Genomic DNA, 72,089 nt, shown 5'->3' with positions numbered 1-72,089 from the left:
GAACTAGAACCTAAACGGTTGTTTACCACGAAGTTGTGTCCACATAGAAAGAGTTTATAAGGCAACTAGTAGAAATCGATAGCAGTTGGTTTGTTGCGCCACACTACTATAAAGCAAGTGAACTTCCACAAGCAAATAAAAAAATGCCAAAAGTTTTTGGTAAAAGTGCAAAAAAAATTAACTGAAAACTAAAATATTATGCCACTAAACTTGCGAAACTTCTGATTTTGTTACAAGTTTTAAATTTTTTTTTTCAACTAATTAACTTATATCTTAATTTATATTTAATAGAAGAAATATAATTTTTTGAATGCGTTTAATTATACTGAATAGTGATTAATATTACATATGCTCTTACTTATTATGTGACTTTTTTGAAACCTCTACTTAAAAAAGGGTAAACTATGTCGTGATGCTAACCTCTATATGGTGACATGGACTATTAACAATCTAATGTTAAGATTTCCGAATACATATAGCAATCATACCATAAAGTGGTGAAGCTAATAGCATCGATTAATATCAATTTGATAAGTGTTTTTTAGTTATTAATACTGTTATAATTTATTTTCTTTATATGATCAGTTTGGAACTGTAGCTTTTTAGGTTTTTTTTTCTATCATATTTGTACCATGTCAGATCTTTTTTTGTACATGTATATGAATATGTAAACAAATTTATATTAGTTTTGATAAATATTTATTAGAAAAAAACTTTTTATATCGTAAGGTAAGAACATTTTAAGTAGTAATGTTATTTAACGTAGTCCTTGAAATAAAATTAATTTATAATATATACTTGAAAACTAATTTTATTTTTAAATTTCAAGTTATTGATAGTATTGTGTACCCAATGCTTTTTTTTTATTGGAATTAACTCAGAAAAATGTTACTAATAGTTTTATTGAATGTGCAGCTCTTAAAAAGGTTTTTGAACCACTTTTGTCAACTAAGATTTAAACAAAGTTATTAAAAAACAACAACATTTTTATAATGTAACTTTTTGATACACCGAAAAATTACTGACTCTTAACTATACAATAAAATAAATAAGACTTATTACTTAATAAATTAAATATGTTTTAAGCAATTCTCATCAGTAGAATACAAAGCTAAGATAAGATGATACTTTTAAACTTACAAAGTATCAAAGTAATCAAAAGATTAATAAAGCACAAAAAACTATTTTACTGAACAGATAAAGTGACTCGAATTCTTTCTTTTCTAACATATTCATCAATTTTCTTCATGGAAAATACAATTGAAACAATAAACTAAGATAAAACACAAACTACATATATTACATAAATAAACAGATTAATCAATTAACAAAATTCAAGCGTAATCAACATAAGTAAAATTAAAAAAACAAAATTGTCTTTTTACTAAATACGGCTAAAGTGTTATCAAATTCTTTCTTTTTCCATAAATTAGGTTTAATTAAATGTATTAGAATGGCTGCTAGTCTTATTAATACCAAAGTATTTGTACACTTAGTATATCAAGATTTGTATTATGAGACAATGTTTACAAAATTGTTTCCACAACAAGTATTGTTTACTAAACGTTCAGCTATAGCTGATTTTTTCATCGCATTTTTGACTGCTAAGCTCTTTTAATCTTTTTTGTCACTGATGAGCGAGATAATATATTTTGGAACATGCTCTTTTATTCTTGTTTTTTGATGACGGGAAGTTTTTCCAATGTCACTACTCTTACTTGTAGACTACAGAACTTTTTTCTTCTGGTGACATTGGGTCTTTTCCTGATCGTTGGAGTATTGGTTTAGATGTAAAGAGAATTCTAGGATTTACTAAAAAAATAGATTCTGTTAGTCATTTCAACTATCTTTTTCTCAAATAGTTTTGACCCAGAACCGACATACGTCAAATTAAAAAAATAAGCTATAGCTGGACATTTAGTAAACAGTATATAAAAAATATACTTATAGTAAAACTATACTCTAATTCAATGACAATAAAACGACTAATAAAGTATAAGGTATTACGAAAATAAAGAAACAGTATAACAAAAGTCTTTTTGCTTACATAAAACAGGTTTATTAAAAAAAAAATACAAATAGCTTCCAGCTTAGTTAAATCAAAAATACCACTCAAAATTAGCATATCAGTTAATATTATAGCCATTTGCATCAATGGGTAAATACTAAATGTTTTGCAATTGACGAAAGTTTTCAAGCATTAAAAGCTTTAGCTGGTATATTATCTTTTTTTCCTGAGTAGCAAAAATTCTCTATACTCTTTTAAGAATGCTCTTTTATCGTTTTACTTAGTTGTATTCTTGTCAATCCGATATACCTTGCTTTATAAAAGCAACTGAGTAGGTAAGCTACCATACTTTTATATAATCTCGATACCAGATCTTTACCACCTGGTGTTATTGGTGATTTTGACGTCAAAATAGTTATTTGATTTACTGCTTAAAAAGTTGTTTTGATCAAATGTTTTACTTTTTTTATCAAATTTCAGTGTTTTTATTTATAAACGGGAATTTTAAAATCACTACACATTTCTCAGACTCTAATGCCTTTATTTTAATCAAATTTTTAAAATTTAAACTTACTATTTTGTTAACTTACGTTGGTGGACACTCATTTTTTACTAATAACAGCTTAATCTGATTTAGTTCACTCGAAAACAATCTCGGGGAAAAATTTTGTGTGCACGGTGACACAAAGTTCTGATCAAATTAACTTTCCTCTTGAAACTTCAGTTAGATCGAAAACTCAAATAACAACCTGTTAAGAATTTATTTTAATACACTGATTTTAAAAATCTATAGTTTTTACATTAAACCTGTACTTTTATAAATTAAGTTATTTAAAACTAAATAATGTTGTTATAAATAAAATTATTTAAATGTAAAATAGGAAAAATTTAATTATGCTGATAAGCTTACTTAACAAAATAATTTTTATTAAAAAAAAAAAAACAGTTGAAAAAAGTTTTTAAGAAACTATATATGAATATAAGATATATTAATCTATAAAAATATATATAAACATTGATAATCATACAAAATAATTTTTGTATGCACTTATTTACACTAAAATTTAGAATACTAGAACATAATAGTAATTATTTAATTAATTTACTTAAATGTTTTAACAAAATTTGCAACAGAAAGTACTCTACTATTGAATCAAAAAAGTGCTACTCTACTTAAAAATTCTATACACGTCCCTGAACTACATTAAAAACTTTTTGAGTATAGTTGTACAAATGAATGTTAACCTATAAAATGAAACTTTTACTAAAAGTCTAAATATAACAACTATATAATAGCAATTTCTACAACATATACTGAATTAATGCCATTAAAACTTAATCATCATACACGGTGAGGGTATATGTTATAAAGTAATAATCAGTCTTTGATACTAAGGAATTAAATTATATTACAATATTTGTTTCTCTTGCATGTTTTAAATTTAAGCTAAATTAATACAATAATAAATTCACTATTATGAGGTAATTTATAAATGGATGTAAACTAATTTTTAAGTTAGTTTTATTTATTCTTTACCACTATTTTTTTTTCAATAAATGTCACCATTTCTGACATATTCTTGAGAAAATTCGAAATATGATAAATAAACAGTTCAAATAAATAAGTTCAATATGTTTTTGTTCACGTAATTAACATATACTAAATACTTGTTAGCTTATTTTAATAGCTTTAGTTTTTACCGATCCGTTTAAATTTGTAACTAAATGTATAAATTAAGTAAAACAGTTTTTTTTAATGTTATTTAGAATAAGCTTTTATCTCAACAGTGTTTTCAAATTGTTTAGATTTTTATCGAAATGAATGTACATATATTTTCTTATGCGCACAGATAGGTTGGCTTAACTGAACAAAATTTGGTCATTAAATTTTTTTTGATCTATTAACTAATAGTTTAAAGATTAGAGCTTAAAAGTATAAACAGTGTTTTTTCATTTTCATCGTTAAAATGAATTGGATTTTTGCCATTTAAACTTTATGCCTAGTTTATTGTTATTCGACTTTGAAACTTACAACAAGACACAAATAGAGCTAGAATTTTAAAGTTATTTTTTTTAGAGCGGCTTTGTATAAAATTTTACGATTAGATGTTATTTAAAGCAGATAAAATAGTTAAACTAGGTTGTAAATCTAGCTAACTAATTGGTATTTTAAGTTTTATTGTGTTTTGTTTTAATATGTTTTTAGTTTTGTGAATAAAGAAAATATTTTTTTTAATCTGTATAAATTTTGTTATATTTTTACTTAAGGTATTGCTTCTTAAACATTTGTAATATTTATCTAAATTGAAAACATTTAGTGATCTACCGGATCCACTAATTAGGATCCGGCCGAATCTGGATCTATTTTAAGCTTAATGTAGTGTTTATAGAGAACAAACTTTGAAAAACTAATTATTATAAGATCACTAGTTTAGTAAAAAGGTATAATAATATATTTATTAAAATAGAAACACAATGTTACTGTTAAACTTTTTTATTTTGTACACAAAAAAATTAAACGTCGTATAAAAAAGACAAAAAATTTCTATGTATACAAAATCTTAATTTAAATGATAAAGTATGACTTCAAGCTACTTTTATAATCAAACTTGAATTTTGTACCTTGTATGATGTGAAGGAAAAATAAATTGAATGTGGAATTGCTTTAAAAATATCGACCTTTAATTAGATTTTTTTTTGTGATAAGCTTAAGTTAAACTTTTATATCAAAAAGTTTCTATTAATATACGAAGGTTAATTTTTTTAGCAACAGCTTAGATATATAATCTTAAGTAATTTAATAAATGTTATTTACTCATATCAAAGCTATTAAGCTACAAAGAAAATTATTGTAGTTTTTTAAATACAAATAATTTATAAAAATTATTACCTTAAATCACCCCTTTTGCACAAACTTTGTTTATTATTGGATTTCTTTTTCTTTTTGTCGGTAATTATTATTTCAGAAATTTTAACTTCAAAAGTTAATAAAGATTTCTGCAAGATAAAAAAAAAACTAGTTTTAAAGATATAATAAAGAATTAAATTTTTTTCTCTGGTTTTTGGAAGCAATCGATTTTGCTTTTGCTCGTACAAGTTACCAGCTTCAGAAAATAGGCTTTCAGAATAAACAGAAGATGGAGGTGCCGAAAAATACTTTCTTGCAAACCTGGCGAGGTATGAATATTTTTTCCTGTTTGACTTCTACTAAAATAAAACTTCAGCTTCTGTATATTGTTAAATTAAATTTTGTTCAGCAAAAAAAAACCTTAGTTTTGGTCTCAATCCCTTGATCAACTTAACCTTGTTGCTCGCTTTCATGAGTGGCTATACTTGTTTCTCTTACAAACGTGTAGTAAAACGATAAAAATCATTGGGAACATCATTTGTATATAGTCGAGTTTTAGGATTATTAGGCAGTACTAGAGGAAAGTGACTACTTAGACCAGTTTTAAAACAAATGTGCTTTTTTACTTCTAATTTCTAAAGTCTTTAAACCTTATGTTTAGGATTAGGAGGGAGAAAAAGTCGATGCCGTGGATCCACAGCTTATCTGAAAAACAACAAGCTGTTATCATGAAGGTTTAAGTCTGAGCCGTTATTTGTAATATACAACCTATTTTCAAAAGCTTTTTTTTATATATTTGCTGCCAAGGTTGCCAAGTTTTAAGAATCTTGAACGTTGTTTAACTAGAATAAAAACTCTAAAAAGGTAGTAATTTAAGTAATCAATAAAAATAAAACTATTTTTATTTTCCAAGTATAAAACTCTTTATTGCATATATTTGAAATTAATAATACTATACAATTTATACTTAATAATTGCTCAAAATTATGACAAAAAATATATTTCTTTGATTGTTTACTCCTTAATTTTTCAAGAATTTTATAACAAAAAGTTATTTAAAGTATGCTTTTTTATATGAAAAATTGTTTATTTGAAACTAAAAGTTCATTTTGTGTACAAAAAACTGTACTCATAGCTTTTAAGAAAAAATTATACTTAATGATTATAAAAATTCGTGATTTTTGCTCTTGCTTACACGTTACTTAAGTTTAATAAAAAAGTTTAATTATAAAAATTTCGTATATTTATGGTTGACGATGTACTAAAAGTTTTTGAGAGTTTTTTTTTTTAGTGCATACATAACTATTTAAAAGTTAACAAGTTTCATAAATGTTTTTTGACTAAAAATTCAGATTGAATATTTTATACTAGTTTTTTAACTACTTTTATGCAAATTTTGTTAAATAATTAAAAAGTTCATAAAATTTTAAAGAAAAATGTATTAAACTTATTCATATTACATCGTTCTGAGAAAGTACATGATTTTTTAAGTCTTTTTTAAGCTTTGCATTTTAAAAAGCCCGGAAATTAATATTTCACATCATAACACGGTGTGATTATATTTATCCAAAAAAATCATAAGAAGTATGTAATTTACAACAGTTTGATTTTATTTCCGCAAAAGTTTTCAGTTTAAGTTATAAAATTAAATTCTTGTCTTATTTTATATTTAAGTGAAATTTAAACTTATCTTTATAATAAGAGATACTTTTAATAAAAGTTTAAACACATAAATCTTGTTCATAACTTTTAATGTTTTTTTTTTTAAAACCATGTTTTCTACTAAAGTTAAAATAGATAAGCAGATTTTTTAAAGTTTCACTATTTCCGACAATTATTGACATTCAAAAAGGACTGTGTGCAAGCTTGCATGAACTCGGAAACACAGCGAGGCTGACGTGATATTAAATTGGATCATTGAAAAGATCAACATTCTGTACAACTGCTATTCACAACACGACTTTTTTCTTTCTTATACGAACGCAAGGCGGATGTTTTATGCGTGTTTTATTTTCGTTGTGCATAAAAATGCCATGAAGTTACCATTTGTCAAATGTACCAGCATGATTTAAACACATGCTGACATTATACAAGACTGGCTTGATGTAGTGTTAAATTTTTGTAGTTTGTTAAAAAAAAATTGCAGTTTTATTTTTCAATGCTAACAAAGCAACTATAATAACCACGTGTGTACTCAGTTATTATTAGAATATATAAAATGCATTTTTATGAACACTCTTGTAGAAGTATAAATATTTAATTTGTTCTAGAAATAATGTTTTCTACTGCTTGAGTACTAATTTACAATAAGTTGTAACATATAAGCTTTCATCATTTATTTAATCCAGAAAAATATTTTACTTGATAACAAAGAAAAGAACAGTTATAAAGTAAAAACGGTGTTTTAAACTCTTTATAGAGTAAACAGCATCATAACTTGTACTCTATACAGAGTTTAAATTAAATTTAAAACTTTAGTCGAAAAATTATTTTTTAACTTAAAAATAAATACTACCTTATTTTAGCTTAAATTAAAGCTTGTTAGACCACTTTTTTTTGTGTTTATATTTACAAATGATAACCATAATCTCTTTAGTTTTTAAATTTTAAATCTATGTTTAAATTAAAGTTTAGAAAATAACATAAATAATATACTTTATTAAATTCGATTAAAATAAATACTATACTTTACAAAAAAATATTAACATAATTCCTGACAAAAAAAAAATCATGAACTCTGATAAAAATAGAAATAAAATATTTAAAATACAATTGTTTCAATGTCTGCTAGTATTTTTGAATACTTTAGATAAGTATTATTTGCTTAGTTTTTTAATTTCTAATGGAATTAAATTCTATTTTAATTAATATTTAATTTAATAATTAATATTAATTTATAGTTTGATTTAATAATAATTAAAACTAGTTTCTAATGGAAGAAAAAAAGCCGTCCGAACTCGCCCGACGGTTTTTATAAAAATATAAAAAAATATTTTGTTTCGAGGTTTCAGTTCAAGTCAAGTTTTATTTTATAAATAATTAGTATGTGGGAAATTTAATACAAAAATTAAACAATAACACTTTTAGAAAGATTACATACATAATCAAATATTTTATTGAGAATTTTTAGAGTTTAAGATTTAAGTTTTATAGCTATTATCTGTGTCAGTGTAAATTTTTTAAATTGAAAGTATTCAGTTTAAGTTTACGTCTATGTGATTATAGTGTGCTTGACATTAAACATCAAAAGCTACAACAAAAGTGAAATACATTAAATAAGCTTTAATCATCAACTAAAATCAAAGTACCTACTCCTTTATAACGCATTTACCAAAAAGGAATGTTTCAACACTCCTTAAGGAAGTTGAAACAGCTGATTGTTAAGTCACAAACGTGGCGTAAATTTAAACGGAATTACCCTATACAAAAGTTTAAAAAAGCATAGTCAAAAAATAAATAGTTTTGTTTAACTTATTATTGCCTATTGAGAATTTTCTCAATTTAAAACAATGAGTTTTATTTTAAACAAGTGTTTAGTAATAATAATAAATTTTCTCTATCTCTCAAAATAAAAAATATATTGCGCTATAAAGTTTAATAAATGTTTACTAGTGATATTTTTTAATAAACACTACTTAAGAAATAAAACAAAAGTTTTAGAAAAGAGGAATATTATTTACTATTCTTATTTAAGGGAGAGACAAGTTTCACTCATCTGTATTACTTTAATATGACTTCTAACAACTTATGTCTAAATGTGAAAATAACCTTTGAAATAATAATTGAAAATTGTATTTAACAAAGTTTGTTGTTTGTAATTTAGTAATTTATTTATAAAAAGTTATTTAAAACGTAAAAAAATACTTGAGATTTTTCATTGAAAAATATCTAAGAGTGTTGATCTAATTAAAAAAAAAAAGTATATCTACCCGTTCTTTTAAGAAGAAAAAAATACTTTAAAAAATGTTTGTTCGTTGTTTTAGAGTTTTAGACATTATTTAAAACTCTCAGTCAAACATTTATGTAACAAAAACATCAGTTTCTTTATTTGAGTGACTGAATGAATATTAAAAACCTAATTTAAAAACCATAATTAAAATTTTTAATCTCAATGCTAAAACTTTACATGCTATTTAGTTTTAGTTTTCTTTGGTAAATCTTTCACTTAGTTTAAATTGATTAAAAACACTTTGAAGCCTAAAAGTAGATATAATTATATCCACTTTTAGGCTTCAAAGTAATTTCTTTTATAAAAGTTTAGAACAGACGGTTTTAAATTTTTTTGAAACGTGTTAGTTTAATTTCTTTTTACACCTTACTTAACTTTTTATTAATCAGATGCATGTCAATATTAATTCTTTAACTAGTTTAGTATTACTGTTGTATCTCATAAGACAACTTTGCTTAATCAATGGTTGTGCTTTTGATCAGTCGTAAAATTCACTTAAACCTTTTTGTGATGTCTTAAAATTATTTTAATTAGTTAAAATGTGATAGTATTTACTAATTTTATTTATAGAATTTAAACTAAATTAAAAAAATATATAGAAATAAAAAGACAAAGTTTTTGTTTTTCAAATGCAAGATGATGTGATACTACAAAGCTATATTCTTTTAATAAGTTAAAAAAAAAACCTTATTGTCGTTCTAGTTGTTATAGCTTCTATAAAATCTATTTTGTAAAAAACACTCTGACCCTTAAATACATTACTTACGAGTAAAATAATATATAAATATCAAGTAACATGTCACTGATTTACATTTAAAAAAGTATTTTCTTGTAAGTGTTCTTAAAGTAAGCTAGATAAATTAAAACAAGTTAATCTAAGAGTACTAAAGTACATTTTTTCTTATTTCAACTCAAATAAAAACATTTTTTTAACTATACTATTTAAATTGCTTGTATTATACTAAAGTTTGCAGTTAGAAAGATTGTAAACTTTAGACTTAAGTTATTTATTAAGAAACAGTCACCAATAAATATTCAATTTTTTTTTTGCATATAGGTGTTTACGTTTAGTATATTAAATTAAAATTAACTATTTACCTAGTATTAATTTATAAGATCTTAATATTCTCTTTTTCCTAAAATTTAATTTTACAAACTATTTTGAACGATTATCTTATTTATAAGTGCTTGTTTAAAAAAAACAATTAGAATTTTATAGTTATCAAAATAATAACTTTAGTTCTGTATACTTAGGCTTGAAAATATCTAAGAAAATATATGTTGATTAAAGACTAGAATAGCGTAAGTAAAGGTATTTAGTTTAAACTTATTTAAAGGATTGACAACTTTTCCATACCCTAGTGTTTTTTAATTCAGCTTTATGTAGTAAAAACAGAATCCGTCCAAAAATTGAAATTAAGCTAGGCTTACTTGCTGAGAACAAAATAGCATATTATCTTTTTCAGCAGATTTAATCAGTAGCCATGTATAAATGAAGTAAAACTGATAAAATAAAGCTTTTATCAGAAAAGCCCTCAAAAGAATGGCACACACAGCAGTTTGTATGGCAAGCGTTTAAAGTCCGTTTATTTCCAAACAATCATTATCAATTACAGCTATTGAGTGCGTCAGAGCATTTTCCGCTCAATGACTTACTCTATGTGTGTTAGTTTCGTTTTGAAAGGTCGTTCAACTAAATTGAGAGCTTCTCTTGTTGGCATTATACTGTAAACTCTATGGTTTATTATGAAAAGAGTTTCCGTTCAAACTTATTCAAATTTCAGCATGTTATTAAGTGAAATATGATTTTAGCGCGATAATATTGGCTTTAATGAGAGAATATACAACTACGTTTAAATAACAAAAAAAAAACATTACAACTAGGTTATCTTTTGAAATTAAAAAAAGATTTAAAAAAAACTCAAGGGTTTATAAATTAATACTCCCTATTGGCCTCATTACTGCTGCATATTATTTAAAATTGTACAATACTATTTAATACTTTCAAAATATCCTTGAACTTATTAAAGCCAAACAAAGTTGTTTAATGTATTTAGTTTAGTAAAAAAACAGTGTTTATTTGCTTTTAATTACAACTAATTTTCCGCGAATAGCAAAAATAATGGTATATACATACGAGTTTTTCTTGATATTTCTATTTCATCAAAACTAGTTACTATCACAAAAACGCATCTTAATTAAAAAATGTAGAAATAACGTATAACGACCAATATTTAATATGAATAAATTTTACTACAAAACCTTTGAAGTTTTTGAAAGAAGTTTTTCATTTTTTTTGGTATTGATAAACAGACATAATTAAAAAAAGATAAACATTGTTATAAAGTAAAATAAAAACATTATAAAATTAATGATAGTCCTAAAATAGAGTTTTATTTTTTTTTAAGTCGAAAGAAGTTTAAGAATTCATAAATAATTGCTTAATATTTTTCTTAATAAGTTTTTGTCTGAAATTGAATATTGAAGATTAAACAGTTTAGGATATAGAATAAAAACCCACTTGTTAAATTCTGCTTATTAGTAATAAAACTTTTTACTTAAAAAATCTTATAAAATTTGGCTATTTTTTAAATAAATCAGATAGTTTAGCCAATTAAAAAAATAATATCAATCAATTTTCATAAAAGATAAGTTTTTTTAATCAACTTTTTTTTTGTTTTTTAACAATAAAAATATACTAAGTTTAACTTTCAAAGTTAGAGAAATAAAAAAAAAGAAATTTTATTTACCCTTTTTCTTGAAGCTCTCTCGAGTAAAAAAATTAACCTTTTGCTTATTTCTATTCACTTCAGTCAGTGTTTATTTTTCTAAAATCACACTGAAAATTATATGTATTTTTAAAATTATCTAACGTATAAGTTGTTTTAAATCTATAAATCTTTTTTTTAGTTATACACAGAAGCAGTATTTTTTAAGTTATACTATTTAATGTGATTTATTTGTAGACTATTCATTTTATTTAAGTTTGTGAGCTTTTGAAAGAATAAATATTTTGTTGTTATTAGTAAAAAATGTTTGTTTATTCAGTTTGAATTTAAAAAACAAAAAAAAAAGCTATTTATAGCAACACAAAGTTTTTTGTGAGTTCTATTTTTAACTGCAAAATTAAGCTTCTTTGTACGAGTTTTTAGTTTCAAAAACATACAAGCATTTAAACTAAGTTATACTCACTTAAGCTTGCTTTTGAGTGATTTTTATTATTGAAAAATTTTATTTCATACCTCAAAGTAAAAAAAAAAATTATGAAGATGAATGTATATATACGTGAATTTCATCATATCATGGCTTTTTTAAAAGACTATGTTGAATTAACGTGACTTATAAAAACAAACATTACAAAACCATTAGACAGATAGCATGTAATTGTTATTCAGATAATAAAAGCATAACGTTAGTTTAAAACAACATAAGAATAAAAACATTTGTTGTATGATTTGTGTACAAGTAATTATGTTTTACAGTTTGAGAAGCCAACTGACTTATTAGTTTACATTTTTAATTAGAAAATCAGCACGCCTACTTCAGACGTAAAAGGTTGTTAATAGAAAAAAAACACTGTTTGTTTTGTGTAAAAACTCGTTGCGTAAATGTGTTTTGCCTAGATATCATCAGGTAATTTTTCTTCTTTTATGTCTCTTTGCGCAGCCGTTAGACCATAATACCGGATTTTCTTTTCAATCAAACTTAGCTCTAGGCAGAGTTTCACGACTCAGTTCATAGAAATTGCCCACTGCCGATCGAGTTATCATCAATCTTAGAGATATCTAGACGAAGCGAGACGCCATAAAATAAGCATAAAAAAGAAACAAATGTACCAAAGGTCGCTTTCATCAGTTGAAATTATTCTTTAGATAGTAAGAAACAAAAACTCATGTGTTTTTTTATAAAAAAACATAGCTTTACGCATGTACTAAAGTTTTTTACATAGTGTTTAACATAACGTGTGTGGCATTTGGATTTAACACTATGCAAATTTTCACTTCATGTTTGCCAGCATGAGTAGTAAATTTTACAGTTTTAATATAACTTTTACATTTAAAGTGTTAGTAAAAGTAACTTTGTGTAAAATTATTATTAATATTCAATTTTGATTGTAGTCTGAATTTCGTAGATATAAGAGGAACTTTAAAAGAAAATTTTAGTTTAGAAAAAACCAAAGCTACGTAACAAATTACATAAATAAAAAAGTCAAGCAAACTTTGTTAGTTGAAGTTTAAATTTGTTCACAGATACATTTAATAAAGTAATGACTGACAAATACAACAGCCTAAGTTTGGCGTTTGGAAATTCGGAAATGACGAATTTTCGTACCGAAGCTTTATCAGTAAAAGTACCTCAAAAGTCGTATGTAAAAGGTTATTATGTTTAATTTAATATTAATTAAAATTAACCAAGTGTATTTATAATATATTTAATAATGATTGTTTAACATTAGAAAATATTATTTTATATTACTTTTTAGTTCAAAAAAAACTTGGTTTTCGAATAGTGTTTTAATAAATTTTATTTTATAACAGTTCCAATGAAAAACAAAAAGGTGAGAAATTCAAGAAGATCATATACAACTAAACAGTCATTATTAAGAGTGAGAAAATTAGAAATTAATGAACATAAAAAGTATGTCAGTTACAAACAACCAATTGAAATTCACAAACATCTTTATAAACATCTAGAAAAAAATATCGTAAACAGCAATCCAGAATTAGAAAACTATGCATTTCAATTTCAAAGTTTTAACTTGAAAAAAAATGAAGCATATCAGATTAATAATAGCAATTTAGTCGCTAAAAATACTATTTCAAGCAATGCTTTCAATTTAAGCGACGCTTCTTCAAAAATACCTTTTTACAAACTTCAACAGCAAAGTATACTTCAGAAAAAAGAGTTCAATAAAAATAAGCAAATACAAAACGATAAATTTGATTACAGGAAGGATAACCAAATTATTTTAGCTCACCCTCAAGTACCTACCAACTATGCGCATGTCCAACAAAGTCAAAAGGCTACAGCAGAGCGATCTTTAAAAAACAACTTTCGAAATTTGAGTAACAAAACAAAAACAAGAAAACGGCAAGCCATAGAATCAGAGAGACGAGATTATGAGTCGACGAACCGTAACTCAATTATACCAGTTGTCGATAGAAACGGCGTATACTGCGGATGCACCGACTGCGCAAGTGCAGCTGCCTTGACCTATCATAATTGCTTTGTGAACAAGTTGAACTCAATGCAAAAATTCCAGCTTAATAATCAATATAACAAAAACCATCATCAGTTTGTGTTTCAACCGCAGCAGGCTTTACCTAAACAATCTTGGCTCGGTTCAAAAGTGCCAGTACCTTCAACCGCCCATAACTGTTATTCAAGTTTTTTAGCTGAAAATGCAAAAAGACTGTGCTTGAGTCATGTAAGTAAGTCTGGAGAATACAGTTTTTCTTCCAAACAAAACAGTACTTTTCTACAAGGTCATGAGACCAGTGCGAGTGTTGCTCAAAGGCAAAGCTACCATATGTTAAACAGCGGCTGCTACGATTCTTCTTTTTACAATAAAATTGACTACAAACAGCTAGTTCTTAACCAAGCTATGGCTGCTAAAAGTTCTCAGAGTAAATTACAGCAAAAAAACCCGATACTTTACCAATGGTCAACATCCTCGCTGGAGTCTCGCAATTCAGAATCGATGCAAGGATCAAGCGGACTCATCACTCAGCATTCTCCAGAATCAAAGTCGATACTATCAAACAATTTTGATTATTCAACAAACAACTTGTTTTTACAAAATCACCCAGTTGTAGTTTAACTTTATAGATTTATTTTATTTCAAATGTTTTGTTCAATTTAACTTAAATTTTACCGGTTGTTATTTCATACAACAAAGTTTGCTTTTAACTTTAAAAAAAAAATTCTCATCCTACTGTATAACCCACGCCACCCGTACTTGCGCTTTTTCCGTGGGAAACAAGTCTCATTGTGAAATATTGAATTACTTATCACGACCTTCGAGTGTCGTTTGTTTCAATTTTTGTCAGCTAGCTAGCTATAACTTGTGTTTTTTATTGCGCTTCACTCTGATAACTTGACAAGCAGGGTGCATAAGTGCCAAGCAGCAGTTTAATAGCTACGTACATCCTGATTATTTTCTATGGTTCACTCATGAATAGAACTTAAAGTTTAATCAGCTTCTTTGTTCTTACACAAACCGCGCAGCTGTATGCTCGCATTGTTAACTTTAAAGCTTATTCTACAAATAGAAATCGTTGAAACGCTTTGCTCAGTAATTATTTTACTTCTGTAAGTACGTGATGTAAGTAAATTACCAGTGCTTACTAAAGCTTTTAATCAAATTACTCGACAAGGCGTAAAAACTATCTAATTGCATTTCGTTACTTTTTAGCCTAAGTGCCTTGGTCGTAAACTGTGTGATTAAAATTTGTTTTCAAGTCGGATTATTTGACTAACTGTCAAAACATAAGAAAAGTCTGCTTTATTTCTTTTAATTGCTGCTCTATCGTTTTAATTTTTCTTTAATCGTGAATAAAACTCAAAATCTTTTACAAAACTTGTTTTTTTATTATTAATTACTCAAAAAATTATGTATTGATTAGTAGTATACACATTCTTTACCATTCTAACAAGTCTGTTAAATTATAATATATTTTATAATTGAGAATTATTTTTGTATAGTAATATAAATAAGTAGTATTAACAGTATTAAAAACTACTTCAATAAATTATGAAAAATTGCATCTAAACTATTATTAAAATATTTTTATTTTCGTTTTTAACACTGTAATTTTATATGCGGAAATTAGCTATGTCAGTTAAAAAGTACTTCTGCTTACTACTTAAACCGTTTATAACATACTTATGATATTGCAACGCAAAAGCGAAGTTGATGTCATAACGGAAGAAGTGCGTATTTCAACAACAACTAAAACCTATTTAAATTGATTAAGTTTCAAACGAGACAGGTGCATGACAAAAGAAGCAGTAGTACCATAAACTTTTTAGTTGCCAACTTAAATTAAAGCTTTTTGTTTTCTGATCATACTGAGAGCAAAAATATTATCGATAAGCTTAGAAAAAACTTTAAACGTAAGTAAAACGTTTGACAAATTTCAAACTTATATTTTTAGTTTAAGCTTTTTGAAATATTTGATTAGGCGATCATAACGAAAACAAAAAAATTGGCTTTTTCTAACTCTGCGCTATGGTAATAAAACAAAAATTTAACTTTATTGTTTAGTACAAACAAGATAAGTTTGAATATTCTAACTTTATGTTTTACATATTATTATAAGATAATGCAATGCCTTTTTAATTGTAAAATATTTTTTTATTCTGGTTTTAATTTTTTTGTGAAATGAATGTTCATTTTTAAGTATATAACTTATTTCAAGTATTTAACTACTTTAATCAAGTACTTTAAGACAGCTTTATATTTTCGTAAACTTTTAAAGTTTAATTTACAGTTTATTTTATAACTAATCAAAAAAAAACTATTCGTAAACAATATCAACAAAAAAAAGACGCAACTGTAAACAGTCGTAAAATAACAAATAAAAAACTTAAACTTTGAAAAAATAATCTAGCTTACTTTTTGTGTTTTAATAATTAATTTTGAAAAAATATATAATAATCTTATTATTATTTAAATAAAATTAATGTACTTAAAAAAGTTCAAAATTACAAACATAATTATTAGACTATAACATTTTATTAGAGTTTAACTTTGTATGAAAAGTAGTTAAGCTTGTTCTGAACAAGACAGAAAAAGCTATCGATTGTAAAAAAAACGTTGTTTACTATTTCTTATTTTAAACTCAATAAAAATGTTTAAGCCACATAAATGCTTAATTTATTTATAATACTGATACATTTTAGATTGTGATCAAAAATAAATACAAATTTATTAGTTATTTCATAATACTTAATTAACTAAAAATATTCATACTTTTAATTTATTAAATTTTTTTTAGAATTAACAAGCTCAAAACGGAAATTGCAGCTTATGAAGGCAGTTAAAAAACGCATTATAATATAGCTGATAATTCTTAATTTTGCAAAAATTGAGAATTCAAGAGCCTGGTTAGAAGAACAAAAATAACAAATTTTAAGCTAGCTTTTATTTCAGCATACTGTTTAAATGAAGCGTGTGATTTTAGAATTTTCACGGCTAAACTTTCAAATGGCAAGCTACTAGACAGCTGCTTACCGAGTTTTGCCCATAATGTAATAATGCTTTTTCTTGAGGTAAAAACTTACAGCTTTTACGCAATTATACTTATGTTGTACAATGAGGTATTTATACTTTAAATTGTTATCAAAAAAGTAAAAAGAGTAAATTTTACACATGTTGCCATAAATATTTGAAGCCTTTTTTTGATACACGACATTCACCAACTTTTTTTGATTTTTTTCTGAACTAAAAATTAAAACTCGCTGTAAAAAAATAATTATTATTTGAAACTTTATTATAGGAAACTAAACTAATTTTATAAAAAAATTGATTTAAACGTACTTTTTTAAGAGTCATAACTTAATTAACGTATTTCTCAATAATATTTTATATAAGTTTTAACTACAAACTTAGGTAATACCCGTATTAAAACAAAATATAACTTTAAACAATTACGCATTAATTCAACAATTTCAAAAAGTTTTATTAAAAAATTATAAAAGAAATTGTTTGTCCGATTTTTCGTTAATTCTAATTTTTTTTTGAAAAATTAAATTTGAAAGATGAGGTGGTGATGTTGAATTATCTAACTCACAATTTAAAAAAATGCATTTTTTGATTACTGTTAATTTGATATAAAACTATTATTGATTACGAGAATGAATATGACTTTACCTAAAAATATTTTTTTTTGTTAAAGTATAAAAAACTGAAACTTTTAAGTTACATAATTAATATTTTAACTTTTTATGAGTTAAAATTATAATTTTTACAAAAAAAAAACGTTTTAACAAATCATTAAGACAAAGACGTTATTTTTATCAAATATCAAAAACATTAGTCATTACTTAATGAAATAAAGCAGTAAATAACTAGTGATTTTTTTACAAATTCGTTTTAAAAGTTTAAATTTTTGTTAAAAATTATTTAAAACAGTATTTTTCAAACTTTTTTTCAACTCACAAAAATGTGTATCAGATTTAGTTATTTACATCTTAAGCAATCACGAAAATTTGTTTGCAGGATATTGTAAGAAATAAAGCTTTAGTCAAATTTAAAACATTTTTAATTTTGACTAAATTCAAAATCTTTTAAAAAATTAATAAGTAACTCTTAAAACTTACAATAAATTTTATGCATTAAATTAAAAGTATTGCTCACTAAATTTTTAAGTAGTGATCTTCACAAACATTTTTTTATATAATTTTTTTAATAGTTTAATCTAAAGTTCTTTAAAAAGAGTTTAAAAACAAAACTACAAAAACAAACTATCTATGTAATAGTAGTTTTTTTTATGTTAAAAATTGTAATAATTACAATGTGTTTTAATTAGTCTAACGATATACTTACACAACAATTTATGCAGTACTGAGTATCGTTTTAGTACATAGAGCTAATTTAAATAGTTTTATTAGTGGTACAACTATTTCAAGTTCATTTAATAAATAGTTGAAATTTACAACTATGAAGTAAGGTTTAAATTACATCATTATCATTTTATTTATATTAACTTGCACTAAATATAGTTAGTCATTATAGCTCTAAGTATATTTACAGTTAATTCAGACATAAAAAGTAAAGTTAATAAATGAAATTAACAAAAAAAAACCTGTTAGAACCAGAAACGTTGACTTTAAAAATTTTTTTTCTAAATATATACTATTGCTGTTACTAATCTATATTAAATACGTGAAACTAAAAACAAAGTTTATATTTTTCATCAAGTACTATTTAGAAAATTTTTATACATCATCACTTTTAAATAGTTTTTTAAATTTGTAAATACAAAACTAAAAACCCGAAAAACCACCTTTTAAAAATTACAAAAGCTAATAGATGATGCATTAACTTTTGCCCGTGGTCTATTAGTGTGTTAAAACAAATTAAAGCAATTAGAAACGTTTAAGGCTTGATGGAAGCCAAGTAATAACAATGAACGAGCCTGTAATGTATACTTTAGTTACTAAACTATCTAAAGTAATCTAAAATAAACAAACGTGAATAATGTTTAAGTTGGGTGGTATACTCAAAAAACAGTAAGGAACAATTTGAAACATTTAATCTTTAATTTTTTTGGATTTATTTTTTATTTTAAATCAAAATTTGTTTGGTTTACTATTTTTTTCTTTAAAAAATAGGTTTATGATAAATATAAAATGTTTAAAAAATTGTGTAATAATTAAAGTTTAAAAATTTGTTTCAAAACGGATATACAACTTAATTATAGATTGACAAATAAATAACTCATAAAACATTATATGAAAAAAAAACAGTACTTTTAAAAATGATTGATTTAGGCTGAATATTTTTCTAAATTATATTTAACAATACAAGTAGTAATAAGTATCTAAATAAGTATCTGCTATCTAGTTAAATGTAAAATATACACAAAATAACGAGACTTGAATGTTTGAATGTTTGTTCTAAAATATGCTATATAAAAAGTATGATTGAAAATTAATAAGCTAGTTTACTACATATACAACAGTTAAGTTCTCTTAAAACACAAAAAAAAACTTTAAGCTACTACTGTCTTTTCTAATGTACAGCATGTTTAAAATTAATTAACTCCAAGCTAAAAAGTTTGGTGCAAATTTTCTTTTAACTTGTACACTTTTAATAATTGTGTAGAAATAATTCAATATAAGTAGATTTAGCACGATTTTGTATTTTGTTAGTTATTAAAAGCACTATGTTAAACACAGTTCTAACCACATCAATTGATTATCATAACAACTAATTGCACTTATCGATACACTTATAATTATTTGAGAGCTGCTAAATAGTACTACAATAAAAAATTAGATATCTAATTTTAGTACAGATAAAATAAAAAATAGCATACTTTATGAAGATGAAGTTTTAATTAAAAAATAAAAAATTAAATATAACAATTTCAAATCAATTATACATTTTAAATTTGTTTTTCACTAATTGGTGTTAATGAGGTCTATGTATAAAATCTAACTTAAATCATACTTATTTGTTCACCTATAGAATTTATGTTTTAAGATTTTGACTAATTTGGCGGTTTTAAAACTAAAAGTAAAAAACAGTGGTTATATGGTAGTTTTGATATATTTAATACAATATTATTTTTTAATTACTTAAAATAATTTCAAAACTTGAAAATCATATCGTTTTAATAATTTAATTTTTCTAATAAAATTTACTCTAGTTAAAATAAAAAGAATTATAAACTGTTTTTAAATATGCTAGAATATGTTCTTAGTATACATGTTTTTAAATGCAAAAATTTAAGAAGCAACAATTCGTTAACAGATCTACTAATTACTTCTGTATAAAAATCTTTTCTTAAATTTGTTTTTTAATAGTCTTAATTTTAGCTTAATTCAATATTTTTTAAGCGATGTTTTACGATAAGATATTTTTAGTTTTATATGGTATGATTATTTTTTAAAGTGGTGTACTACTCGATAACCGAAAAGTTCTTCCGTACATAAGGTTCATAAATCAACCTTTTTAAGTTATTTTTTTTATTGTTCAATAAACAACAATAATTAAAAAATCTTAGAATTTCAAACTAATAAAGGAGGCTATAAATATTTCGAAATATTGTATATATTTTTGTTTAATTTAACCCTTTCAAATAACTAAAACATTTAAATAAATAAAAAAGAGTTTAAAATGATAAATTTTATGTTGGTAGCCATAAAAAACAGCATGTTAAGAAAAACTGTTTTATTAATTTATCTATTAACATTTTTAATTAATTTATTTGCTTATTGAAAATGTTGTATAATTTCAAAATTTTTATTGAACATCATTTGTAAGTAGTGTTTAATTTAAATTTAGAATGTTAAATTTATTATTAGACTTACAAATTATCTACAAAAACACGGCTAGTTTTATCTCTGACTTAAGCCAAAAACATAATTAGTTAACATCAAAGAACATAACATTAAATAAAACATGTATTGTAGTAAAACAACGTCTAACGTAAATGAGTGTTATAAAAGTGCTTATAAGTTATTTTGAATCAAACAGGACTTTTTTATTTTATATTTATTATCTATAAGATTACTTTTATACACGATAAATTTTATTAATAAAACTATTTCAAAGAGATACACATAACAACATAACCATCGATTCTTTAACTAGTTGCATGTTTTTATATAAGAAATGTGCAGAACAATATAACTTTGCTGTAAAAAAAAATCCTTTAACGTTGTGAAAAACAAACTAACTAAAAAAGTTTGTTCTCAATACTTATGAGGTTTTTTTTATAAAGAAAGTTAAAAAAAAAAGAATTGAGTTTCATGTGAACTTATACAGCTGACCTTAATTTATTATGTTAAAGCTTGTTCATTACAAGTCTGCTCAAAGTTACATAAAGTATAGTATTTATAACAGAGAACAATAAAAATGCTTATTACTAGTAAATTATTAAGAAAGGTTAGCTATATTTGTGCATACACAATGAACTTTAATCCTTAACTTCTATACTAAATAAACTTACTCTGATGTGTAATCTTGATCTTTATGTTAAACAATTATCGATTGTTTTTACTTTAAATATATGCTATGTCGTTAAAAACAAGTCTACATTAAGCTTAATTAAGACGATCCTCAAAAACATAAATATTAGTTTGATGATAATTATTTTATATCAACCTTTATATTTAAGCACGCTAAAAAAAACCTCTTGACTGTATACAAAAAACTTATATTTATTTGTAAAAAACATTTAAATGTTTAATTAATAAATATAAAACAAAAATTTCAGTTTTAAAGTTTTTTAGTATTAATATTTTTTGGGGTAGTAAAAAGGGATAATATATTTTTTTTAGGATAATACAAGGGCCAATCGTAAAACTTTTTAAACTGCTAATAACTAGTTATGATGAATTAAATATAAAACTTAACAAGAAACACATATCAAGTGTAATATGTTTAAAGGTGTTTGTGTTTAAATTATAAATATACTAAGATTTTACTCTGTACTTTTTTGTTAAAAAAAAAACTTAAGAGAGTATTTTCTTCTAAACTAACAACTACTGAACTACTGAAAAAATAACTCACTTTATTGCACAAACTTTAGGATTAGTAAATTTTTAATTAATCAAAAAACTAATAGTGCACATTAACTTTTGCTAAATATCGAATACTTAACATGTATAAACCTGTATAAAATTTTCTATAAGTTTGTTCGTTTATAGTTTTAAATCATTATGTTAATATAATCAATTAAAAGATAGTACATATTATTATTGACCTACAAATCTCAAACTAAATACATGGGTACAACAAGCCAATTATATCGCCAATATCTGCTGTTTAAATATAGTAAATTGTTATTAAAAGTGTTCCCACGGTCTTTGCATTTCAATTATTTATTTTGTACAGTGTCTGAATAGCAATTAACTTTAAGAATAATTAGAACAATTTAACCTTAAGATCATATATACAAAAAAGGTCTTTTTTTTGTCTGTTTTTAACGTTTTGTTTTACAAAAATAAGCTGATTATTTATTTAAGTAGTATTTTTGGTCCCCAAAATGATGAAAATAAATTGTTAATTTATAGTGTTTTTATTTAAAACTACGATATTTAACACAACTTTACAACAAAAAATATTTCAATATAAAAACATTTCATTAATTCCATTTTTTTATCTTTATACTTTAATTTATTGAGTTTACAAACTTATAAAATTAACTTTAATTTTTTTTGTAATAAAAAAACATATTATCATTTAAAATGACTTCATTTTGTTCTAGTATAATGTTTCACATACTGCTAACTGTTGTATTGAAAAAAAGAAAATAATGCTCCTTTGAAATGAATGGTTTTAAGCTTAAAAAAAACTTTTGAATGATAGAAAACTTATTAAAATCTCTACCCGTATAAATACTTTTTATCTTTAAGTTGCAATTGTCCTTGACTCATATATCATCATGTATAGATAATCGTTTTATCTTTTTTATTACAACAGAAATTTGAATATTCTGATAACGATCCAAATATTTAAACTTTGTAAACTTTAAAATAAGTAAAAGCGTTTTACTACTTGCAAGATTAATTTAGTTTAAATTTTACAAATTAGTTTCTTAAAAAACATAATAGTTTTATTAAATATCTTTAATATATTAGGAAGCTATTAATTGTTTTTTTTTTATAGAAAAAACAAACAAACATTGCCTAATGAAACTTATCATTTAATAAACATTTTCAATAAGACATTACTTTACTGTTTACTTATACATAAGTATTATTGTAAAAATACTTATACACAAAACTTTTACCTAAAAGAATTACAATATTTTCCTAAAGTATTTTTCTTGCTCCAAGTTAGTACACTTCGTTGAGCTGTTCATATTTTACGTGCAGTGAAATTCCTTTAGTCAAATAAATTATTAAACTACAAATACCTACTTTTTCAATGTAATTAAGTCAACTCATTGTTGTCCTGGTCAAGACATTAAAAGGTGCCCGTGGTGTGCGACTCGATAACCGAAAGGTTTTTTCGTGCACCAGGTCCTAAGCCCAAATATTTTGAGCATTTTTTTTGTCGTTCAGTAAACTATAATTATACATACATGTTGTTGCATATTAGACTAAAACTATGAGCGATACTTTTTAAACTTTTCTTCAAAATTCTGTTTACTCGCTGAAAATTATTTCTTTAAATTAGTTGCTAACAGTAGTAAACTTGAAAAGGGTTAGCCGAAATACCTTACATGTTCAATAAAAAGTTTTTAAATATGATGTGTCTTAAGTTTTTGTATAAAATGTCCAGTACTAAAAACTATAAAATTTTAAACTTACTTAAAAAACAAAGTTATTTTGTCAATTTTGTTTAGGTTGTTTTTAAAAATAAGTTTAAAGGATATTTAACTTTAAACACGTTGAAGTTTATATCGCAAAGAAAAGTTTACAATAATTGTGTCGCAAAATATGATTGACAACAAAATCAGAGTAAAGGTATAAAAATATTCTAAATACATTTTAGAAACTGTTTGTTACATATTTTATGATATTTTTATTTTAACATTTAAGTTTCTTATAAGTTTTATAGTTGCTGTATACCTAAAACTTATGTCATTTACTATAAGCATAAACTAAAATTTGCTTTTTTTCTAATAATAAATTTAGAAAATACTGTAAATAAAAAAGTATACTTTATCTTTTTTGTATATTTAGTAACATGTTTATTTTGTATTTCTCTCTTTTGCACTATTTTAAAATAGAAATGGTTTATAAGCCAAAATTTTGTTAAAATAGTTAATGATACATTACTTAGCGAAAGTAAGTTAACTTTAAAGTGTTATTTTATTTTTAATGTTATACTAAGTGTATACAAACAGTCCAGTATGTAGATAAAGAAAAACAAATATGTAAACAAAAATACTTTTGAACAAAAGATTAAATAAAGGATAACAAAAACTGCTGTTTTTCAGTTTAATAAATTAAAAATTGATTTTAAAGAGCTACACCGTATGCTTTTCATCAGCGTCTTATCAGATAAAAAATTGAATACATTTTTTGGTAGTTTTAAACCATTTCAACTTAAATTATGTGTCTAATTTCCTGCGAAAATAAAATCAAAAAACATACAGCTTTTGAAGCACAATTTAAAATATGTAAAATTAATCAGCTACTAAATTTTTTGTTTTATCTTAAATATTGTGAGTGATAAGGTATTTGCTTTTTGTTTGAAAATAAATCAAACTCTACGATTAGTTAAAATTTGGTTAATTGAATTTTAAGCACACGGACTTCAGTAGTGTTATAAAAATTTATTATACATACTTTGCTCAATTGTACGTGAATATTTATCTTTCTAAGTTATGTACAGCTAAAAGGAACATAAAACATACAAATTGTTGTGGACAAGCTTTGTTACGAGAGTCGATTAATTACTAATTTAAGTTTTACTTTAAGTTTTTTTAACACCACTATAGTTATTTCATAGTTTTAATAATAAACGCTTTTGTTTATATTACTACCTATAGCCTCTTTTTTGTTTATACTTTTAAAGAATTTTGTTTATAACAGAAACTTGGTTAAACTGTTATTTTTACTGGCTTAAAAAATTAGTAGCTGATAGTTAAAGAAACTAAAAATTTAAGTTTTTTTTCTGCTCCTTTTTAAAATTAGTTACCCGGTGTTCTTTATTCATATTTTTCTCTTTACTTTAAAATGAACAAAAAACACCTGGGAACTAATTTTAGTAAGAAGTTGAAATAAAGACGTTTACTTTTCGTAATTTGAAAGAACTACTATAACTATATCATCAACCCTTTCTTAAAAACATTGTTTATTTTTGATGACATATTACTTATTTTAGTATTTATTTTTCTTACAATAACAACTTAATTCGACTGTGGAGCTTTTATATATCTGTAAGGATAATTATAATAGTGTATTTAACATTTTATTGTTAATATATTTATATCTGAAATGTTTTATGTTGTATTAGAGATAATTTTTATTTTTTTTCTATAGAAGCAAAAAAATATTAAAATACTTTTATTTAAAATACATAAAGTTTATATTTATTTTTTTATACTATGCTTTTAACGTTCCTTATTATCTATAATTTTTTATATGCAATTTAAGAAATATTATTTTACGTCTTATACTAGTTTATAGTAAAATCTATAAAGTTTGCATAACAGTCAAACTTATTAGTACTGTAGAACAAAACTACTTAAAAAAAGAGTAGATTTATTTGTTTTTAAGTTAGAAGACTTAAAAATATTATGCATTTAAGATTTCAATCAACTTGCATTCATATAAATTTTCAAATTTCACTTTAATAAAATGTTTGGATAAAATCAAACTTAACAGACTTTACAAATCTTGTTACTTTGTTTAACAATTTTTAATTTTAATCAAGTAAAATTAGATATAAAACTATTTAAGAAAAAAAAAATTACTCTTTTTAATCAAATTGCATTAACTTTTTAATATACCTTCAAATACTTTTAATAAAAAAAATCACGTAGGTTTTCATAATTTGATTATAACTTCTGTTTATGATACTTAATAAAAATTAGTTTAATTATTCGCTAAAGTTTTCGAGAAAAGATAGCAATAAATGAGACTATGATTTATTTAGGGTTTTTCTAAACGTAAATGACAATTTTCTATGACTTCTCCAACATTTACCGATACTTTCGCTGGCTCAGCTAATTTAGCGAAACACCAATTCATAATTAAGACAGTTAAAAGTATTAAGCAATTGCGTAATTCTGTTTAAAAAATACAAAATAGTGTTATATATATTTTCTAATAAATCAGCTCTATTAGAAAATTTAAACATAGGATTCTGAATAAAAACTTAAGTTTTATTATAGTACTTAAATTTTAAAAACAAGGTAAGTTTTAAACAACTCAAAGAAGATAATTTAGCAAAAAAATTTTAAAAAGAATAACTTGAAACTAGATGTAAATCATTTAGTAATCGAAAAATCTCTCTAACTTTTTGAAGTTTTAAATCATTATATCATTATTTTTCATACTTTTTCCTGATTTTAGACTAGTGTGTAATGCAGGGGCGTGTCTAAACTTTTTTCAAAGGGGGTTCACAATTTTTTTTTGTTCTTAATTTTGGCTTAAGTACGCATTTCTTAGGTATGCACTGCCAGTTAAGTACGCAATATTTAGCCGAAAAAATCTATGTTTAAAATGTTTTTTTTCTTATTAGTAATAAAAAAAAACATATAAGTAGCAATAGAAAAATAATATATAATTTTTTTATAATGTATTAAATTTAGATAAATTGAAACTAAAAGAGCCGGAAAAAATATATTTATAATAAAAACATTTTTTCAATTAGTTTAATCTATAAAAATTTAAATTTCACTAAAAAAATGGGTAATTACCTAGGATGATGTCGCACCAATATCAAGCTGAGTTATATTAAATTCAATGTTGTTTTTTACCATAATTATAGGCTTTAGAACTATATTTTATAAATACATAAATAAAACTTATGTATCGTAAACCAATAAAACTTAAATATTTAATTGCTTTTGTTTTTAAAATAAAGCAAATGATACAATAACTTATATACATTACTGTACTGTAAAACAAAATCAATTAAGTATTTTAGTTCATAACAAATTAATGAAATTCTAATTATGTATTTATAAAGCTTGTTTAAAACGAAGTTTAATCTTAGATCAATTATACAAGGCTTAAAATATTGATTTTATTCCTAAAATTCTTGTTCAAAAAGATATTAAACACAATATAATTTCAGCTTGATATTGGTGCAACATCATCCTAAGTAATTACCAAAAAATGCTTAGACTTTTACAACTATATCAAAATATTTATAAATTATAATTAAATGTTTGCCTGATGGTGCAGGAATTCTAAAAATGATTTTGAAAATTCTCTGAGTTAAAAATTTCAAAAAATCAAGAACCAACTTTGTGGCCAACAGATGTACAAAAATAAAACAATTTAAATAAAAAAAATATTAAAATACCATTAAATGATAAAAGATTAAATTGCCATTTAGTGTAGTGGTCTAAAGATAATTTTAAAAACTCTCTAAATTCAACTTTTCGAGGTTTAAACCCAATTGGTTGACACATGAACAAAAAATATAAATTTTAAAGTAAAAAAGCTTCACACAACATTATTATATACAACCAAATAAGTAAAAAAAAATCTAGTGATTATATTGGACATTTTTTAAGTAAAATTGTACTTACTAGTTCAAAAACAATACTGTATCAAAAGTTATTAACAATAAGCAGCAATTTATAGTGAGAACTAAAGCATTTTAGTAAAAAGTTTCCTAGAAAGAAAATGCTACTTTGAAACTTCTACCTATTATGATATCACAATTGAAATTTAATTTAAAATCTATTTCAGCTGGGCAAAAAAGAGCATTTTTTGTTAAGGAAACTTTTTAATCTTTCAGTGTTTTAAATTCAACATTCATTATTCAAAATTTATCAAATAACAAAAACAAAGTCAATAAACAATGTTTTTAGTGATATTCTAAGATTTTTTTTTTGTTTAATTTTTTTTTCAGGGGGTTCACAGGAAACCAGTCAAAACACACCCCTGGTGTAATGTTTACAACAAATTTGAAAAACATTTAAATTTGATTTTATTTATTTTAGTTTTAGAAGCAGTTAAAAATTATAGTTCTTTTTAGTTTAAGAAAGTGTTTTTAGATTTTATAAAAACCATTTTTCTAAATCTAATTTACAGAAATGATGAACTTATAGTATTCTATTAGACTTTGATAGCTTAAAAACCATGTAAAACGTTTAAAAAAATCTTTTTAGTATATATATTAAACTTAAATTAATAGGTTAGTATTCTAGCGTTAATGGTTTAGGATAACAGTAATAAACAGTGGAAAAATTACGAAAAGAGCAACAAAATAATAGGAATAAAGTTAAAAAATATTATAAATCTTCTTCAAAGATTAACTTGAGGTTCTTGCAACTTCTTAAAATAGTTATAAGTTTATTTTTTAAGTAATTTTGCTTACTTAAAACAGAAACTTATTTTATAAATTTTTTTACTTACGCTTAAAATAACACATTGTTATGACATTTATACTATAAATTCCGATCTGGTTTATTTTCCATCCAGACCAATTCTCCATTGTTTAATTGCAACCGTTTTCTTGCAGTTTTAATCTAAATTCATTCCCATCGAATCAGTTTTACACAAACTTTTTTTTTAAATCAATGCATTCAATTTTTGTTTAATAAAAATTGAGGCTTAAAAAACTTAACGTTGAAGCATTAGGAGATCAAACGCTACCAGATTTTAAGGCCTTAATTTTTTATAACCGGTGTATACAAAATATTCAGCATGTTGAAAAAACTCGAAGTTAAGTATAAGTCTCTATTTTTTTTAATTATTTTTGATGTGGACCATAAGCTTTTAGACTAATAAAAAAAAGTTTATTAAAAAAAAATACATACAAACAAATTTTCAAAGGATTATAAATAAAACTATGAAAACTGTCATAAATAAATTTAAGCTATTTATTTTTAACGTGATGTCTTTTGTTTTCGATTACGAGTTTATCTATTTCTATAAAATTAAAACCAAGATACACAGCATTTTTTGATGTTTTTTAGCCCATTCTCTCAGAAGAAATGTCTTCAAAGCATCAATTCTTGAATGAGCATCAATAGATAGATACCTATGCCTATAACGTAGAATACACCACAGGTTTCAGACTGAAAATCAATGGGATTAAGCGAAAAAGGAGGCATCTTTTTATAAATATAAATCTAAAAAACAACGTTTTCACCAGTTTTGAGTTTAGATAAAAGTTTAGAGACTGCAGCCCACACGTATGGTTTTTGTAGACGTGAAGCTCTTCTGACGCACTCATCAACGACTACTGAACACTTTATGTATGTCTTGCAGATATCTCCAAGTTTCTCCACACCCTCACTGGAAAGGTTGAATAATCCTGTTTGATCGAGCAGTGCGTGGTTTTCTACTTCTGGGACGGTCTTTAGATGTACAAAACTTCTCAAATTTTTGTTAACTGTTTATTTGGCCACCTTCAAAAGCTTATTAATCTCTAGATTTTTCGTTACCGTGCAGTGAAGCTGAACTATTGTCTCTTTTTTGCTCATTAAGAAGACCAGAAACACTATGTTTTTTTTTTAATTGTAAGACAACTAGTTAAATTTAATAATAAATTAAATTGAAATAGAAAACTATAATTTTTACTTTAAAGTACAAAAAAGAAGTCAAGAAATTGTAGTTCACCATATTATACCAACTGTAAACTTGCTTAATAAAATAATTGAACGTTAATCTTTCGATTCTAAAAAATATAATTAAACAGTTACTTAAATTTATTGTAAGTAAGTTTAAAAGTCTTAGTTAAATATTTTAACAACACAAAAACATTATCTTAAATTAATTAATTGTAAATTTACAACCGGAACTATTTGTTTGAAAATAAAATTTCATAAAGAGACAATTGGAGGGGAAATTATTTGGATGATAATAAACGGATTTGAAATTATTTGAAAAGAAAATAATTCGTATCGGAATTGATCTACTAGGTTAAAGCATGTTTTTACAATTTTATAAAAATCAAACAAACTAACAACGTATCACAAAACATTTTTTATTTATAAAATTAATTTAATTTACATATACAAACTCACAGATGAATCACAAAACCAACTTTTTACTCTAAAATATATGTATTAATGATTAATATTTAAATCATTCAAATATCATATTGAAAACAGTTTTAATGCACTGAAAATTCAAAAACACACATATATGAAATCTTATGTTAAACAGTGCAAAGATAAGAAAAAAAAAATTAATGCCAATAAATAAAATTCATCCAAGTAAAACGGCGTCTATTTGTTGCTGCGCAGACTTTTGTTTTTTTCTGCAAAAGTACAAAGTATAATAATAATATAGTAAACAAATAATATGTTTAAAAAAAACACTAACTTTCTACCGTACCGGAGCCTTGGTTTGTTTTTACCATTCGCCGATGAAGCCATAGGGTCGATTAAACCGTCCGAGGTGTAGGATAAATAGTGGTTAGAAAGATCTAGTTCTGCCTAATAAACATTTTGATTCAGACTAGTTTGAGTTCTTAAACATTAAAAAAATGAATTGAAACAAACCCCATTAAAATCATTTGAATCTTTACGAGGTGTCTGTTTTCTCATATTGTTTCCAGTGTAAGCGATTCCTTTCTTTTTGTTTTTATTTTTTTGTTTATCAGCTATTTACTGCTTCACTATTATATATTTACTCTAATTTTTATACCTCTCTTTTACAGTAAAAATAATGTTTTTTGCTTTAGAATTTATAACTTTCGTATTTAAAATGCTAAATAATAAAAAAAAAAATTTACTGTAAAATAATTTTTTTTAGGGTTTTTCATAATCTATTAATCAGATTGATATTTAAGTTACAGCATTTTTATTAAATTCAAACACTTTACAAAAAAATTAAAAAATTTAGCATAAAATTTCAAGACTAAAAACTATTCTATTTACTAAATCCAATATTTCTAATCAAAAAATGCAAACTCACAAGCTGCCACTCGCCAATGTGCTCGTTCCACTGCATGTTCTGCTGCACCATCTCCAGACAGTGCTGGGGGACGAAATACTCGCACATGATGGCGAGCTTCTTCACGTCACGTGACACCTGCTTGATGTGGGAGATGAGGGCGTCGACGTCCCTGTCATGCTCTCGCTTCGTGTCTTCCAACTCGGACCTGGCCGTCATCAGCATCGTGTAAACCTGCAAGTTTATACCAGGTTGACTCGATCAAGCACAATTAGTGATGCTAGCAAAAACGTACAAACATTTTCAGACTGAAATTAAATTGTATCAATTTACTTTGTTAACTGCTTACTGTAAAACAAAATAACGTTTAATATTACATCAGTTTTTTTTCTTAATTACGTATCTATAATTCAATTAAGCTAGTCATATAAATTTAAGAATGTTTTACATAAGTATGTAATAAGAGATAACACAATTTACTCATACCTTTTTAAGTTTTCTAGTTTTACCTTGAGCTTCGTCTTTTAAATTCTCATACTTCTCTTCAATATCGAGCTTTTCTGCCTAATAAAAAAACTTAACTCAAAAAAATACAATTAAATCTTAAACACCAAAAACTTTACCTCTTTGTTTTCAATTTGCTTTCTCAGCTCTTCTTGCTGAGTTTTTCTCAGCTGAAGTTCCGTGTTGGATTCTTCCAGGAGCTTCTCCTGATCCTCAGCTTTTTGCAGCAGATCCACGCCTCCCACAATCACCTTCCTCTCGATGTTTTTAAGCCGCTCTTGAAGCTGCTCCTGTTCTTTTCTGCAGCAAAAAATTGATGATGTTTTAAAATGCTAGTTTACTGAACTATCGTTTGTTAGACAAATTTATAAAGAGCAATTACAACAGTGGAAGTACTTCTAAATATTAAATAGTTTAGGTTTAAATAAATATTAATTTAATTTTCTATTCCGTAAAAGTTGAAAAAAGTATATTTCCAATCTATTTTAATATAAATTTAGCAACTAACTGCGCTTTTTGAAGTTGTTCAGTTCTCTTTTTAAGATCTGTTTTAACGCGATTTTTTTCCTCCTCAGCCATATCTCTGTCGTCTTCCAACTTTTTCTTTTCTTCCTCAATTTGCTTTTCCATTGCAGCCATTCTTCCAGGTGAAAGCCTTCTTTTTCTACTACCTTTAGTTAAACGTTTATAGTAATTTAGAATGTCCTTTAAAGTTTGATGTCAATTCCACTGCAATAAAAGGTCAATATAACTAAAAATTTAACTAAAGACTTAACACGTATGTAACGTTTATGCTTCAAAATGAGCAACTTTTTCACTTTCTATAAAAGATTAGATGGAAATTTTCTAAAAATTATTACCAGTTTAATACTTTGAACTTTTATTACTTCTTTGATATAACTAAAAGTGATTTATGATCACTTTGTGTAGAATATAGCAACTCGTATTTACCATACAGCTTTTTTTTGAACACTCGAAATTTTTTTTATAAAGTGCTGGAAGCCGCAAGGTAAAAAACTATAGTAACAGACAAGTTTCTATAAAATAAAATGATCAAACAATTAATTTACCAATAAATAAAACACACGTTTTTATGAGTTTTACTGAATCTTATCAGAAATTAATTTATAGAACTTATAAAATAAGTTCTAACTAACTTTTGTTCAAAAAAACTTCAGATTCAAACTTTTAAAAGTATTAAGTAATTATTTCATTAATGTTATCTAGTAGAGAAATAAATAAAGATACTAAGTTGAAAATTACCGGTGACTAAAATTAGCGGACTTCGCAAACATGTTTGTATAAACTTGAACATAACAATTGAAAAGCCGCGTTTGGTCTGTATTTTTTAACTGCGGTATTTTCAATCTGACTCAACCCGAACTGCTGTGTACCTCAAACTGCAATATCAAATAAACCATCAACAAACGTTTTTTTCTGCGCATTTTTCCGTCGACTAGTTCCTCCTCACTCTCCTCCGAGTCGCCTCCTTCACCTCCCTCGTCTACCAACTTCTTCTTCAAATCTTCTATTTCTTTTTGGAATTGGCGCAAAAGTGCATCCTTTGTAATAATTTTTACAAAATTAGAGGAAGAAATTATAAAGGCTCAATAAAACTCGGAAGTTTTGGTTGTTATACCCTACGATGTTAATGAGAATATAGTTATAGTTACTTTAGGATCTTCGTTGATTACTGCTTTGTTTTTGATATTCTTTGCTCGGTTTGCATATCTCAAAGTGGATATCGTTTCATCATAATTGTAGTTAGCTGGGCCAAAATTGGCGCACTGTTTATAATTTTATTTTAAAATTTTATCAAGAAGTATTAAACTAATATTTTAGTCTTAGAGTGTAGGGAATTTTTACTTTTGGGCACATTTGTTAAAGTAGCTTAAAAAATTATTATTGGCCAGAATTAAAGGTTTATTATAAAATAAAATAATATAAAAGGCCAGAATAATTTTTTATTTGTCAAAAATTGGAACTGTTTTTAACTCTTTAGTGCAACCCTTACGAATCAGACTATACACAAAATACAATTTACTTGATGATTCAGTCCAAAAGTTACCTTTTTAAGGAAACTTAATAAAACTGTACAAAACATTGCTACCCGAATTCATGATATAACTTAAATACTTTTTAACACAATTTTTACTAAACCAAAAATGTCCAACAATTTTATTTACTAGGCCATATTTGGATATTTTATTTTTGCGGGCCACTTTACTTACTTTAGCTTAATAAAAAATAACAAAAGCACATGAACAAACCTTGTTTATATTTTACATCGTTGAAAATATTATCAAACAATAAAAAATAATTATGACAACTATGTATATTATCAAGTTTAATTTGTGGAAATGGGCCACATAATGGACATCCTTGTTTTAAATTATATTTAAGAATAATAAAAACTACAATAATAATTTAAGCCCTTATTATATAACAATAAACTAGTCTAATTTTTGTTTAAAAAAAATCACCATCAACGTTTTTGAATTGCCTCCTAAAGAATCCTGCAACATTCTTGTAAGTTTAGAGTTGCGATAAGGTATGTGAGTGCTTCTTCCATCAACGAGAGCTGATATAACATTTCCGAGTGTGGACAGAGACAAGTTTATTTTCGTTGCTTCTTTTAATCGCACACCAGTCGCTCCCGACTTTTGCTGGCGTTCAGATCCCTGAAACAATTATTTTAACAGCTATGTAAATAAGAATTTTATTTAAAAAGATCGATTTTCGGAATACTAAGTTTTATAAATTAGAAATTTGAGTTGTTAAACGTAAAAAATGCTACACTAAAATATTTTAAAAGTAAACCAAATTACAAAAAATAAAAATATCCTATGAACAATATATTAATTTTAGTGTGAAAAAAACAAAAATTAGTTTGATAATTTAATACTTAAGATTTTCTCTTTCTAGTAATTGGGGTAAAAAAGTTACAATGTAAGAATCTTGTTAATTTTTTTTCTAACAAAAAGAAAGTTTAAAAATTTTAAATAGCAAAACACTTGATGAAATCTCAATTAAAACTTAATTTCAAACTTAATAAATAAAATTTACCACAGATGTTTTTGTGTCAAAACTTTATTCCGATTAACGGCGTTTCACTGCTCTCAAATTAATTTAAGAACAGATCTACGGAGTCTATAAAATATTAACATACATTAGAAAAAAAGCATGTATAATTATGTATAATATTCGATAGGTCTTGCCGCTTGTTCAGAAGAAGGTCTTTATCTTCTGCTGCAATTACTGCTCTTTCTGTATTGCAAGTTGGGCAAATTCTACTTACTCCGTTGCAGCAGAAGATAAAGACCTACTTCTGAAAAAGCGGAAAGACCTATCGAATATTTGTTCCCACAAACCGACGATTCTACTTTAAATAACTCTGTCTACCTATGTACTTATTTATTTCACAAAATCCACATTTACAATCACAAAAACTTACAAATTTAATACTTCATGTTTTTAAGCTGCATAAATTATTAATTAATTTGTTAAATTTATTATGACGTAACATTTCTGCAGAACTTAGTCTAATTTTCATTTTTTAAAACTTGCCTATTCTTACAGCTTTTTTGAGGTTAGTGTGCTTTTATTAAATTTGTATTTTTTGTAGACAGTTTTATATTTTTATGTTTTTATTCCAAACTTTGTTTTTAAACCATAAAGTTTGTTTATAGTTACTACTCACATAAACACTATACATATGTATACATGCTTTTTTTCTAATGTGTGTTAATATTTTATAGACTCCGTAGATCTATTCTTAAATTTATTTGAGAGCAGTCAAACGCCGTTAGTCGGAATAAAGTTTTGACACAAAAACATCTGTGGTATATATTCTGATAAGCTTAGCTTATCAGGATCTCCAGGATTTAACGCCTTTTAACGTTACATCTTATAAATAAAATACTACACTAACAGCAAGATCTACAAGGTGAAGCTTTCCGACTTTTACGTGTTGTTGTTGATCAATTCCTTTTTCACTGCATTCAATTGTAATGGTGAAAATAGCATGCGACCTCGAGGATTGCTCGTTCATGTCTGTAGCACCAACAGATCCTGTTATCAGTTTAAAGTTATAAGTTTAAAGCACTTTAACAAAACAACTTCTAACAATACAAGCATTATAGTTTTTTATTGATCATAAAAAATGTTCAAGCATAAAAGTCGATCTGGGCTGGTAATTTAAAAACTATCATAGTGCCTTTAATAGGAAGTTTTATTAAATTCAACACTAAGTTGCTTTTATATTCACTGAACAGCAAAAAGCAACCGACTTATTTTCTTTATGTATAAAGTTTTACTAAGAAGAATAGTGCAACACCCAATATTTTGCTAAACAAAGCTATTTTTAAAATATGTGTAAAATTAAACTGTTCTTATGTCCAATAGTCATGATTCTATCCATATCGTCAGCATTATTTACAACGAAGGTAGAAAGATCTTTCACATACACTCCGACATCAGGCCTTTCTTTCAAATGAAGTCTTTTCTTTTGATTTTTTCCTAATAAGTCCCTCACTTCTTCATTATAAATTTCTAAATATGACACACGAACCTGATAACAATTATTGTTTTATTTTTCGTTATAGACAGTAATTTACAAACAAAAATATAAAATACTTTTATTTATTTTTACAATTTCTGTTATACCGTGTACTTAAAAGCTATAAATTTTATAACAGAAAACTATTTAGAAAAAAAAAAGTAAAATATTTTAAATTTCTTTACGACATGTTTTTCAAAAGTTTTATAAAGATAAAACTAAGATATTTTTTTAAGTGATAAAAAATTGTCAGAGAAGTAAGATTTTGTTTTTGCTTTTTTAGTTTGCATCTTGTATAAAGAACCTATGAAACTCAATCACCTATATTAAAAATTTAACACACTGTAAATCAACTAGTTATTTATGGAAATTAATAAAAACAACAAAAAATGTTACTTTGTTATTCACTTCTCTAAAGACTTTAACATGCAAAACTTACAAACTAAGTACTACAGTTTAACTAGTTCTAAAAGATTCTCGTGAAACAGTTATTAAGTTTAAGTTTAACTTTATATCAAGAATAAGACTTTTTTAAATTGTGTTTTAATGTTTCTATTTTCTAAAAAAAAGTCTTAATTAAGAATTAATTAAGATGTATTGTATATTACTTGATATAAAGAGAAATAATTTTCAAATAAATACTTTCAATTTTCTTTCAAAAATAACAATTACATAAAAAACTTACTAAAAACCTAGAGTCGCCTTCAGCTTTTGCAATATGGCCGAAAACATGGGCAAAAGAATTGGGTATAATACCTCGAAGTTCCGGAACACTTCTTACACCTTCCATTGTAAAAGTTTTACCAGTTCCTGTCTGTCCATATGCAAATATTGTACCTATTTAAAATTGTACCAGTTTAAATAACTAAAAACTAAGATATACATACACTATTGAATCTGACATAAACTTTTATTGCACATTTAAGGTTGGTCCAAGTAATTAACAGTATCTTTTTATAAAAGCTTTAAATATATACAGAACAATTAATTTTTCATATGATATAGACTTTTATAAGTATTAGATATAATGAACTTTATAAAAAGTTTCCTCCAAAAGAAAACTTTATCATTACAAGTTTTTTTTATAAGCTTAAAAACTTCTAAAATTTAATCAGGGTACTAAGTAAAATTTATAGAAATAAATGAAAACTTTCATACACTTTATTTAAGTTTTAAATACTTATAAGTTTAAAATAAACAGTTGAAAGTAATGAAATTTTTTGAACAGGACATAAACTAAATACAATAGCAAGTCGAATAAAAACAAAGCATTAAGTAAATAATTCTTAAACAAATTACTTATGTTTTTAATCATATGTTATGAAACAAAACTAAATCTTATAAAATGAAAAAGGACTATAAATTAATTAAGTTTGAAAAAACAAAAGTTTATTCATGTTTAAACTTTGAAAATCTAATGAAATTTGAATTTTTAAAGCTGAAATGTAAAAGAAATATTTAGGTACACAATTTCCCTAAATTTACACAAGTTAAGAACTTTGGTTGTTTTGAACATAAAGATATAATTTTACAGACTTATATACTATATAACAAAAAATAACATTTTTTATATGTAATTAAAAATTGGTCCTACACTAGCCAAAATAGTAAAATAGAGGAAAATGAGAACCCTATTTAATGTAACTTAACAAGTTCTCACTCTTTTATAGCTTCTTAAACTACTTGTAAGAAGAATGTTCTTGAAAAAAAAAATTAATTAGTTAATGTAAAACATTTTCACAATTATAAACTCCAATAGTTTAAGGTCAAAAAGAAAAATAAAGAGACAAACAAAATACTGTTTCATTATATACTAAAATTTATATTTACTTAACAACAGCATTAAAATAATATTCAAAACGGGACACGTTCAAAATCCACCCAGTCAAATTCGAGAACCGCTTACTGATCGAGGGTAAGGGTTAGGGGTAACAGTGATTGTTAAAAATAAATAAAAAATAAACTAAAAAAAAGGCAAAAAATATATAAAATGAATTTAAAATCAAAAAAAAAATTGGGTGGATATTGATCGGTGGATTTTGAACAAGGGTGGATTTTGATAGTATACCATTCAAAACTACTTTAACATGTAGTTTTGAAACTACAAAATCTTTTTGTATATTAAAAAGATAAAATATTTGATCTTATAAAGTACGTAACCAATCCTGCTTTAAGGTGCATGCTAACACCTAAAATATTTTTAACTTTATGTAGTGGGTTTTTATGTGTAATAATAAGAATTTAAGTTTCTCAAATCGTCCTTCTGGTATGTCAAGCGTTATTAGTGATTTTTTGTTTTTATTTTAATTACTGTATACATTAAAAGTATTTATTGTTTAAAAAAATCAACAAAGCTTTAATTTTTAACTCATTATTATTGCTTGAAGTACTTTCAAATGCGTCGTCAGTAAGCAATTAAAAAATTAAACCTTTTAAGTGTAATAAAGAATAAATAACTGAATAAAATAATGTAAGACTAAATATCTTTTCACATGTGACTTTAAAATGAAGTTGTATAGTGAGAATAAAATTATGAAGTATGGTCTAATAAAGACTAATTTATATCTAACCATTATAACCACCAAGAACAGAGTCAACAATTGGTCGAGCAGTAAGATTGTACACATCAAGTTGCTTGCTGTCCGTGTTAAAAACAGTGTCAAAAGTAAAAGTTTTTGCAACTTCATTTGCATTTCTACCTTCAACTACGACTTGACCTCTTACTTCATCAACTAAAAATTAAACATTAAACTAACTTATAAAATTAAAATTATAACTTGATCATTAACAAAAAATGTTTGAAGTTAAGGCCATGGAGGTCCACGTTGTTTTTTTAACATAATAGGTTTTATTTTTCTAAAACCTTTAGACACTTTTTACCACTTAATAACACTAATATCAACTTTTGGGATATAAGTGACTAAATTTGGTGAGTTTTTTAGGTTTGATATGGAAGACACAAACTAACAAAAGCAAAAAAAAAACTATTTAACTGAAAATCTATACTCTCCTTCATTTTTTTACCAACCTTCTTCATTTATTAAAGTTATATTTATTACTAACAATTAAGTTTTATAAAACAAAATTTTCTATCGATACAAAAAAAAAATTACTGTTTTTATTGACAAATATTTAATTTAATTTTTCAAATTATAACACTAGAAACCTTTTATCCTATTTAATAATGTCCCTTATTTAAAAAACCAAGATCTCTAGCTCAGAAAAAAAACATACTTTAAAAGAAATTAAAACTTTTCAGATTTAATGAAAACAAAAAAAATGTGTTCAATATGTTTAAAACTAAAGACTTTTTACAAAATTGATACGTTTAAAATTTTAATTTTAGTATATTTTAAGTACTGACTTATAGTGTATACAAGGGATGGGCAATGTTTTAGTCAGCGGTAAGATACGGAAAAATTTAGTCCTTAGCATGTTGGATCACTTCAATTTCAACTAACTTACAAAATTCGAATTCAAAGTGACCTTTATTTACTATGTCTAGTGTAAGTTTCAATTTTCTTGTAAATTGTACCTAGGACCGTTTTTTTGTGCTTCATTGTAAAGCCTGTATATCTAATGTAAATTTAAAATTAGGTTCAGCGGACCAGATTTAGATGCTCATAGGCCTTAAGTTTTACCTTTTGCTAGCTGTATTCCTCTTAAATTTTTCAAACATTGGCCGGCCAGTCATTTTCACTCTGCAGACCATATCCGTCTAGTAGGACGTACGTTGCCTACCACTAGTCTATACTGTTCTATTTCATTTAAAAAAGCAATGCTACTTTTAGTATAATACCCCTCTTTTTTATGGCCTAAAATAAGTCAACATCTATTCAAGCAAAGTTAGATGAAGTATTAGTAATTGTGAGTTGTTAGATTAAAATTATTAAGTATATATAAAACATTAATGTATAACCAAGAACATTTTTTTTGAATAATTTTATTTTGTTTTTATATTTTATTGCTATTTAACATATTTTTTAACTAAAACAAGGGCTGCCACTCATAGAAGCCAAAAAGTCTGCCTGAGTTACTTTAAACTAGCCTAAATTCATGGTAAAGTTGAAATAAATGTACTAAAAGTCAAAAACTGAAAAAAAAGTGTTTGCCTATCAAGCTTGAATACTTTAAAAAAACATAAAAAATATAAACAAGTGAATTTATAGAACAAACAACTTGTGTACTTTTTACTTTACAGATCACAATAAAAGCTCTCGATTTAATGATAAGGAGAATGATAAATTAAAAATTTAAAATTTTGTTTTCAAAACGATGTTTCTATTGTTTGAACTAAATCAAACGAGATCATCAGTTTAATAAAATCTCATTCAAATAGAATAAAAAACTTAATTTATAAGTAAAAGTGAAATATTTAAAAGTCATAAAACTAGTCTGAAGTTTATTAAATATATTCAAAAGACATTTAAAAAAAATACATTGAAATCTGAGTTTCTTTTTATTAAACAGAAAATATTTCAAAATATTACTAGATCTATTTTATAGTGTTTTAAACCAGTCTGAGTAGCATGAGTGTATGGCAACTCTACAACACACTTAAAATATTTAAAATAAAACAAATTTGTTAAAGTTGTTACAAAACCAAAATAAGACCATAAAAGAAATAATACAAGCATTTATAAATTTCATTAAAATGTTCAAAGTGTTTTTTTATAGATGATTAGACATGGAGAAATCCAATATCTTACTAATCAAAGTTACTAATTAAAAAGACTAGTTCACTAAAATCTAACTCCTTTACAGTTTCGTAGCAATCGTCTTCTTATTTTTAAACTTTATTTTTGTTATATTTTTTATTTAAAGTATTTTTCACTTTGCAAAAAAACAAACTTATATCTTTTTATTAATTATATTAAAAATATTACACCCTAAAAATTCTGAACTGTATGATAACAACTTTCTAAAAAATTAAGTTTATATGTTCAAAAATTAAAATTACCTTTAAAAAGTGTATAAAGATTGCTTAAATATAGTTATATATATATGTATATATATTAGCTCTGAAGATATAGTCAGTTTTGTAAAAAGATAATAGAAAATTAAACAGAAATATTCTATCTTCAAGCGTCTCAGAAGAATAAAATTTTAATAAAAATGTATCTCCTCTTAAGTTTTTAAACATATAAATTTAATTTTAAGAAATTTGTTGTCATACAGTTCAGAATTTTGGGGTATTATATTTCTAATATTATTAATAAAAATATTTAAAAAAAAGTTTTTCTTAAAGTAAAAAATACTTTAAATAAAAAATATAATAAAAATAAAGTGTTAAAAAAAGAAGAAAAGACAGCTAAGAAACTGTAAATGTGTTATATTTTAGTGAACTAGTTTTTTTAGTTATTAACTTTTATTAAGAAGAATTTTATTACCAATTGGATTTCTCCATGTCTAATCATCAATTAGAAAAACACTATGACAATTTTAATGTGTAAAAAATGTTTGTGCTAAGATGACCAACTTGTAATAAAACAAGTTAGACCCTCACTTTATGGTCTTTGTAAAATCAAATAAAAATTTGTGGAACTAGAATCAAACAAATCAAACATAAAAAAAAAACTTTTTATTATAAATAAATAATTTAGTACAATTTTAAAACTTGAAATATATCCAAACTTAGTTTGAGTTATAAAAATGAACATAACAATTTATAGTATAGATATCAACGCTGTATTTTAGAAATTAAAAAATCAGAAAATTCTGTATAAAATGTATTCTCTAAAAACCAAGCAAAATAAAACAAACAAGCAATTATGTTGTTATAGATTTTATAAATAAGAACCAACACGACTAAATATTTAATTCAATTGAAATTAATTAAGGCAAAAAAACTAAATGAAACTAAATACTTCATATACATCTTTTTTTAAACTATAAATAAAATATTAAAACTGTTACTAATTAATTTTTTTTACAAAAAGATAAGATTCCTTGAGGCAAAAAAAAGTTTTTAAATATCAGTTTCGACTCTAGTTTCTATTTCTCGGAATTGAACAACTAAAGTAATTATTACTTTAAAGAGCTTTCTCGTAAAAAATTTGATGCAGTGTAACTCAAATAAATTTCTACTAGCATGGTTATCTAAAAGATGTTAAAAGCAAAATAAATTTAAAAGATGCATTAAATTATATTTTAAATACTGAGCTAGGCGGATATAAGATTTCAAGAGTGTAGTAAAAATGTTTTGAGCTATCTTTTTTAAGAAAAATTTACAGTAAACTTTAGAATGCTGTAGCTTTGTTAAGAATTTGCAGGACTTGAAGTTTAGATTAGGGGTCATTTTATAAGTAAAGAGCAGAACTTAGTACATAAAGTCATTTAAAGGCCAAGTTTTATAGACAAAGTCACTACTATGGTTGTAAAATTATATAACTATTTTTTTAATTTTGTCAAAAAACGTTAAATAAATAATCAACATTGTTAAACACATAGTTTAAGTCATAGGGGAGTCCAACATTTTTTAGTGAAATTAACACTGGCCCTTATATGAAAGCTAAAACTATAACGTTTAAGAAACTTATAACATAATCTTTTTAAAGATATGGTCATACAAAAAGTTTTGGATACAAACATATGGAAGAGAAATTTTTCATTGCTAATTTTCTTCCAATTAAAAAAAATTATAATCTATATTCTCTTTCAGCTTTTAACCAAATTATTATTAATTATTCCTTGCATTAAAAGGAAAAATATTAATGTAACAATTTAAGAATTTTATGACCAAACTGTTAAATAGGACTGCTTATAATTAAGCTAAGATTACTGAATGGTTGCTTAAAAACTGATGGTGAAAGTATACTTTTAATTAAAAAATTTTATTTTGCACTTTTATGTTGGTCCTTTTATAAGGAGCTTATTGAACTCTCCAAGTTTTTACCCTCATATCTCAGAAACTAATATTTATTTAACAAAACTATAAATGCAACTATAAAATAAGACCTATAAAATAAGATCAACATGTAAATACCACACACACCACGTTTTACAACCCACACCCTGCCTTCTATAACTTTTATATTGCAATTGTAAATTTTGATGGAACATAATTTTGCAGGTTATTTTTTACACAAGTTTTTTAACTAAAAACAAGTTGTGAACTTGGATCCCAACCCCAATGTATAGTTTACCAACAACTAGGTTATATGACAAGTAACCATCTTTAGACTGTAAAAATACTCTAAAATAAATTTATATATAAGTATTATAACTATTCAAAACTTAAAATTAATTGTTTGCTAATAAAGATCCTAGCAAAACAAGTTCACTGGGATATCTAGTAATAACAAATTGAAACAGTACTCTTTCTTTATTAAAATAACACATGTTTGTGTGAGTGTGTTAACAAGTTAAGATACTTCAAGGGAAATCTGTAAAAAAACAAATACTGTAACGCAAGAATAGAAGAATGAGTGCTTTATATTTTAATTTGTTATTTAATTATGTAATTTAATTAACTTAATTGTAATTTAGATTAATATTTACAAATATTATATAGTTTTATTAGAGTCTGATTTAACATTATATATTGTATCTATTATTAACCATTCATCTACAATAATCTATAGCATTTATTCTTATCCTTAATAAACACATATATACACCCATTTAGCTTCTATTCTTTCCTTGCAGTTTTTATTTTTTACAGAGCTCCGTTCAAATTTGTTAACTTGTTAACACACAGAAACATGTGTTATTTAAATAAAGAAAGAATACTGTTTAAATTTGTTATTATAATATTTTTCAATAAAACTAATGATAAACCTATTCTTAACCGTTTTTACATTAATATATAAAAGAGTTGTTTTTAATTGAGAAATCACTTTTAACTTCTAATGTAACTATCAAGCATGTAGAAAACAACATTTAAATGAGTATAAAACTAAAAAAACATATTAATTTTTAGAAAACTTTTATTTGGATTAAATATAACAAACTTTTTACTATCTGATGAAAATTGGAGCCCTTTTCTTTATTGTTCATAGGTCTGCATCTAACAACTACTTTAACATTGTCAGAATTTTCTTGAGATTTGCTCTGTGATAACAAAAAAGTAAAACTCTTTTTTTTTTCAAAAAATAACTGCTTAATTTAAAATTAAAGAATATCTTGAAAAAATTATTCATAAATTTAAACAGATAATATACAAAATAGCTTTAACTTAATTTTTTCTTCTTTTGAACATAATTTTCATTGTTTTTAAAACTTTTTTTTATATGAAATTGTTTTAAATGACAACTGAACTTATTTATTTAAAATAAAAAAGTTAGTGTGAGTTTTAAAAATAAGTCTAAGTAAGCCTGATTTTTTTAGAAAGTTTTAAACAAATAAAAACTACAAGTTGGCTAAGCATTATTTTAGTCATTCATGTATTCTTTTGAATTAAAATAAATTTAATTTTTTTCATAAGTACTATTATAGGAAGGTTTTTGAACGTATTTATATACCATTTGCAAATTAATATGATAACTCTTAAATGATAAATACGCAAGTAGCATTAAATGGTAAAACAAAATTATTAACAATCTATTAATAAACATACCTTTAGTTTTAATTACTGAATCTCTAATTTTTGTATTTATTTTAATTTATTCATACGTCATAATTTAAAGTTATTTTTTACGCTACTCACTTAACAAACATTTTTTCAAATTTCATTTAAAATTTATCACTTGACAAAGAAATCTTGTATGATTTTGAAAGCTTTGTGTTATAAAATATAAAAAACAAAATGAATAACTTATTCATATAAAGTTGCAAATGGTATATAAAAATTTAATTAGTTTTTTTTTCAAATTCAGAGTTTTAATGTACTTTACTAATATTAATTTGAAATTTAAAACAGTATAAATAATGATATCAACTAGAGCTTCAAAAGAATACAGTAATGTAATTTAAAATGTTTTTGGAATATTAAATGTATAAATGGAATTAAAATGTAAAATTTAGAATTAGTATATACAGGGTGACCACTGGTTTTTGGTAAATATTCTTCAGGTTTTCAAAATTTTTAAAAGGTTTTTGAAAGTACTTGTTTTTGGGTCTATTTTCAGTTTAAAATGAAGTTTAATGTAAAAAACTATATTAAATAGTACAATAACATTGAAAAAATATTATAAAGCTACTTTAAATCTGTTTTTTAATAAATTAAAAATATGATGATGACAAATAAATTTTATCTATAAGATAAATTAATAAAAAATATGCTACTCTGATAAACTTAACTAATAAATTAAAAAATAATGACAACTACTTTTGAAAAACTTACAGGCATTTTCTGTTAAACATATAAATCTAGTTAACAAAGTAGCATTAATGGTTGCTATTTAAATTTTACAAATGGCTGGTTAAAAATGTTAAGTTTTTTTACTTTAGGGACTTTATCATTAAAAAAACTTTATATAGAAGAGTTCTACTTGTAATTGTTACTTGATTTATTCAAGTACAGTTACGTTCCAAGGGTTTTAAAATTTCAATTTTTGATCTATTTTTATATGTTTGGGGAGATTAGGTTACAGATAAGCTTTACAAACTGTTGACTCAACAAACTGTTGACTCAGCAAACATGCAAATTGTTTACAAGTTTTTTAAGCTACCCCCTACAACCGTTACCGCACAAGTTTGCATATTAAACCAAAATAAAAACGAAAGATTTTACGGTAAGCTCCAAAAACTATGACAGATTAGAACTTTAAATTAGAGCTAGTGTCAAATAGACATATATTATTTATCGCATGTTTAGCTTTAACTGATAAAGATACAATCAATAAAATGTCGTAAATATATTTGAAATAAAATTATCAATTTTACGACAAACTTATTATTACGAAAAATAAACTAACTAAAAAAAACTTTACTTAGAGGAAAAACAACCCTAAAAGTATAAAAGTTAGTTACTCTAAAAAATCCCTACAGTAATTTTAATTAAGTACGAATTTTAATTTTATCCTAGAAACGCAAACTCGGAAACTTCTGGTTTTAACTCTCATCTATTTAAACTCAGAAGATACAAACTCGTTTACATCTATAGAAGATGACAGCTCACAGCAGTCATGACTCATGGTATGTAATCCAAGATAAACTTTTAAATGTTTTTTTTTCAAATACAGCAAGTAAAGCAGCATAATAGCCACATTTTAACAGTAAAGTAAGTTTTAAAAATAGAAAGCAGCATTTTTTTTATAAGTTGCAGTGCACAGTAAGCAACATTTTTTACAAAGCTTTACATGAAATAATATAAAATAAATATTTTTTTTGAGTTAGGCTAAAGTAAACGAAAATTGTCTAGGAGATAAAGCATTATCCTCACAAACTAAAAGTTTCAAAAAATGTAAAATTGAGAGATAGATGTTGTTTAACGTTTGCAAAATAGTCTAATTTACTACTAAAAAGAAAACTATCAAGTGTTTATTCATTAACCTTCTGACAATTTTATAAAACTTTCATTTCAACATAACAATTCGAATTATGCTATTAACTCTATACAAATGTTTTTAAAAAGTTAATAAATTTATAATTTAATTTGCTATACACAGAAAACATGGTGAATAAAAGCACTTTTTAACTTCAAACGTGAAGGAATTTTTATAGAGCTATTGACTATTTATTTATCATTTTCTACAAATGTTTTTCGAGTCTAAGCTAGTAATGAAAGTTCTTTAAAATATAGTAATCGTAAAACATGTGTTTACATAAAACAATAATCATAAATATTCCGAAATCGTTAATAATTACATAAAACATCAACTTACAAGAGATTTTAATCTTCACTGATTTGTAAAAAGCGCTTAGAATTTTTTTTTACTTTTTACTAAATAATTTTAAATTAAACATATTAATTGAAAAAGTCTTATTGTTATTGCTATTAAGCTATTTAGATGAAAATGCAATAAAAAAATTATGTGGACTTGCATTCACTAAAAAACTTAGTTATTTTGCTATAGTTTTTATAAATTTCTAATTGTAGTTAATATTCTTAACTTCATTTGCACTTGTAGTCTTTCATTCAATTTTTATATTCAACTTTAAAGTATTTATAGTTGTTTTTAGTCATTTAATTGATGTTTTTATTTTTTTACTTAATTAAATTAGTTTAATTTTATTTTTTGTTTTATATAGTTTACTGTTAAAAATTTACTACAACTGATTCTATATGTACTTTTCTAAAACAAAAAAAAAACTGTTTTGCCGTTGATCTACTATTAATCAAAGCACTGAAAAAATACTGACCATCAACTATTCTACAGCAGTAATCAAAGAGCCTTTAGTAAAGTTTCTGATTTTTTGGATAAGGCAACAATAATGTGCTTATAAGTAACATAAAATACATTAAGTATAGCTTTCTTTAAATATATATAAGTTATTATTTTGATAGTCATAACATGTAATAGCTTACTTAAACTAAAACGTTAAAAATAGTTATTTTAGTCAATACAGACCAAAATAAGTTATTTCAATAAAACTTTACTATTTAGTTTTTTCTAAACAACTACTATCTCAAATACTTTTTAAGAACTAAAAATTGCTTTTGAATACTTTTAGTTTTAAAGCTTTTGATAAGTGTGATATATTATTCTTCAACCTTTTGTGATAATGGTATCACTAAAATCATTACTAAATTAAAACTTATCTTTAAAAAAATTTAATGTAGAAAAATTTTCAGTTTACTTTTTTCTACAATGTAAAATTGTTGGTCTGCTTCAAAATCACAATTCACACATTTATTAGTTTATAACTAGCATTAAAGCGTTGCTTTAATATAGTAGTCGTTAAATTTTGTGGCATTATAAAAATATATAAGTTGGTTTATATTTAAAAAATATATATAAAGTGCATTTCTTACACTTTATACTTTGAAAAATACTTTAATATGAAATATTTTATTTATTTTTAAATCTTATTTTGCTATAAGTGGTGTACGACTCGATAACCGAACGGTTTCTTTAAACACCAGGTCCTTTGACCAAACTTTTTGAGCGCTTTTTTAATTGGTCAACTAACAATATTATAAGTGTTTAATAATTTTTTTTTTTTGTTTCTGTTCAAGTGTTTATTTATAAAAAAAGTTTTGTCTTCTGCAACATAAAATACTTTTTAGCGATCTATCGCTTAAACTTTATTTACTTTAAGAAAAGTTAGTTTAAGAACTTGTAGTTTGTTGTTGTAAAAACACAATAACGAAGTTTACAGCTTCAAAAGGTATGTAAAACAAAATAATATAATGCTGTATAAAAACTTGTCTTAAAACAAAAAGAATTAAAGATCATACAAAAGTACAGATGATGATTTTAAAACAAAAGCTGCATAGTTGTTTACAAAAAAGTACAAAATAACTAAAAGCATATACAAAGCAACTATTTTCTTATCATCAAATTTAAGCGCGAGACTATCAACAACAATTTATGTGACATTCAGCGAACTGGTTTTCTCCTCATTAAGAATAATCAGTTTATTGAATTGTTCGTCAATAAATTGTTGAAAATATCCGTTTCATTTAGTTTGTTGATAGTTATGATGGCGTGAGAACATCTCGGCTTTGCCGACATTGGTCAAAGACTTTACTACTAAGTTAATTATTATTTCAAGAAAAACAATACGTCTTTGTTTGAAATTGTATGTAGAATAGTAGTTCTCAAGTTTGGGAAACAATAATAAAACAGAAAGAAACCTTTGGTATAATGATTTTATATATAAGTTAAAAAAAATTGTTGAACAATTATCACATACACAATTGAGTTAGTCTTTAATACTATCCACGTAAGGTATTGAAAAAATGTTTGCTTAGTTTTATTCCATTTTAAAAGTTCTCAACAACTACAGTTTAGGTTAAAATAATTAACTTAAACAAAGTTTACAGTTGTTTAAATAAACTACATAGACAAAGTTTCACCAGAGTAAGTAATACTCCCCCTTTAGGGGCAATTTTTGATGTCAAGGAGCATTAATTGAAAAGGCAGCGAAAAGTTAAATGGATAATTATCTAGTAAAGACAATATCTAATAAACGAGGACAATTAGTTGCTAAGGTCTGCAAAGGGGCATTTATGAATGCAAGTTTGGAAAATACTTTTGTTTTGACTTTCCTAAACTTACTTAACAATACTTAAAGAACTGGTGAAAATTTTAGTTGGTAACGGTTCACACTAGGCATTTATTAAATTTCTTAAACTTTTTCGACAGTGTTAGAACAGTTTGCAACTTAACTTCTCTAAATTAGTTTAAAGGTATGCCAGTGAAGTTCAAGTCTTAAATATAATCAATTTCTAATTCAGTAAAATCAGTTGTTTATCAGCTTTTGATACTACGGTTATAAGTAAACTTGTTTCGTTATATTAATAAGTAATCAACGATAAGATGTCAACTAAAAACTAATGATAACATTATGAGCAAATGACAAGAACTTATCAAAAAATAGATTGTTATATTACATCTTTTTTACTATGAAAACTTTTTAGTAAAATAGAGAGACATCAAAGCACTATAATATATGATCATTGTTATCAGATGTAGTCCAGATAAGGATATCAACTAATAGAAGAAAAAAGTATTTAAAAAATTTAAAGGAAGAGTTATTTTTTAACAATAATGCAAAAAGTTAGCAAGACTATATACGTTAAGAATCTATTACTGCATAACTTCAGTTTGCTTAAAAAGGCTATTTGTCTTAATGTTCAAATTTTAACCAACCGAACTGAGATAAATCTTTAAATTATTTAACTAAATTGAAAATATTAAGGTTTTTAACAACTTTTTTTTAGTTTCTACAAGCTTGTAAAGCTTAGAGTCATGGTTTTTTCAGGAACAGTGGAGGTAATAACACATTTACATCAACAGTCTCAACAAGCCTGTTCAATAAATTACTAAGTATCTCATAGTAAAATTATTTAAAATCTTTTTTATGTTTTTATTTTAGTTTATCAAACAGTAAAATCAGTTGCTTATCATATTTAACCGGATTTCAGAAAAATGTTGTTTATAATAAATTAAAAACTGAAACCCAACATTCTAGTATTAAAAAGCTTTTTTAACTAGGTATTCAGATTGAAAAAAATTTATATAGTGTAAAATTTTGGAGCAATTTCTTAGCAATTATTTTTCAACTTTAGATATCAAAAAGAAAAAAGCATTCCGTTACATATTTTTAAATATTAAGAAGCAGAGTTACGAGGATTTAATTTGATTATAAAAATATTAATTTGAAAGATTAATTTAAGCAATCAGTTACACATTATCTTTTCAGTATATTTTTTTATTTATGTACTAGAACATTCTTTGAAAATTTGTAAAAAATAGCTCAAGTTCAAAGACTTTTCCAGTGCTTCTTAGCTAAAACTAAAATAGAGGTAGTGAAGAGATTTTTTTAACTTTTAACTTTTATTTAGGTTTTTTATTATTTTAAATTGTCAGTTAATGTATTTTCTTTACAATTAACTTTGCATACTTGTTTTTATTTTTTCGCAACCTTCCCAAGTTTTGTGTGAATACACTTAAGGTTGACGCGGGTCGATACTTAACGTCCTCAATTGCAGCTTTTATACTTACATGGAAATATATTTATCTAAAAAATATCATATCTAGACTTCTTCATACAAAACTTTATACACCGATTCAGGCGATATTAAGGTTATAACTTTAATTGTTCTTTATTTATTTTATGCATTAAATCTAAGTTATAAGAACTTAATTTAAATGTATCTATTATTGTTTTAACCGGTCAACTTTAAAAAATTTTACCTAAATAAACTTGTCAAAATTTTCATTTTTAACTTCTCATTATAATCAGGTTTGATTTAAGCTACTCATTTCTTCAATTCTTGAAAACTTTCCAAAAAACAAGTTTTGTTGTTGAAGAACTATAAATGGATCAATAGATTACATATAGTATGGTTAAATAAAACTTTTTAAAATTATGAATACGATTTATAATAACCTAGCATTTAAAGTGTATTAAAAGTTTATTAAAATAATTCAAACCAAGTTACAGAAGAATTAAAACAATAAAACATTAAGAAATAAAAATTACTTCAAAACTTGATAAAGAAAAATATGTGAATAACTATTTGGACTAAATTTGAATATCACTTAATTAATGAACGTTAAGAGCAGCTATACATTAAGTTTGAATATAGATAGAAGAAAATATTTCAGTTGAATTATCTAGTGACAATAGGTGTTTTAATTTAAAATCGCCCGAAATTGCTATTTAATTTTTTTGATACAAGTTTTAGTGCTGGACACAAAAAACAACTTAATGACAATTAATAATAGTTAAAATAAACATATCACAAGTACGACTTTTAGGAGTAAAATAGCCTAAAAATTTGGTAAAAATCTATATATTTGATAAGTGCCAACCAAGTTTACAAGATCTGTTAACTAAACTTAATTAAACAAAGGTAAGGAGGTTAACTCTTTAATCTAACCTAAAAATCATGTACTGTAAAACTTAGTTTAATCTCCAATACCATTTAACAAGCGTAGTTTTGAATGACCTACGATTGCTAACTAATAGCGGCCGTACCCGCCAAAGTTGCTGCATGGGGGTGGGCCACGTGGTGGAGGCCTGTTGAAGTTTCTTCCTCCTCGCCCGCCTCTTCCACGTCCGCGACCTCTGCCCCGACCACGTCCTCTCTGAGACTCAGCTTGTTTCCTTTCCATTGCTTCCAAAGATTTTTGCAAGCTGTCCGGAAGGACAATAAACGTCACCATTGCTCCACGCAAGTATAATGTCTCCAAGTTTTCTTTTTTACCTTAAAATTGCAAGTTCATAATATTAAAACTCGTGTTTGTTTTATATATTTAAATATTAGTTAGCTTTAACTATACTTAGAACTTTTAGTTAAAATGAATAACTTATTGTAGCCTTTTTACAAAAAATACTTACATTTTTAAATAATGTTTACATAATTATAATACGAAAGCAAGCATTATTTTTATCTCAAAATATTCTAGCTGCTTAAAACATTTTTGCAGATAGTATCATAATGATTAGTTTATCTTAAGTAAACAGGAATAAAAAAATTAACTAACCTTGCTTGGTTGTCATTTTGACTTTTTCAAGTACAACGTTCATGTTGTCTTCAGCTTCTGAAAGTTTTCCAACAAAAGTGTTTTTGTTAAAATCTTCAACAAAGACTTTATGTCCAACTGCTTCTTTTATTAGTTTTATTGGAATGTCTTCCATTAGTATTTTTTAGTCAATTATTACACTACCACTGTTTATAAATTAAAATCGTAGTTATCAAAACTAAAAGATTTATTTACTGTTAGTACTCCCTATCTATATTTAAGTTATTCTTTATAACAACCTCTATGTGATTTTTTTTAGATAATGATACATGACTTTTTTGAGTTTTAATGTATCAATTATTTTAGTTTCAAAACAATTTCTAACTATGTTTTATTTAACTCTACTTATCTAGTATATCATTAATGTTTAATTTTTTTTTAGTTATTGCTATTTAATTTAAACTCAACTTTTAAACAAACATGCAATTAACTTAAATCTTAACTTGCAAATTAAAAAAAAAAAATCAATGTTCTCAGACATAATTATTTACGTAACTACTTTTTTATATAAAATAATATATTAACTTTTAACAATAATAAATTATACAGTATCCTTCTTTTATTACACTGACATATGTTTCTGTGTGCTAACGGATTAACACATTTCAACTAGGTTTTTAATGGTTTCAAGGTTAATAGTTTTTAATGGTTTAGAGGTTTCAATGTTTTTAAGGTTATTCTTTCCATTAAAAACCCAGTTGAAGTGTGTTTAATTCGCTAACACACAGAAACATATGTTGGTACAATAAAAGAAGATTACTGTATAATTTGTTTTTATCTTTCAATTTATGTACCTAATAAACTGTTTCGAGGTTTTAAAATCATAAAAGGAGTCTATTAATTCAAACAACGATTTAATTTAAGCAAAATCAACATTAAAACTCCACCATTTTCTATAGACTTTTTTAACAATTAATCTTCTCCGAAGTAATATTCTTTTATTACACTGACATATGTTTCTGTATGTTAACACACTTCAACTGAGCTATGAAATAGAAGGAAGAGATTATCATTCATCAAAAAAAAAAGTGTGAGTGACCTAACTGGCATAAGACAGCCTTATTTTGAGTACAACTTGCTTTAACCAAAGACTTTTATGAACATTTTTTTAGAAACAATTACAATTAATGAAAATATTAACTTACACCCTCTATGTATTAATAATTTTGATACAGATCATACTTGTGAAAGCACAAAAACGTTAATTTTACAAACCGCTGTACAATTTGCAACTTGTGTATGCAAAGTTTGGAGTAAACATGTTTACTTTTTATGTTTATACAGTAGTGTTTTTTTTTAATTTGATTTCAATTCAATCTTTAAAAAAACAATTATGTACATAGTTGACCATATAAAAATAAATTAATTTATAATGTCAATAGCTTCAATAATTCTGAATGGCTGACTTCATCATAATCAATAAATATTTTTATATTAACAACATAAGTTTAAACTTTCTTTAAAAAAAGAAGTTATTATATTATATTATAGCACATGGAAAATTATTTTACAAAACAGTTTGAATGATCACTATCAACTTAATTAAACGGTAGAACATATATTATCTAATGAAAATAAATGTTTAAACTAATTATAACAAAAACAAAGACTGAGTATTTTAGAAATTCTCAACTTATTTTTAACAGGTATGGAGGTAGCTTAACCAGCAGGCGTTTGTGGCAACCCTGGTTATAGTATGTACAGCTATTTGTTAAATAATTAATAATACTAAGCTGTACTATATAACCTAAGAAGTTAGTTTCTTTGTGATTCTAAATAAGTTATCGGAATTTGAAAAATTATTTATCATTTAAACAAAAGTATAAAAATTTAAGTTTTTATTGCTATGATTTAAACTTGGTCATTTTTATGTTTAAATTTTTTTTAGCAAGGCTTTAAAAACAGCTTATATAGCTCAAGTAACTATCTTATACACTTACTGTTTTTTAAATTGATCAAAAACTATAACTTATTCAACTAAACATAACTTATATTTTAATTATACACATAAGAATACAATTTAACAGTAAATTATTTTTTAAGATAAATCTGCTTCTTGAGAAACTGTTATTATGTTCATAACCCGCTTGGAATACTAATTTAATAAGTAAACCATAAAGTATGTTATTTATAATTTGGTTCAATAGTTACAGAAAACATCACAAACCTTCCTTTTTAATTAGATTAATAAGAACTTATGGCCTTAGTCTTTCTCTTTTAGCTAAAGCTAAATAGTTATTACAAGAAAAATTTTATTAGCCTTAGAAAAACATTTAAAAAAATTAAAAATACTTTTTTTTTGTACTTGTTTATGTTTGACATATTGGTTTTTGCATAGATGTAACTAATTCATATAAAATAAAACTAATCTATAAAGAACAAACCCTAAGTTACATAGTTAAATAATACACCATTATTATTCTTTGATAATTAAGGTTCATAAAGGCTATGTTATTGTATTATTCATAATGAAATAAATAATTACTACTCAGATATACATAGCTATTTAGACACTACAAAAACTCGTCTAGTTAAGATTTCTCCTTTGTTTGGTTGTATATGTTTTAACTTAATCTTAATAACTTTCTTAGTAACAAATAATTCAACGTTTACCAACAAATTGAGTTTTTTTTTTGCTGCAATTACAGTAAAATATTTAACTACTTTCATGCATTTTTTAATCATCCAGAATTACTACTTTTTGACAAGAAAACTAGTAGTTTCTAAACTCCTCACAATACAGTTTATGTGCCTTTGGCACAGTTATGTTTAATCCGAAGTGCATACAGTGTTTTAAGTGGGCACAAAAAAAATACTTAAGGTAAAAAATATGTTTAAAGATATGCAAGTTTAGTATTACTTATTTTCTATAGTTGTAAAAATTATTTATAATTCATACAATTAAACCTTTAGTGTTTTTTTTAATAATTTAATAACAATATATATTATGCACAACATTTTTAAATTGTTGAGAACCACTGCTTTTAAGTTAAATATACTTTTTATACTTTGTGTTTAAATACTTTAGAGCAGGACTACAAATCAATATTTTTTTCGGTTTTTACTTCAATATGTTATAAAAAATCACTTATCAAATATTTAAGTAAAGCTAGCTAAGAAAATGTTTAATTTGAAAAAAACTAATTAGTTTCAGTCAAACAATTCAAACAATTCAAGCAATAACAACCTTAGTTATTGCCCTTTTAAAAATATGGTTTTTAAATATAAGGACTACTTTATACTTAAAATTATAATTTAAAAATAAATTAACTTTATTTATTATCTATTTAAATAATAATAATAGTTTGTCACAAGTTCTATAACATTTTAATACTTGAATAAAAAGTGTATTTTCCACTTAAAAAATATTTTGAAGATTTATTTAGTTTTGTAGGTTAAATAAAAAGTAACAAAAACGATTTATACTGTTAAGTAGTAACTTATAAATTAATTACCTCAAGCAGTACATATTTGTTTTCGTTGACTAGTCCAATTTTCAATTATCTGAGTTGCAAGTGACAACACTTTTTTACATTAGGAAACCTCATACAAAAGATGGAGTAAAAGAAATTAAAAACACATTTATTATATGTTTTAAATTTTTAACTAGTATTATGTAATTCTAAACTCATTAAAATGACTTTAGGTTTTCACTTATATTTTTAGAATGACTTCAAACCTACATCAACATGTTGAATAGTGTTGTTGTCATGTCAGTTATGCTATGTAATTGAATTCTTGTTGTTTCAATTAGTGGAAGGCACATTGGATCAAGTGTTAACAATTGGATAATTGAAATTTTAAGGCCTACCATGCCAGCACTTTTCTTGCTAAAAGCTCATTGTTATTTGTAAACTTAGTGTAAATAAACTATTTAGGAATTAAACTTAAATTATTTTGAAGAGTTATACAAACATTTTTCAAATAAGTTGAGAGAAAAATAATTATTAACATATTCATTTAAAGTTTATATTACAAAGAAATTTTATATCTAAAAAGGTTGTTACTTAATATCTCAGCCTAAATATATTAAATCCTTACCTTTAATTAAGTATCAAGTAAAAATATAAAAAAATTAAACTTAAAAATGTTTTGTTTGGTCGACATAGCGGTACGTCTATACTATGTCGTCTCGTAGTCCTAATGAGGAAACCGTAGAAAACATGTTGCAGATTGTCACATGGACTGTTGTTGGTGGTGCAGTGCAGTCTGGTACTTTATGAATGATGTTGAAAATGCATATAGCTGAAGTAACTAATAGTTTATAAATAAATATTTTATTTACTTATTTACTATATTTTTTAAAAAGTTATTTTTTATAAAGCGATTTTTCAACCAAGTTAAAATTAAAAATTTTCATGTTGCACTCTACCTAAAAAAATTAAAACAAAATGTTTACTATTTAATGACTCTTTTACTTAAACGTTCATACACAAAAAAACGCTTTATTTTTTGTTTGCTCGATTATTTTTTTAAACTAAAGTTTTACTAAAAATTTTAACAAGTTTTATACTAATAGCTAAAACAATTTTTTCATTCATATTAATTAAATGAAATTCATCATAAACCGTTTTGCATACTAAAAAATAGTATACTTAAAGTACTAAAACTGAAAGTTTTAAACTATGAAATAATAAAAATAAATTACACACAAAACTTTCATCGCATTTAGTTTATATCAAATATTTGAATTTTTTGTAGTTGGTAATTATATTTAATCGAAAACGAAATCTAAAAAAATATATAGTTAGTGATGTCAAAATAAGATTACTTAAAACTATAAAATTAATACGCTTTTATTTTAAATTTCTCAAAAATTAAGTCTTTTTCTAATTACTTATATACCTAAAGATTTTAATTTAAATTATTTATGCTTATAGTATTGTTTTATATTCAGTATTTTTTATTGAACGATAAAAGAAAAACGCTAAAAAAGTTAAGTCCTAGGACCTGGGGTGCAAAAGAACCTTTTGGTTATTGAGTCGTACACTACAACATATAGTTAATTTTTTGTTTTAATAGGTTTTTTAAATTTTTGCGGGATATAAGATAACAAAATATTAAAGTTACACCAGCTGTTTACCCATATATTTAGCAGTTGTTTAGCTAAGAGGCTTTACATTTTAAAGTGTATATCTGGGGAACGGGTCTAAATTGCGCAAAGACAAAACTGCACGAGGTTACTAAATTGCACGAGAACAAAATTGCACGAGTGGACAAAATTACACGAAGATACTTTTGCACGAAGACTAGTGTATATCTGGGGAACGGGTCTAAATTGCGCAAAGACAAAACTGCACGAGGTTACTAAATTGCACGTTGGGACAAAATTGCACGAGAACAAAATTGCACGAGTGGACAAAATTACACGAAGATACTTTTGCACGAAGACTAGTTTGCACGCGGACACAAAATTGCACAAAGGGACATAATTGCACGAAGCCTATTTTGCACGGAAGCTTACTTTTGCACGGAAGGTCAATTTTGCACGAGTGACAGTTTTGCACGGAGGGTAAATTTTGAACAAAAAATACTAACTTAAAATAACTAAATAAAAAATATATTAAAACCTTTATATTTTATTAAAAAAAATAATAATAAGCATGTCTTAGTGTAATAGTAATTCATTTTAATTTAGTTAGGTTAATTTATTATTTTTATTATTTTTGAATTTGTTTAGCTTTTTTATATTTGAAATTAAGTTATTGTGTTTAAAAACTAATATAAATTAAAAAAGTTTTAAATAAAAGTAAAACTAGAATTTTATTCTAACAAGAAAAAGCCTTATTAAAGAATGAACATGTATTGATGTAAACTTAATTAAAATTAAAATTATACTAAACTTCAATATGAAATAAAACAAGATAAAAAAAAATAATATATTGTACATGAGTAGGTGTTAAAATTACACGAAGATACTTTTGCCCAGAAAAAAACGAGCATGCAAAATAGTGAGACAATCAGATAAACTTAGAAAGGAGAAAATCCGTCTGATGAAATTTTTATTGTGCATTGTAGAGAAAGTTCTGTTATGGCTGTGAAGTTCCGTAAATTATACTTAAAATTGTTTTTGTTGTTTTATATTAAAGTTTTTAATTAGATATTTTCTTTTTTATTTAGGTGTTTTATAATTTTATGTTTAAGTTTTAATATTTCTTCAAATTATCTTAAATTTACTCTATGTTTTTATTCTTTAAATACACTTTTAATACACCCAAAAGCGTAGTTTTTTAAATTGGTGTGGGATCAAGTTGCATTAGTTATAATTTAATATAACCAGTTAAACTTTTAATTATAAAACATTTTAATGAAAATTAAAACTACTAAACACAACAATAAAAAATAAAAGTAGTGACTGTTATAAAATTTTTGTGCTCAATGCATTTTTTCATATCGTAAATATCTTTGTTTTAAGAATTAAAATAAGGGAAATTGAACTAATTTTTTAATTTATTTCGATTTTTAATAGCTTGTAAATTTTTAGTAGATACTAAATACAAAGTCTTCAAGTTTATGAATTCTTTCTACTACAAATATGTAACGTAAGTTTAAGATTTAGGCTTTATAGGGTGAAAAATACTGAAATTTTGAGATTTTTTGATTGAAAGTCTCTCAAGGTCTGCCAATTTTCTGTGATTTGTTTTTATATCTACAAAATCTAAGGATTCTAAAAATTTAAGAATAACTTATATATCACTATTTTCTATTTGTCTAAACTTTATCTTAGTTGCATCACTATTTGCACGCGTTTTATTATAATTAGTTCTTAAGTTTCTCCTGCTCTGTTTTTTTCTTATTATCTAACCCAGACACTGTCAGAAGCTATTTTCTTCTTACTTTTTTAGAAGAAAAAGGAGATACAAGCTTTTGACTAAATTGAAACCAACAAAATAATACAACACCTACAATAAGTTAATTTTTATTTAAAAGAAAAATAATATAAAACAAACTTTTTTTGGTAATTATATTTTAATATGGTTAGAATCTAATTTTAAAATCTAGTTTTTATCTTTATTTATATAAAAAAATTTTGTTTGATTTTCGTTTAATTATACAATCTATTTTTTTGACTTTTTGTAATTATTATTAATTTATTTTTTTTAACTTTATTTTGAGTTTTTTTATTTACTTTTGTTTAATCTATTTATTATTTAATTTATTAATTTATATTTTTATAAATCTTATTTATTTTTTGATATTTTTTAAATTTGTTATATAACTAGTTATTTTATTTTTTTTAATTCTGACTTTTTTTATTATTTTGTTTTAATCTACTTAACATTTAACTTATTTTTTTTTACTTGTAAATAATTTTTTTAATTCTGACCTTAGTATTTTTTTTAAACGTTATATAAATATATTTCGTGCAAAAGAAACTTCTCGTGCAATTTTGACCCGTCCCTGGGCAGGATACAAAATTGACCCTTAGTGCAAAGTTGTCACTCGTGCAAAGATTACCCTTCGTGAAAAAGTGTCTGCGTGCAAAATTGTCTTCTCGTGCAAAAATATCCCCTCGTGCAAAACTGTTTTCGTGCAAAAGTGAACCTTCGTGCAATTTTGTCTACGTGCAATTTTATCTTTGTGCAATTTTGTGCTCTCGTGCAAATTAGTCTTCGTGCAATTTTGTATTTTCGTGCAGTTTTGTACGCTCGCGCAATTTAGACAGCTACCCGTATATCTGTGACATAAGTATTTTTATAAGGTATAATAAATTTAATTATTAATAACTTTATTTCTTTTTTTTTCTGTTAGAAAAAGCTAATTGTATCATAAATTAACGGTTCTTTATACGTTATATAATTATTAAGACACGTAAGAAATTTGTTTTTCATATAGCTTAATGTACACAGAGTATTTTTAAAGTTATTTACTATGCATAGCTTTTAGAAAAGTTTGGGACCTTATTAATACCATAGGTTCAGCTAAATTGTAGCTCTTAATACAGCATTTAAACCATATTACTAAATTTTCATACCATAAAATAACAAATTTATCTAAATTTTTACTCTTTATAAGTATATCTTGATAACACTATCTTCTTATCTAAAATTATAAGACTAACTTCAACTAATGCTTCAACATTAATGTAAAATAGTTTTAATTTAAAAAAAAGTCTAATTAAGAAAACTTGATAAATTATTAAAAAAAATCTACCTTCAAGTTAACTATTTAAACTAAAAAAATATTTATTATAATATCCAAGTAAAAAAGGTATTAAAGCTATTTGCTTACTTTAAAATTTCTTACTTTATCTTTAATACTAGAAAAAAAATACGTTATTCAAGCATTTTTTTGTCCTCAGTGTGTATTTAGCTTATTCTAAATATTTAATAACCAACTCTAAAACTATTTAAGTAAGAAAATCTAAAAGCCAAATATTAAATGTACTTTATACATCATATCACTTGCATTTAAAACTAACATCTGATAAACTAAAACAATTCACTGTTAAATAAAGTTAATGTTATCACTTTAAATATTTATTGCCACTTGCATTTAAAACTAACATCTGATAAACTAAAACAATTCACTGTTAAATAAAGTTTATGTTATCACTTTAAATATTTATTGCGTTCTTTAAGGGCTAACTAGTAACCAGAAGAGTTTAATTACTGTTCAAGTTAACAAAAGATAAGTTGTACTCACTCCATTACATTTTTATAAGAATATAAACTTTTGTTATTTCTACAATATATATTAAAATACTTTCCAATAAGTCATTTGCAAAATAAGATGTGTTTTGAAGCTTTATTTATGAATAGTAGTTAAATTAAGATTATAAAAGTTCTAATTCAAAATATTTTTAGACTTAACAATATATCTCTAAACAGCACAGTTATCAAAACTATTTAAGCTTAACTAAATGTATTTAAGTATGTAACCAGATTAAACGCTTCAAGTAGGAATTAAAGGTAAAAAAATTGTAAAATACACAAAAAACCTTTATACTTGATATAGTAAAAGATATATTTTTAACGCTACTTTAGTAAAAACAGTCCAGTTTTTTCTCAAGTTGTGGAAAAAAACGAATTTAAATCAACATTTATAAACTGATTGAATATATTTAAAGGTAATCTTCTGAACTAGCTAGCTCGTCAAACAAAAATAACTCCTCAAATTAATTTCGAAGCTAAAACGAGACACAGGCAGCTAGCAGAAGGAATTTGTTTAATGCACTTAATTTTTATAAGTTCATAGAACTACTTTAACAAATAAGTAAATATTGTGACTTTTAAATGAAGTAAAGTTATCAAAGTATTTTAAGATCTCAAGTTTAAAATAATACAAAAAAATTTTTTTTTTATTTACATTTCTCTAAGTATCTTAAAGCCTGTGATCAACAATTGAACTAAAAAAACTTCTCCAATTATGTATTTATGTATACTGTTCTTTAAAAATATACTAAAAAAATATTAGATTTTTTTTTTTTTTGAATAATGTTGACCATGCAAATAATCTTTTTTTTATTAATAGTTGAAAAGGCTGTTGAGCTTGAGATTATTGGGTTTTGTTTTTAATAATTTGGCTGATTTTAACATGTTGAACGTACGTAACAACCAGCTTAAAACTCCATGGAACTATCTAATTCCTTGACCGTAAGTTTTAATCAGTCAAGGTTTTTGCATTATAAAAGTATTACTATTTAAAGGTTCTAATCTACTAAAACACATTTAATAATTTTTATATTAAGTTTTAATATGGAGTTCTGTAGATCAAAGAAAAAATATAAAAGATAAATGAAAATTTGAGTATAGTATCAATAACATTTGAAGGAAAATTAAACCTTAAAATTTATTTAATAGTAATTAAACTAAATATTAAAAATATATATATATATAAATAACCACTGTATCTAACTTTTATATAGCTTAAAAATACTTTATTTCAATAATAATTTATTATCTTTAAAGAAAAACATTTTACTAATATTCCTTATTTATTTAAAATATTTCCTAGTAAAATAAGTACATTTAAATTCACATGACAAAAAAGATTCTGAAAAAAAAAAAAAACAGTTAAAATGCAGGGGGGCGCTGATTATGTTGAATGTGTTGCGTTTTGTTACTGCAGATTGCGAAGAATTTAAATCTTGTGCCAAGTTCACGAGATGTCAAACAATTGTAACTATTTTCAACTTGTATTCTCTGTTCGTCTGAGCTGCATTGTTTTATAAGTCTCTGCAATTTTAACAAAAAAAATTTGAATAGAAAATTTTTCAAGTATATTAGCAGAAACATAGTAAATCTACTAAAACAAAACAAAGTTACTTAACTTGGAATTAATTTAATCTTTTGGTATTTAAGACCAAAAAATGTATAACTTAAATAAAATTAAAAGTATGCATTTCACATTATAAGGATATCGTAACTACCTCATGTAAAATATCCAGTCCCATATTACGCAAGAAATACTGTTGAGATTGAGGTCCATATGTTTTGACATCATATTGGTGGAGCTTTCTTGACAAATAATTAAAGTCTACATCAGCTGTCATGTCGGCATTTCCAACATTTTCTAAAACATTACATTGCTTGTGATTAGAGTAACCCTGTTAAAAAAAGTTTTAATTAAAGCACATAAAAATTTTACTTTGTTATAAAACTAAAGCTATTCATATAGAGCTACACTGTTTACATTGCATTGTTTTTTTTTTTCAGTCTAAATCTAAACATTTTCTAATAAATAATGAGTCATAGTTTTATATTGTAAAAGTAAAAATTAATTTTGTTTGTAAGTCTCACTGAAATTCTCGTAACAATAAATATTACAAATTACTAAACATAAAAAACTGCATAACAGTTTACAACAAAACTTGTAAACGCAGCATTCGGTTTTAAACAAAAAATTGGATTTCACAAATCATTAATTAAACTATTGTAGAAAATATAACAATATAATTACAGGCGTTTCTAAAACTTCTATTAATACTGATACTACTTATAACTTAGAATTTAGGTTTTATTTTCATACAACAGTGGAGGCTATATGTGGTGTTACTGGTTTCTTATAAAATGGTCATACTTTTTAGATTTTTTTCTGAGCTACCAGGGTATATTTAATATCTTAACAACATTCAAAGTATTTTTTAAAATATAAGGGATCAAAGTTGGTAAGTTTAATAGATTATATGCATAATTAAGTTGTAAACTAAAACGGAGAAAAATGATTACCTAACTTTAAATCTATATTTTACATACAATTTAAAATTAATCTTCTTCAAACACTTCACTGTGTATTAATTACTTTTTTTATTATCAAGTGCCGGCTTTTTTTCTTTTTGAAAAAAAAATAAATGGTGTGTTTTCTATAAGCTTTAGACCAGGGTTTCCCAAAGTGGGCCAAGTGGCCCCCTTGGGGACCATGAGGACATAATTTAAAACTTACACTATATATTCTGGAGTTTATGATGAAGAGTAAAAATAAAGGTCTTAAGCGTTTCAAATAGTGGCTTTAAAACTTATACTAGATATTATGAAAAAAAAAAAAGAACTGTAGGGGGCCACAAGCCGTAAAAGGGGGAACCACAAGGGCATAATTTGAAACTTACACTAGATATTCTGGAGTTAATGATCAAGAGCAAAAAAAAGGTCTAAGGCGTTTTAAATGGTAATTTTTTGAGAAATCTTGTTTAAATGGGTCATAGCTTTTTTAATTGTTCTAAAGGGGGCTTTCTGAAAATAAGTTTTGAAAGCCCTGTTTAGACTCATTTTTATTAATCTAAAAGTAAAATTTTAAAACTGTTATTTAAGTAAAAATTTCTTTTTTAGAAATTGAAGTCTCTAGCTTTAAGTACAATAGATTGACTTATAGTAAGTGTTTACATTTTCTATAAAACCAAAAATAAAAGTTATTGGTCTATTGTAAATTGTGTACAAAACATTGTATCATTATATTATTATAATTAAACCTTTTTCGATTTGATTTTCAAACTGGCTCAATTTTTTTTAAAGTTTAAAACTAAACTGAATGGTCTAACCTAAATTTGCATTTTATTATTTTAATTGTAGGAATATTAGTAATAAAAAATTTAACCAAGCAAAAAAATTACATATAAATTAAAAAATTGGTTTTCTATAAGTATAAAAACAATAAAAATAAGAAATTTACAATTTAATAAGGATATAGGGGGTAGGTACTTTTCTAAAGTTTATCTAAATTTAAATATCTTAAACTTAGTTACCAGTTGCTTAAAATTTAAAGTGTACAAAGTTAAAGAGTTTAATAAGTTTCTTATGGAAGGACTAAACAAAAAAAAACAAAAACTTAAACTATTTCACTACAAAAATACTTCTTCTAACAATTTTTAGCAAACTTTTTTAAACATTGTTAATTTGATAAAAAATCCTCGTAATGTAGCAGCTTTTAAAAATTTTCTGAAAATTTGAAATTAACCGTTTAAAAACAATAAAAACATAACTTATAGTAAACTTTTCATCATTCCGAAAAGTAGCACTCAAATTTTTTAAACACCTTTAAAATTAATTGTTTTTAAAGAGACTATATTTTAAAAGAGCTTACCATTCAAGCTTTCCAATAAGGGTACCTTTTAATTAAATCTGGCTGATAACTGACAGTACGAGTTAAAAATAAACTTAGAACAAAACTTTTAATTTCTGCCAACATTATATAAAAATTATTGCTAGAGATAACAAAACAAGTATTCTTACTCTTAAAGTATCTTCTCCTTGGCCGTTGTGACCGTAATCCATTATAAGAGCAGCGCCTCCTGATTTAGATATAAAATTTGCTATTTCTTGACAAGCAATGGCTGAATGAGGTGAGACCTCTACGTGATTTCTTTCTTCACTAAACTATTACATTAAAAACTTTGTGTTAAAATTATGGTTTAAAAACTTTAAATTTAAACAAAATATATGTTATTCAAAACTACTAACAAACTAAACATGTTTATACCATAAAATACAAAAACAATTATGTAATACTATAAGATTTGCATATATTATACCATACTTTTAAACTTTACAATGACTAAAACTAAAATGCAGTACAGCAAAACTACCAAACATTTTAAAGACTCAAACGAGTCCATTTTAACCATAAAATTCTAACTATTTACAACACTTTGTAACAAGCGTATAAAACGAACATAAAAGTTTAACATAAGGTACATATTTCAAATATGATGTACTTTAAAGCTGTGACTAGGTGCATATGAAACTAACATTTATCAGAGACTTGCTAGCTAAATTAGCAGCTTTAAGGATGACGTATCTAAACTTCATTTCTTCCTCATTTTCAGAATCAATATCTACCATAACCTCTCGATAACCTAAAAACATTTTGGATAATAAAATGTACTTATGTAATTACAAAAATCAAATAATAACTAAACCTTATAAAACAGGGTTTCCCAATTTTTTTTTTCAAAAGGCCCCATTCAAAGATATTAAAAAAGCTATGGTCCCCTCAAACAATATTTCTTTAAAAAGTACAATTAAAAACGCCTAAGACCTGTTTTCTCTTCATCATCAACTCCAGAATATCTAGTGTAAGTTTCAAATTTTGACCTCATGGCCCCCCTTTACTGCTCACTTTGGGAAACCCTGTTCTAAAAAATGTGTGCATAACTTAAAAATTACGTTGAGGTTCTGTGTTTAATTACATCTTATAAAAGATTTTTTTTTTAATACCGAATTGTAATGAAATATAATAAACTTGTAAAAAACAAAAATTATGTAAAAACTAATGCTGAACAAACCATTTTCAGTTTTCACAAACTTGTGGATAGGAAGAGCATCTAGAAACTCATGAGCCATAACAAATGTCATTCGATCATTTGGGATGTCTTTAAGTGAGTTATACCAGCTAATTTGGAAGCCTTGTTTAGTCCTTCCACTTTGGTACGCCCCTTTTTATAATTAATAAATTATATATTTATATAAAAAAAATATTAAAAAAATTATTATATCAATTAAATTGTAAAGCAATTTAAATACTATAAAAAAATCATTTAAATCATTATGTTATTTAAATTTTAAAACACAGTTGTACGTTTAAATATATCTAAAAAATTATTTAACCATTTTAAACAAATATAAGCCTACTTTTGCTTTTAATAAAATTTATTGAAGTGTTTCATAATGTTTTAGTTAACATCTAAATAAAAAAACTGTAATAAAAAAATTAAACAGACATCAAAAAATAAAAGTACAATTTGTTGAAACTAATAAAGTTAAATAAATATACTAACTTTTATTTGCATTTCATATAAAAAAAATATACAAATAATAAATGTAATAAACATATATTATTTAATCTATAATGTTAATTAATTTAACAGTTAGTTAAAAAATCTAAGTGTTTGGTTAAAACCTGTTTAATTAATTATTTATTTATTTAAAACAGGAATGAACTTAAAAAACGCAGTAAGTATAATTTTTTGTAATCTATTTGTTACAATTACTTATATTTTGAGTTTTTGAAACTATCTTTATTTATTGTTACAGTTTTCTGATTTGATAATGAATAAAGCATGTCGAAAGGCGTCAAAAAATTTTGTGAATTACAAAAGTTGGCTTGTATTTGCTTATAATATTTTCTGAATATAGCTCGGCCAGCGTTTTATTATAGAGTAATTTTACTTCAAATGCTTATCTAGTAGATAATCATACCAACAAGTTTTTTGTAAATAGTAAAATTAGAAATAACAACCTAGAGGTAATTTTTCACTTTTCATGACACACAACCTATCAAATTGAACTTTGGCTAAAACTGGACTGACTTCTATCATATTTAGCCTAAAACAAAGTATAAAAGTAATAGCAAATTTAAAGCTAACATGATTTACAACTTATTAAATCATAGATAAACGCTAAATTTAAAAAACTTAACAATACCTACATAAAATTTTGAAAGCTATGTCATCTTAGAATATTAACTATTTTTCAACATTTATACAATACTTTCCAGCTTTAAGTTATTTACCACAATAAAAAAAAAATTATCATTTAAGTTTTCTTATTCAACTTACTTTATATCAACTCCTTTAAGTGATTTTGCTAATTGACCTAAAGTTCTACAAATGTCTTCGCACATTGTACCTTTTCCCGGGCCGAATTCAATAAACTGCAACTGTTTAGGTGCATTTTCGGTTTGCCAGTAGTTGATACTCCAAAAGGTTAGGATCTGTAGTATTAAAATATGTTTGTCAGCTTGTTTATATTAGTATTTAGTTTTTGTTGTTTAAGTAAGTGGTTTTCAGACTTATAAAGTACTCTTTCAAATGTTATAACTTTAGAAATAGTAACTTATCAGACTAAAAAAATATTGATATGAAAATCAGTAAAACAGTGACAATTCAAAGTCAAGTGGTTAAATTTGTAGGAAAATAAAAATATTTAAAATAGTCGTTTATTGCATTTAAGGTCTCCAAATTTCATACGAAATCTTTTGAACTCACAAACTTCAATTAATTGTTTATGTATCAAAAACTAAGGTTGCCACTCTAAAAGACAAGATCAACAAAAAACTAGCTTAAATTGAATTACATCAAGCTAGCCTAATTTAATGAGAAAATTGAATAAAAAAACTTAACATGAGCAAAAATTTAAAAAAATACTGCTAATCAAAATGAAACAACTAAGAAATATCAAAGTTATAAAAAGGATATAATAAAAAACTTGATAAAAACAATACATAAAAAATAACCTGAGATTTAGAATAATGATTTAATCTGTCAGGAGTTGTGCAAAAAGAACATTTAATTTAGTTTTTTTAAGTTTAATCTAGCCTGAGATTAAAAAAAAATTCAAACTAGTGAATGAGTTATCCCTAGTAGTCTTAAAGTGTGGCAACCTTGTATAAAACATACTTCTAAAGAATTTCAGTCTCAAATAGTAACGCCCAAAGTTTCCAATTCAAGCAACATAATATTTTTAATGAGAATTTTTTTATATATTAGTGATTTTACCAACATCAAAAAAATATAGCCCTATTTATTGTAACGTGGTCTAGAGCAAGAACAGTAAAAAAAATTCAAAACTTAGTTATTAGTTATTCAAAAAAAAATTTATTAAGTTCACAAAAATAGCTAAAACCCTACTTTAAAAGTAAAAACATACTTAAATAATTTTTGAATTAACAAAATAATAAACTTACTAAAAAACTAGCTAAAAATATAATATTTTCAGAGTTTTGTTTAATAATTAGTTGATAAACTAACTTCTCCAAATAGTTGGCTGATTTCAGGATTAGTTATAAAGTCTCCTTTTTGACCAAGTGGATCTCTAGTTGTGTAGTAACCCTAAAGAAATAAATACATGAATGTTAACATTGCTTAAATAAAACTAAATATTGTTATACAAATTTAAAACTAACAAAAAATATGAAATAAGAATTTCATTTTACATATATTTTATTTCTAATTTCTTTAAAAACTTAATATTTATTGTAAAAAGATTAAAAAGTTACTAAATTAAAACAATCTAACATCAAATACTTTATAAAATAACCCAAAAATTATTTTTTTGTATCCTACTGTTGATACAAATTAATTAAAAAACAAGAAATACAGTTTAGAACTATAAAGATTTAACAAAATATAACAAAAATATTACCAATATTTATATATCAAAAAATTACTTGAAATATTCCTTTGTTTATTTATATTTTTAGTATATCAGAAGTAATTAAATCGCTTATACCTGTAACAATATACTACCTACAATCCTATTACCTACACACTATTCTATTTAACTATTTTTACTGTCAAACCACATTAAAAAACTGTTAAAATTTTTGTAAAAATATAAAGGTATTTGAAACGAAAATATATGAAAATTAAGTGTTTCTATAAACTATCATAGTTGTTTTAATTCACCATGTCTGCTGAAAATAGGGGTAGAGAGTTGAGCACATTTTTTGGTTATATTGTAATATTCATTCAAGTCATTATGACTTGGATGTGTTTTTGCTTCACTAAGAAGATTCTTAAAAAAAAATCAAAGAAAAAACAACTACTGCCCAAAAAACTAATTTCAACCCTAAAAATCACATAATTTTCAATATTTTAAATTAGGTAGTAATAAAATTACTTATACATGTCCTAAACTTATAATTTATATCTTAAATGAAAGCTTATAATTGTAGGCATATATTAAAGACATTTCAACTGCTTTTGTTGTATTATGACGTCATTATTACACTAAATATGCAAATTTTGTCTGTAAAATTGTACTTTTTTTATTCATTTAAAAAGCAAATTATTCTGCCGCTTTATTTTTAGTTTTTGATTTAGAATATAAGATGAGTCAAGTCAGCTAGGCAGAAAAATATTACTGATGTAATGTCATTTCAATTGCATGTTGATATATATATAAAATACATTTTAAATCACTTTCCGTTATTAGAAATTATGATTATTGAGAGTACCTGTCTAAGAGTAAAAGATCTAGACTTGTATATCATAGAAGTGCATGTAAATTTATTAAAATTTGTGTAATTTTATTCTTTAAATTTAAGAGTTTTTATTTAATTAAACAACAATTGTTTATCTGTATTAACTTTTTATTAGCTTGAAGTATGTTATTGTTTTCAAATTACTACTAGTTAAAGTTTATAAAGTATTGTACATCCAAATAAATTAAAACTTAATTCGTTAGTTTGTTTAAATGTTTTAATTCTCTAATTTTAAAGCTTTTTATCAAATGCTTTTTTAATTTTAAACTCATAGCAGTTAATTGTTATTGTATTTACTTATATAAACTGCTCTCAATAATTATAATTTCTAATAAAGAATTATATTAAATAAGAAAGTGATTTAAAACGGATTTTATATATATATATATAAACATGCAATTGAAATGACATTATATCAATAATATCTTTCTGCCTAGCTGACTTGACACATTTTAAATTGTAAATCAAAAAACTAAAAGTAAAATAGCAGAAGTATTTGCTTTTTATATTAGAAAATAATGTACAATTTTACAGACAAAATTTGCATATTTAGTGTAATAATGATGTCATAATAAATAATACAACAAAAGCAGTTGAAATGTCTTTAATTTATGCCTGTAATTATAAGCTTTCATTTAAGGTATAAATTATAAGTCTAGGACATGTATAAGTAACTGTATTACTGTTTAAGTTAAAAAATCAAAAAATATGTGAGTTTTGGGGTTTAAATCAGTTTTTTGGGCAGCAACTTTTTTTTTTGCAAAATTATAACTTTTTTATTTAGATTCTTTTTAAATAAGCAAAAACACATCCGAATCATATGTACGGTATTTTTTTAGTATTTACAATATGACCAAAAAATGTGCTGTACTCTCTACCCCCACATTTTACAGACACATTTTGCATATTTAGGGTGATTATGACGTCATAATACATCAAATTAGTTAATATGTCTTTAAATATATGACAATAAGTATAAGCTTTCATTTAAGACATAATTATAAGTCTAGGACATGTATAAGTATATTTATTACTGTTAAAGTCAAAAAATCAAAAAGTATGTGATTTTTTAGGTTAAAATAAGTTTTTTGGGCAGCAGTTAATTTTTTTTTTGAATTTTTTTTTTCAGAATCTTCTTAATAAAGCAAAAACACATCCAAATCATAATGACTCATAAGTCCAGCAAACATCACCCAAGTACTTTCTACCCCTACTGAAAGGCAAATATTATATGAACAGAGGAAGTAGATACTTTTTAATAAAATTTTCACACTGCTTTACAACCAAATTAAATAGAAGTATACTTCACAAAAAATTTTCTGATAGATACTAAATAAAAACTATTTTAATCTATATTGTTTTACTAAAGCATGAAACACATTTTAAGTAGGGAAAAAATATTTTAAAGAATTATAAGAATTTTGAAAACTATTAAACACATTTTTTAGTTCTTGTTTAAACTTAAAATGAAAACATATAAACTAACATAGTTTTTATTTGTCAGAGCTTCTTTCATAAAGCTAGCAACAGACATAGGTCCATTAACTTTTATATTTTTATATAAAATTTCATGAAGATTTGTACTTTTCTTGGTATTTTCAGCATTTTTATTCTTAAAATGATTAGAACATGAAATCATTCTGCTTTGCTCATTTCTTAAAGTTTTCAACCATTTTGAAGATGAAATTGCATATCTTATCATTTTTCTTCTAAAAAAATACTATAAAAACTAATATTTACTTGTGGTAATAAAATAAAAATATTGCTAGGTTTTTCTAAACTTATATTTTTTTAAACTTCATTAATTAATGTGTTTGTTTATAACAATTTAAGCTAGTGTTTAAAGATTTAAAAAATGCTGTTGTAGGTATCTATAATGAAGCTAAATCTAATGGAAGTATAAGAAATAAAATGCAGATAAAAGTAATTAATTTTTAAAACTTTTTTAGTTAACTTACAAACATTTTACTTACAATAACAGTTTTATACAAAATTAGCAACTGATTTGATACAAATTAAATAGCATTCATTGGTTTTTTCCAACATATATTTTGTCTTGATTTCTTCCAGGTAAAACAATAAAAACCTATTTTAATGAACTTAAAGCTTGATCTTATATTTCTTCCATACAACAAAAAATTAATAAACAAAGAGTGAGCAAATATATTTTACATGCTGTATGTCTTTTAACTTAAAAAATTAATTATCATTTATATATAGGTATTAAACTTCTAAAAACTAACTTAGTGCTTATTTAATAATTCTTGTATTATATAATCTTGAAATCACCTTTTTCACAATCTAGTCTTATTTTATAGAGTTTTAACTAAGCTACAATTTGCTTTTTACAGATTTTAAAAGCTCTAAATAATTTTTGAGATACAGGCGGTCGAAGTCGGAGACTATAATAGGTTCCTTGTGGGAGGTGCAAACCAAAACCAAATAACTATAAATCAGTAAAAATCTATCTCCTCCTACGTTTTTTGAGATAAATACCTCACAGTTTC

At 24.5% G+C, this 72,089-nt stretch overlaps 3 protein-coding genes and 1 pseudogene across 3 annotated transcripts; 1 reads left to right on the top strand and 3 right to left on the bottom strand.

The window, feature by feature from the left end:
• The first annotated feature begins 13,060 nt into the window (after positions 1–13,060).
• Positions 13,061–15,379, top strand: LOC145833764 (uncharacterized). The gene is made up of 2 exons (XM_082940943.1): positions 13,061–13,181; positions 13,344–15,379. The coding sequence occupies exons 1-2, from the start codon at positions 13,073–13,075 to the stop codon at positions 14,624–14,626; spliced, it is 1,392 nt and encodes a 463-aa protein (XP_082797069.1). The 5' UTR covers positions 13,061–13,072; the 3' UTR covers positions 14,627–15,379.
• A 14,718-nt stretch (positions 15,380–30,097) lies between these two features.
• LOC145833074 (kinesin-like protein KIF3A) lies at positions 30,098–45,424 on the bottom strand. The gene is made up of 16 exons (XM_082940276.1): positions 45,366–45,424; positions 44,035–44,134; positions 38,653–38,814; positions 36,768–36,919; positions 35,911–36,094; positions 35,456–35,595; positions 34,008–34,205; positions 33,198–33,311; positions 32,954–33,086; positions 32,033–32,195; positions 31,644–31,824; positions 31,507–31,584; positions 31,042–31,254; positions 30,627–30,698; positions 30,448–30,560; positions 30,098–30,382 (listed from the first exon to the last, which is right to left on the bottom strand). Exons 1-16 carry the CDS (start codon positions 45,369–45,371, stop codon positions 30,331–30,333), a joined length of 2,061 nt encoding a protein of 686 aa, XP_082796402.1. The 5' UTR covers positions 45,372–45,424; the 3' UTR covers positions 30,098–30,330.
• A 6,176-nt stretch (positions 45,425–51,600) lies between these two features.
• LOC145837547 (uncharacterized) lies at positions 51,601–52,279 on the bottom strand (annotated as a pseudogene).
• A 9,770-nt stretch (positions 52,280–62,049) lies between these two features.
• On the bottom strand, positions 62,050–71,298 carry LOC145829731 (protein arginine methyltransferase NDUFAF7, mitochondrial-like). Its single transcript, XM_082937602.1, has 9 exons — positions 71,069–71,298; positions 68,348–68,428; positions 67,157–67,311; positions 66,838–66,923; positions 65,885–66,034; positions 65,349–65,455; positions 64,833–64,976; positions 62,537–62,713; positions 62,050–62,342 (listed from the first exon to the last, which is right to left on the bottom strand). Exons 1-9 carry the CDS (start codon positions 71,282–71,284, stop codon positions 62,181–62,183), a joined length of 1,278 nt encoding a protein of 425 aa, XP_082793728.1. The 5' UTR covers positions 71,285–71,298; the 3' UTR covers positions 62,050–62,180.
• Between the last annotated feature and the right edge of the window lie 791 nt (positions 71,299–72,089).

This window comes from Thalia democratica, chromosome 1, assembly GCF_965202585.1.
Source record: "Thalia democratica chromosome 1, ktThaDemo2.hap1.1, whole genome shotgun sequence".
NCBI lineage: Eukaryota > Metazoa > Chordata > Thaliacea > Salpida > Salpidae > Thalia > Thalia democratica.
The sequence above is the reverse complement of the archived record's forward strand: the minus strand, read 5'-3'. Positions and strand labels throughout refer to the sequence as shown.

Excerpts from the sequence above, each read along its gene's own strand:
- LOC145833764 (XM_082940943.1), top strand. The coding sequence starts at position 13,073 with ATGACTGACAAATACAACAGCCTAAGTTTGGCGTTTGGAAATTCGGAA. Across the intron at positions 13,182-13,343 it reads TCAAAAGTCGTATGTAAAAG|TTCCAATGAAAAACAAAAAG; the intron begins GTTATTATGTTT and ends ATTTTATAACAG.
- LOC145833074 (XM_082940276.1), bottom strand. Across the intron at positions 33,312-34,007 it reads GCAATTCAAAAACGTTGATG|TGCGCCAATTTTGGCCCAGC; the intron begins GTGATTTTTTTT and ends AATTATAAACAG. Across the intron at positions 30,561-30,626 it reads ATTCAAATGATTTTAATGGG|GCAGAACTAGATCTTTCTAA; the intron begins GTTTGTTTCAAT and ends AATGTTTATTAG.
- LOC145829731 (XM_082937602.1), bottom strand. The coding sequence starts at position 71,284 with ATGATAAGATATGCAATTTCATCTTCAAAATGGTTGAAAACTTTAAGA. Across the intron at positions 68,429-71,068 it reads CTCTGACAAATAAAAACTAT|GGTTACTACACAACTAGAGA; the intron begins GTTAGTTTATAT and ends TTATTTCTTTAG. Across the intron at positions 66,035-66,837 it reads AAGTGAAAAATTACCTCTAG|GGGCGTACCAAAGTGGAAGG; the intron begins GTTGTTATTTCT and ends AATTATAAAAAG.